At 40.7% G+C, this 72,089-nt stretch overlaps 1 protein-coding gene across 1 annotated transcript; it reads left to right on the plus strand.

Moving 5' to 3' along the window:
- The first annotated feature begins 21,699 nt into the window (after positions 1-21,699).
- Positions 21,700-45,637, plus strand: LOC119732844 (fibroblast growth factor receptor 2-like). The gene is made up of 13 exons (XM_038206447.1): positions 21,700-21,802; positions 31,206-31,394; positions 33,103-33,339; positions 36,377-36,512; positions 37,379-37,452; positions 37,752-38,000; positions 41,631-41,741; positions 42,035-42,222; positions 42,605-42,727; positions 42,930-43,041; positions 43,301-43,397; positions 43,537-43,636; positions 45,560-45,637. The coding sequence occupies exons 1-13, from the start codon at positions 21,700-21,702 to the stop codon at positions 45,635-45,637; spliced, it is 1,797 nt and encodes a 598-aa protein (XP_038062375.1).
- The last annotated feature ends 26,452 nt before the right edge of the window (positions 45,638-72,089 follow it).

The raw sequence follows: 72,089 nt of genomic DNA on the forward strand, positions 1-72,089 counted from the left end.
GTAAGTTCCACAGTACTGAAACGGCATTATTGAAAGTGAAAAATGATCTGTTGCTGGCCAGGAACAACAAACAGGTTACCTTGCTGGTTTTGCTGGACCTAAGCTCTGCTTTTGACACTCTGGATCACAATATCCTTTGGTCACCTTAAGAACAAAGTTTGGAGTTGATGGTAACGTACTCCAATGGCTCAGGTCATACTTGGTTGGAAGATCCCAACGTGTTTTAGTCAACGGTACGGTGTCTGATAGGCACAAGGTTCCTGTTTGGGTCCATTGTTATTTGTTTTATATACTAGTGAGTTGTTTGACATTGTAAAAGCCCTTCACCTACATGTTCATTGTTATGCGGACGATACACAGTTGTATATTTCATTCTCACCTGATGTTGTCAAAAGTCAAGAGTCAGCCTTGTCTGTCATGGAGTCATGTATTAAGGATTTACGTACTTGGATGTCCGCAAGTGGGTTATTCTTAAATGATAGCAAATCTGAATTCTTGGTTATTGGTACTCGTCAGCAATTAGCAAAGGTTAAGATAGACGGGATACAGGTTGGGGGATCAGTTGTCAGCCCCGTGACTCTTGCCCAGAACTTAGGAGCGTGGTTTGATGTTAACCTTTCTATGAAAGATCATGTTGTTAGAACGTGTAGTTCAGCATTTTATTATCTCCATAACATTAGATCCATTAGAAAGTTTTTAACACGTGCTAGTACTGAAACACTTGTCCATGCATTTATTACCTCCAAGCTGGATTAGTGTAACAGCTTGCTCTATGGGATACCATCTGTGCATTTAGACCGTCTTCTGCGGGTTCAAAATGCATGTGCCAGGCTTGTGTGCAACATGTACAAGTTCTGTCATATCACACCTGTTTTTATTGATCTTAACTGGCTTCCAATTATGTCGAGAATTGTTTTTAAAATCTTGTTGCTTGTTCTTCATGGTAATTGTCCTGAATATTTGACTCAGCTTATCACCGTTAGTCTTGACTCAGCTTATCACCCAACCACTCGTGGCAAAACTTCCTCAGGTGATCAGGCCTTTCAAAATGCGGCCCTTTCTCTGTGGAATAAGTTACCGGATCATGTCAGAAATGCCACAAGCTTAAGCCATTTTAGGATGCTGCTGAAAACGCATCTTTTCCAAAATGCTTTTGATTTGTAATGGGCTTTTATAGTAAGTATTTTTAATGAATTTGTGGTAATGTTAATGATTCTCGTGTTTTAATCCGTTCTTATTGAACTTAACTTGTATTTATTACAATATTTTTAACGATGTACTTCTGATCCTGATTTTTATGTTAATGTATCTGGTGATTTTCATGTATCAACACTAGCTTTTATACCCAGTTTATTGTTTTATTGTTGTACAGCGCATTTGAATATATGTTACATAGAATTTGCGCTTTATAAATACTATTATTCCTACAAATGTACTATTAGGGAGACACCTAGGTGTCTCCCTATTGGCGCAGCCCCCCTTTAGAGGAAACATTTTGCTGTCGAAATTAGGTTATATTTGTTGCTCGTGGTCTAATTAGTAAAAATACAAGGGAATATTAGGGCACATTTAAATCGGAAATTTTTTGTGCACAAGTCTATGGGAAAGTCTCCCTATTACCCCATTCCCCGTAATTATTACTATTATTATTATTATTATACGAAATTTTACATCATTTTGCGAACGAAAAGGACTGTTGCCATATAGTTTAACACTGTTTATAAATAAAAATAATTTAAAAGGTGCTAAGATGTGCTTGTGAAAAATTATAAGAGGTCATATCCTACAAAAATGGGTTATTTCAACTGCAATTTGGTGCAAGGTAGACCCGTTTTAGATATGAAAAGAGAAAGTTATGGCAATTTGAAGAAAGAAAGCATAGTCCTTTTTCACACCATACGTGTAGTTAATGACACGCGCGCGCTCACACAAGCAACTGCATGTAAGTTTTTGTTAAGCGATGTATTTGTTGTACAACGCATGCTCAGTAGACCCCCGTATTCCAAAACAATTACAAACATAGGATACGGGTAAGGATCGGATTAGGGCGAGAAATAGGGTTTAGGGTTTAGTTAGGGTGGGGTTGGGATGACGTTAAAGGTTATGCCATTGCCAAAAGGGTAAATGATGCTTTTCAATGTTCCTTCATAGGCCATTTCAATTATTAAGACGAGTATTAAACAACGAATACCTTTTTTTTCGTTTTTTTTTTCGAATACCTGATATTTTGGTTTCAGTAACCATTTTCATACGTGGTATAGAGAGTTCTGACATGAACAAGGAATGTAAAAACTATGCCCCAAACCATTACCATGCGCCCTGAAAATGCCCCTAGCCCCGCCCCCTGCGCAACTGGTGAATGACCGAAGACTCAATAAAGAAAGCGCCCGCTGATTGGTCAAAATCTAGGAGGTCAAGAGGCGGGGTCTTGCCTAATTAATCAGCAAATCTGTCCACGCATAATAGACCACACATAAAAGACCATGGCTTACATTACATGGACCACCCCCCCCCCCTTCCACGTATGATTTTACGGACGCTAAGTGTCTGGTAAAAAAACCCTGTCTACCTTTCAGTCCGGATGTGCACCCAAAAAAATCTGACACTGCTAATTGCAAAGGAGGTTGTCCTGTTCTACCTATGACTAGTTACACAGGTAGCTGACTAGTGTATTGCGCCACCTATCAGTAGCCCCTTTTGCCAAATAATGGTGTCATATGAAAATATGAATATCCGACGCGACGGCAGGACGCGAAGACAAGACGGCAGGACGTGACGGTTTTCGCACTGCATAAAAGTAACATATCCTATAGGCGACGGCACGATACGAAGGCAGGCCGCGACGGCACGACCGTACGACACGACAGTGACGTCGTGACGTCGCGTCGTGCTGTCGGGGCGTTGTGACGTCGCGTTGCCCATTCGCGTCGCGCCGTCGTTTCGCGTCGCGTCGTCCCGTCGCGTCGTTCCATCTTAGTACGTGATGAAGAAGCAACGAGGTGTGTCGCCTATAGTAGCCTACACCACAATCTTTCATGACGCATTGGCAGCGGGGGGGGGGGGGTATGTACCCCCAACATTTTGTAAAGACTGCCCTTTTCCATTCAGATGTACTCTTCACCCTCGCTTACCTCCCCATTATTTTGTAAAGAGTGCACATTTTTTTTTTAAAAGTGCCCTCTTTTTCTGAGCAAGTGCCCTTCTGAAGAGAAGTCGTGCCCTTTTTTGTCCCATCGGTGTTTTTCTTTGTGAATTTTGCGCATGTATCGCCCTGAAAATCACCATATATTGTCTATTAGTGTGCACAGTCGTCGGTTTTGAACAGCGCCGCCATCGACAGATGGTACCCCCCCCCACACTATTTGATTTTACGGATGCCCTTTTCAAGAAATGTTTACCCACTCTTAATATTACCGTGCTATGCCACACTGTGACGCCAAAAAGGTCCAATCACATCCCGAGTTATAAGCGCACCGACGTTCGCTAATTTGAACGCGTCAACCGTCAAGAAATTGCAAAGACTTAATTTTAGAATGCTGCAAATTAAGTCTTGAATGCACCAAAACGAAATAGAATGTCCCAAAATGAAAACGAACATTCAGTCCAAAATCTTGGCCGCCTAAAAATGAAATTGAATGCCCCCAAAATGAAAACAAAAACCCAATTTGATCACGTGTGCAAAACCCACGCAAAATTGAATTGCTGATGATGAAATTGAGATAAGAGGTCAATATTTGGGGTCTGACTTTATGAGATTCTGTAGAATAATTATTAAAATACACTCCTTTTGCACTAATTAGACTTCGGTAATGAAAATGTGACATATGGAAATTAAACATCAAATTACGGCAATCAGAGAATACAAAGTTCATTGACATCGCAAAGGTCATTATATGTCAAATATGAAATGTCTACATATGTGAAAATTTATCTCATGGCAAGTATACCCAAAACTTAGATGTGGATAATGAAAAAGTGGTGTTTTGAATAGTTAATCCTCTTATTATCTATAAAAATTATACGCAAAGTACATTGAACCCTTGGAGGCCATCAAAGGTCACATATGAACTTCCCTACACATGAAATTCTTTTCACAGCATGAGCCACTAAACATTATGACATTGGTCTTAAAAAAAGTTGGGGTTTAAAGGCTAAATCGTATAAATAACTATAAATAGAGTTAGTGCAGTTAATACAAAGGTCATTGACCTCTGGAAGGTCATCAGAGGTCAATCGTGAAATATTCCTGCATGTGGTCTTTATTTACATTGTATGAAGACTATAGATAGAGTTAGGTCACAAGAAAGTGACGTTTTCAAGAACAGTAGGTATAAATAGATTATTCAAAGGTCATTGACCCCTCAAAGGTCACCAGGGGTCAGATATGAAATGCCTCCATATCTGAATTTTGTTGTCATGGTATGAAGACCTCACACGCCAAGTTTTTTGTTTTTATCACAAAATGCACAATTATTTCCCTATGACGCACCACTATGTGCTGTTTGCCGTGGTGCTCCACATGCAGGCTGCTGATGGGCGTAGGCCGACTCCTGTGCGTGACCGGTTCAGAGTGACCCATTCCTTTCGAGCCAGGTCTGAGCCTGGTGGGGCTGTGGTGTCGGGATAACAGTTTATTGGTCAAATCGGGCAGTTTGCAGAGGGCTGCAGCATGACGAGAGAAGGGGCGGCGAGAGGGCAGACGTTGACGACCAAGCTGCTGTGCATCTTGGATCATCTGCTTCAGAGGGTGATCAGCGTTTGCCTCGGCCTTGGACACAAGCTTGTCTGTGAGGCACTCTCTACGAAATTTTGCAGGTGTGATGCCTGCAAGAACAGGCAGGAGGTCTGTTGGAGTAGGGCGCAGACAGCCAGTGATGATCCGCATGGTTTCTTTGAGGGCCATATCAAGCTTCCTTGCATGGGCACTGCGGCACCATACTGGGGCGACATACTTGGCAGCGCTGTATACGAGGGCATGAGCACCAGTTTGAAGAGTGGATGTCCTGGCACGCCATGACGATCCAGCCAGCCGACGCAGGAGGTTGTTACATGCTAAAACCTTAGTACGAAGGGCTTATAAATGTTTCCTGTACGTGAGTTGCCGGTCTAGTCTAATCACGAGGAAGGCGGGATCTGGATTGACGGGCAGAGGAGACCCGTTTAGGGTGACAGTCAGCTGGCAATGGGCTTCCTTGGTGATGAGGCAATTTTTGCAACGCTCAGCGTGAGTCTCCATGACGTCAGGTAGTCTAGTCATTCTTCCGCGATGTTGTGCGTGGTAGGTCGCTAATGTAAATGTTGAAGAGGGCGGGGCCAGTACTAAGCCTTTGGGCTCTCCATTCCTCAGGCGACGTGGTCGGCTTGTCTGCCCGTCACTGGTCTTGAGGACAAAACTGCTGTTGGAAATGATGTTGGCGAGGAACCTCACTAAATACCAATCGGGAATGGAGCGAAGAAGTTCCAGGACCAGGCCGTGATGCCACACTGTTTCGTATGCAGCAGTGAGGTCCACTAGTACGACACCGCGTTAACATGCAATGTGCCGTACAGTCGTGTTTGTGCAAAAACGTCGTATCTCAAAAATCAGCAAAATTCATGTTCTTGTACTGATGTGACACCAGTTAAGTTTACTTTTGCATTTTTTTGAAGCCAAATTATTAAAATGAGAAAATGAGACATAATGATGTTATGTTGTAATGAAAAAGGAATTAGTGGAAAATACGAGAAACAAAAATGAACTACATGTAAATGGAAAAATAGAAATATCGAACTAAATTGAAGACTACTGTAGCGAAACCGACCCCTAGCACCATTTGTGGCGGAACCGGTGACTGGCGGAACCCAGGGGGGACTGGTCTTATTTATCCCAGGACTCTAACCAACTCCCATTATCCCACAAACATATTTATTAACCTCGCGCAAGGATGAGCGGTTACCCAGACGCTGATACGAATAGCTAGTCTTATTACCCTCACACAAAATGTGACCTTAATTACCCTCACACATAATTAGTGAACCTCAACCCGGCTCAGTTCAGGGAAAGCAAACTTCAAGAGGACCTCAATAACCCTTGCACAGATTTAGAAAACCTCAATTATCTCTGCACAGATTTAGTGGACCGTAATTATCCTTACACAAAATTAGTGGGGCCCCAGCCCGGCCCAGTTGAGTAAAAGTAAGCTTCAATGTACCTCACAGGAACTCGGGGCAGAGTCAAACGGTCAGGCAATTTAGTCAAGTGATTTTGCGATCGCCTCGGCTGTCCGGCCCACCGTTACGGTGTTCAACAGACCACAAGCAATTCCACACAACTCAAAGTCCCGCTAGCCTTCAACCAGTTATTCACAACTCCTCCCTTTTTGTTCCAACACTTTTGTCCCAAACCCACTAAATACCCGTAGTCCCACTACAAATCACTATAAAGTCTAAGATCACACAATTATCTTACATAATTAAACTGGAGATACAACTCCACTCAAATATTATTAGATAACACGTACTTATTCAGTGTAAACTAACCCGGAGCTACAACTCCCTAACCCGGCCGCACCGTCGGAGAGCTCTTACGACCGGGGGATTCGCAACAGCAACGGAAGCCCGGGCAACGGCACCACGATTTGACTCGTCCCTACCCCGAAGCTTGGCTTCTTTTCAACTTGGCAACAACTGCACCAGAACTAGTTCCTACTGCATTGACACCATCCTGCGAACTTCGCTAGATGATCTCAAGACCCCACGCTATAGCGTGCTAATTCGCGCACAGCCTTCCCAATACTCGATGCTGATTGGTCAAAATGCACGCCATGAATTATTAATGTCCTGATCACGCAGCACAATTCATTTCTTATTGGTCCATGCGCACTTCAGCATTAGTAACACGCACCAAATGCCAAGATCACGCGCATAAACCATTTTTGACTTAAGCTCCTACACAAGTCTACATTATACCTGTACCCCTGTTTCGCCCCACCATTCGTACTCTGAATAAAACGCTACAATGAATTATTAACAAACTTCTTGAATTGGACAAGCTAAAAACAAGCATATTGTTAAATTCTGAGATGTTTTCAGGGATATTGGAAAATTCTGAGATGTTTTCAGGGATATAGTAAAACTATGTTGTGACTTAAAATAATTTAAACTGTACGTGCTAAAGTAATGGGGCCTTATTGTGTCACGACGAGTCATGACTTCTTGACAAATGTTTACATGGCGCGTCGTCTCAAGCAAAAACGTCGTATGTTGATCTCATTCATTTAACAGGTCTTTTATCCAAAATCACGCCGGCTAACAAAGTATTCAACATACTGATCACGTTTCTGACTAAATTTTCTTCTAGAGGTTACTTTATCTTTTCATTTAATGAAACATTTTAACCAGCCGTCGGAAACCTATTTGTGCGTTTTTCTAAAAACGACTCAAAACTGAGTTACGACGTTTCTGCACTGAAGCGACGGTTTATCAACTTCTGTTTCTCATTGATTCTTGAGCAAAGTCACACGAAGCAATTTTCAAAAGCAACCTCTGAACAACAAGTGTAAATCATGGTAAACTATAAGAAGATTTGGGAAGCACAGAGTACTTTTTTGCGTTCTGATGTTTCCTCTTTATTCCCCCGAGATTTTTTTCCATTTTGTTTTTATTTTGCTATTACTTAACGATGATGCCTTCTGATTGTATTTGTCACGGAAGCGCAGCCTTCAACTGCACCTTCGAGGAAGGGTTTTGTGGTTGGAGACAATCTGACGAGGACAGGTCCGTCTGGCTGCTGCATCATGGGCCAACTTATACTCGTAACACTGGGCCAGATTTCGACAGGACGTTTGGCAGTGAGTATTTGGATTCGAGCTGCGTCAAGTCTACGTTCAATTAAGAGCAGGGAGTTAAGTCCATAACAAGTCCAGTCACAAGCTAATCACAATTCAATTCACAAAGTAACACTGGATGGACAGTAACAAAGGATTGTTTTTGTCAAACCACATTGGAATAGCTTGTGATTTGAAACGGGACGGCGAGATTTGTGATGGCCATATTAAATTAAAAGCGAGTTAAAATCTTCATTTTTGGAACTGAAATGAAAGCAATGTAAATAAGTTAACAAGGGAATAAATGTGTGCTTCGGAGGTTTTTATAAATACCGACGGAGCACATATTTATTCCCATTCATAAATACCTTTTCGGTAAGAAAAACAATCATATAATTCGTTCAAAACATCCGATTTTGTTCAACAAATTCCCTTTATGCTTTTTGAAACATCCCTCTTGCAAAATAATGGAGTTTTCAGCTGGCGAGTAAGATGTAAACAACCCTTTTATGTAGATTGACGCGCGCGTATCATATTCTGCGCGATGTCGCGCAGAACGCACCTGGCGCGTTGCGTTTTGAATTTAGAACCTTAAAAGTCTGACTCCCTATTAGTGTTGCGCATGCCTACGTGAGGATTGTGAACGTTCAACCAATAAAACGATAAGAGGCACTGGATTTTTAGGAGTCCACATTTTATTGTGACAATGGAAAAGTGTTTAAGACCAGCTAGCCATGTCTTTATCATAAAAAATTAATACCAGTCTGCACCCGATTTCACGAAGCGCTGCGACGCATCGCAACTCGAGTTACGACGTGTAACACGTCACAACTCGCGACGCGTCGTATCTTCCATTTCACGAAAGTTGCAATGTGTGGAATGCGTCGTAAGTTCCTTGACAACGCCTTAAAACACGTCGCAAGTTACGACGTGTCTAGTGGTCATCGCAAAATAAGAAGCGTAATTTCTAAGCCAGTTTTATGCCATGAACATTACATTAACGAGATTATAATACCAAAGCAATGTGTGCAAAGTTGTAAATAGGAAATTTATTGAATAATTATGAACTAGACCGGAATATTAGAGTTGAAATTTTCAAAGTAGCTATACAGTCCAATGAGAGCTTGTTTCCTTAAAAATTGCATCGCACGGCCGCCATTTTGTTTTACGTTTTCCGACGACTGTTTGTTGAATATCAGACGACTATTTACTGTACGCTGACTATATACATAGAACAGTCATCGGGTTGTGCTATAGATACACCTACGACACGTCGCACTTACGACGTGTTTCGTGAAATGGATCGCAGGACGCGTCGCAGCTGCGACGCATCGTGGAGATACGACGCTTTGCATCGCTGCGATGCATCGTAAGTTACGAAGAGTTTGATGAAATCGGGTGCAGCTCTGATGATTAATTTAAGATTTGTTATTCAACATACCTGGATCATCAGGACATGCAGCCGAATAGAAGAAATCGTGCTTTAACTCGTATACGGGTTTTTTATTCGATCTGAAAAGGAAATAAACATAAGGTACAAAATAACAGTTCACGGTCATGAGATTACATGTCTGTGTCACAACTAAGAAATAACTAGCAGAAAACTGACTGGCAAAACTACAAACAAACTTGCAAAAACTGTCCCTAAATTATGAACTTTCTGATAAAGAATCAGTTACAAGCATCTCAAAACTCCAAGGAATATTCTCAAACTGTATTAATAACTGACTGACTGTGAATCATGAAGGAACGAAAAATCCAGCGGAAAATCCAGACGAATGAATGTCCCCTTAACCGAATAATGCGTTTACAGAATCCAAAAGGTATATAACTTCTCTCAGGAAAGCTCTCATGCTGTCAGATTACTTAAGAATCTACTAGATCAAACGGATCTGTAAATTATCTCTTAATTACTAACAATCAGCTGAAACTAATACTGCAAAAAACACATAGCCTTACATGTACATTGTTTAAGTCACATGTATAAAGTCAAGGACAACGTAAAACTATCTTGTCCAAAATGCAGTAAATCTCTGGAAAAATGTATGAACTGATCACTTACTTCTTTGACAAGACTCTTCTGTCATGTACTGTAACTGTAACTAGTGCGTGTTCAAACGGGAAAGCTGTAAAAACTCGGGTTTATTTATCTGAAACTGAAAGTGAAAATGCATAGGCAAACATGGCTGGACAAAACATGTGCTACATAAACTGTCCCACTATAGAGGGCGTCCTTCAATGCTACTGTTCTGTCCAGGTCACTGGAACAATACCCTCACGTTTGGTCACATTTTTATATATGAAAGTGAGGCCTGGAACGCATAAATATTCTGACACCATCCCGTTCAACAGTTTACAATTTATATTATATATTCGGGAAACAGGATCTATGACTTTCTCGTGAATAAGGTCCAATAGAAGTATCCTGCTCCTGTTTAAAGAGCTGAATTTGAAAATCCATTAACATATTTTTTGAAGGGAGAGAGAGGGGTTAATTACTAATTATATGACAAAGTATAGGACTATCGTTTTTGTAATTACAAACAAATGATCTACAGTACGCGTCAAAAAGAACAGCGATCCGAGTTAAAAACAGTATTTAAAATGTATGTGGCACGCTCCATTTAATAAAAGAATAACATTGGAATTCAGTACATATTATTACGTAATAACTCTAAAAATGTGTAAGTTCACAAGTTACATGTTATAAATACCACGAAATTCTGCTACAGCCCGTAGGTTCCGTACCGATAAATATTGTTGAACGCGCTTAAAAAGGACAAAACTCAACATTTTCATTGTAGAACAGACTTGATTTATTCCTCACAAATTACACGAAACATAAGTTTCGAAAAAAAACAAAAACATTTTCAGTAATGGTTGAAATTAAATCTCATTTGAATTTTAAAGCCTGAGTGTAATCTCTGGTGCTTATGGATAGACTCAAAACATTTTCACGGACAGGCTCTGTCCAATCGTTTTTTTTTAGCCCCAAAAAAATATATATTTTTTTTCCAGTAATATTTGCTTTTGCTGGGTACCACATACTCGTTTAATACGTTCTTTATTTGTGTTTGAATGTAATTGCATTTAAGGGAAACTATTAAGCCCGCTCACTTTCATGACATTGTATAATACCACAGATGAAAGTGGCCAATACATCTATTATGAAGCGACTGGTGGAAATAGAGTCAGCAAAGCTACACTTATCAGCCCTGACGTATCGCCAGGTAGACAGCAGCCAGGAAGCAAGTGGTGTTTTAGTTTCTGGTACAATATGTATGGACGCGAAATGGGTAAGGATTCCAAGGAAATGTTTTACTCTCTAGGTTTGAAACGACTCATTTAAAGACTTCCTGCCCGAATGGAAATGCTCCTTTGTATCCTATTTATTTACTTTTTTGGGTAATCCAAGTGACCTTGAAGTCTTTTTGGTTTATGCTCATGCAAATTTCCATATTCGTGAGCAAATTAGAACATTTAATGTAAAAGCTTGAAGTTTTTCTGTTTATGTCAGGTACTGCCTAGACATGAGTCATACAAATTTTATAACTTGTTATTGTTGTTGCACTAGGTGACCATAATTGCCGTTTAATGTAACTTAACTGTCGTTCAGGTTGACGAGAATTTTTAACAGAACTACCATTTGATCGGCTGTATTCTGTTGGTGTTTTGTAATAATAATTATACAATGTGTCTTTCCTCATTTCGCAAGCCTTATGAAGTGATACGGAGGTTACTATGACATTTACTCTACCATTGTGCTAAAGTGTCGGAACAAAAAGCATCTGAATTGATCTTGTTTGATGAGGCATGTTGAAGTTTACTATCCCGCTGTAGGTTGGTTTCCACGTGAATTGTTTTTCCTTTAGGATTACTATGTTCATAACGTGCATATGAATGGATGTAATTTGCTATTTCGTGGGATGGTCAGCTTTTTTGGCGGGATTATTCGCCATAATCATCGCGCCTGCTGGTGCATCATAAAATGGTGTCAAAAGTGCGGTTTTTGAAAAATGGGCATTGTTAATGACACCCTGCACTATTAATTGAAGGGGTACTGATTTGTTTCTGTTTTACCAATACCCTACCGATGGGATGTTGTCAATACTTGTTTTATTTTGGTACTTGAATTTTTGTGTAAGTTGTTTTGTTCTTTAGAATTTCCTTGCCAATACTGACCGATAGGTGAGACAAGATAATAATAGTAATAATAATAATAATATTTGGGAGGCTAATCATCCTAACTCGCAACTGGTATGCTGAATTGCGAAGGACGCGGCTACAACGTGGTCGGGCCGCTGGCACATAAAGGCACCTATGGCTGCCGGCGGCCACATCGACCCATATATGACCACGGAGCACAGCCTGAGATCGAAAGTGTTTGATTTTTCCGAAGGGAGGAAAACCGGAGGGCCCGGAGAAAAACCCTCGTGGCACAGGAGAGAACAAACGCACAACTCTACTCACATGTGATCCGCGGCCAGGATTCGAACCGTGGTCACCTTGGTGAGAGGCGAGCGCTTTACGCACAAGCCACCCATGCCACCCAACAGGTCAAGATTGAAACGCCAAGTACGGTCACAGCAAGGCTCATGCATGAGACAGATTCGCTGTGGTTATTTTTCTGCGCGTTTTGCCGTCCTAGTTCGACACTGCATTGTCTATATGTCGGGTTGTATTCGCCTTCTATACACAAGAGAGAGGGAGTTTTGGGTGTGAGTTGCAGCAAAGACCCTATAATAGGGGAAGATAAGACACTGTGTATCTTTTTAAACGGTGAACTGTGAAATACGATGACGTCATCAAATTGGGCGATGGGGGAGGGCGCCCCGTGTGGAAGGTAGGTAAACACGCGTGATGCTAAGGTGAATCAACACGTGAATTATTGGACATTGGGTGTCACATTTCTTGATGGAAAAAAAAAGGTCTAAAAAAGACGAATACATCGAGAAATGAATAAAAAAGAAAGGAATAAATAAACGGACGAAAAATTGAATGGGGATAAGATAATCAATTGAATGGGGATTGAAGAGTAGACCTGTCAGTGAAAATAGTAACAATGTTAAGATTTAGCAATGCTTTTCCATAATTATTAGAGAATACAATAATTATGTAGGTTAGCGGCGATTGCTCAAAAGCCTACAACTTTCCTGAAGTTGTTCAACTATGGAAACCAGCTTCAAGCTTTTTTACCTTGCAAACAATGCAAACGCTTTACATTACATTAACAGAAAAATGTATATAAAAAGTCATTGGATAAAAAGTCATTGATATAGGTTTTACGGCAAATTGTACCTAGTTTTCATTCAGTTTAGCGCCTGGCTCATTCAATTTAGATTGAAATTGAAAGATCACACAGAGCGGCATTCGACAATAAAAAAGAATCATTCAATTTCACTATCCGAGCATTCTATCACCTTTTAGCTTCACTCGTCCCCATCAAAGATGCATTCATAGTACAAGTATTGCGTTGTTCATTCAATTTCGTCTAAACCATTACAAAGGGGTTGATCAGGCATTCGTTTTCATTATTGGGCAAACAAATTTTACATTTGTCAAACATCTTTTAAGACTTCATACGTGTCCGCATTCCTCGGCGTAAATCATATTTGATGACTTCAAACCGTAGATGCCTTTCTTTCTTAATTAAAGGGTATGTGCAATGAATTTTTCTCAGGAATTCTTTTTGCGCAACTCCGAAAAATGAAAGAAACCTACACATTTGACAACATTTTTTTGGTTAATCTTATTGCAAAAGTGCATTTTTTTAAACACTTAAAGGTTTCCATGCTTTTCCGGACTATGTGTGAGCGCGCTGTTATTGTGATGTCATTTCTGGAAGACACTGATCAGTTTAGGGTTTTTTCTTTCAAATTATTCATCCAAAATTTCATAATTGAAAACATTTGTGGGAAAGGGTTGGTCATTGGCTTACTGCCATGTACTGACACATCATATAATAACCAAATTTTATGATAGCAAAATATCCAAAATTCTAGCAACTTTTTTGGCTGAAATAGCCGTGTAACATTAATCATGCCCGGAATGCCATCACAGGTTTTCTAATGAATATGAAACTTTGCATAAGCATAAAAATGGAGAAGGTACCAAAACACCCCTCAAAATGGAAAATAAAACTTGCAAATAAGGTTAAAATAATTTGACACAAAGATGTTTTTGCATGTGTTTGCACTGAAAACTTACTTTGCATGGGCCCTGTGAATACGGTAAATGTTCGGTCAGACATGCGCAAGAAAACATTTAAGAAATAACGCAAGAGACGTGTTCCCGATGGTACAACCATTGCCAAACATACGTGTCCCGATGTCTTGCATGTCAAGAATTCGTCAACGTAAAGATGTCCTCTTCTCAAATGTTTAAACAAGTATAAAAGATCAATCGTCCCTTTCAATTCATTATTTCGTTACATCTTGTTTCCCTCATATCAGATAATTTGTAACATTGTAAATTTTACAGTCATTAAGATTTTTTGGGGGAAATGAACCTCAAAAAAAAAGAGGAAAAAATATCGATTAAAAAAGCTTACTAATTTAAATGACCAAACGATAAAAGTAACGAGCCCATAAACGAATAAGAAACGAAAAGCATGGTTATACGTTATAAAAGCACAGATGCTCGCTAATTTGAATGCGTCAACCATCAAAAAATTGCAAAGACTTAATTTAAGACTGCTACAAGTTAAGTCTTGATGCACCAAAACGAAATAGGCTGCCCGAAAACGAACATTCGGAGCAAAATCTTGCCAGCCTAAAAATGAAATTAAATAAACCAACAATGAAAAAGACACCCCAGTTTGATCACAATCATGTGCAAAACTTAGGCGAAATTGAAAGGCTGGTAATGAAACTGATTAGAAAAATTCGGAAATTCGCCGGGAAAACCTATATATAATTCAATTATTTAATTTAACAATTATTGAAAAATATATTGTTTACTTTAAAGACAAACTTTAGCCAAAAATAAGCCGTAAACAATAATTCACATGATGCAAAGTGGAAAGAATAGGGGGACATTGTTCATATAGTTTATTAACATAATACTGTAAACTGTCAAAACAGTTTTTAGGCACTTTTAGGCAATCCCCAATGACTCACATGGGTGGTGTTATTAATCACAAAATAAACTGTTTTAAAATTTTACATATCTGCAGGATTTTTCCAAAGCAACAACTAAGTTATCACCTTGAGGGCATGGAGCAAATCTGCGTTTTGCCTACCTTCCGAAGGGGCGCCCTACCACATCGTGACCTCTGAGCAAGTTCTTCCTGTTCCACTTTTTTCAGCGGACAGTCCTTTTCCCCCTCTCCCCCTCCTCCCTCTCTCTCCCCCTCTCCCCCTCTCTCTCTGATCAGGCGGCACAGTAACGTGCTGCTGTGGTGGCCACATGAGGTCCATTCCGTTCGGTTGGCCGTTAGGTGGATTAGCGGCGCACTCATTCCTGACCAACGCTTTATATCATCTTTAAACCATTGCTATGACGTCACACTATTGTTAAAAGTTGTATGATGTTCTTCTTCAGTACCAGCTCTCTACCGATCATGTCTAGTACCCATCTGTTAGTCCTCTTCTCTTACCAGGTAACCTGTAACATCCTTCTGTAGCACCACATTTCAAATGCGTCTGGATTTGCCTTCAATTTTCTAGTAAACGTCCGGACCGTCTAAACCGGACTGTCCTATCTCCTCCCATACACGATTTTTTTGTTGCAAGGAATCAGTAAGTTGCAAGGAATGAGTACGGGTGACATTTTTAAGGGTATACTGTGTTGTTATAAACCCTAGAATAATGCAGGCTGTCGGAAACGTGCCTGCAAGTCTGTGTACCCAAATACATGCAGGCTGTTTGACGGTGGTGCAAGGGCTTGGCACAGTCAGAAAGCTGACGGGGGGGGGGGGGGGGGTCCTGAGGTACATGAGGGGCCAGAGAGAGATTTCCTATTAAGCACTTCATGCATGCAGCCGTGGAGAGTCCGTCAACCTAGAAAGACCCGGCGTCCCAGTCCAAGGGTCTTGATGAGATAAACAGGAAAACCAAAACTCTGAGCATTCTTTCTTAATCTTTAAATAAAAAAAAGGGCTAATATGTTGAAATAGAATGCACTCATGTATTAATTAAAGACGTCATCAAAATCTGATCTTAGGACCACGTCTATCACGTGCAATACAAATGCATATGTTTACGGAAAACGTCATAAAAATAACTGAACGAACCATAAAACTCAAAAATCAGTTGTACTAAAGATCGGTGAATAATACTCACGGTATGCAAGGTTTCCTTGGCCTACAACCACAACAAAATCGCAGTATTTTCCATTGCAAATTTTGGCGACTTCGCAGTGCGATCGCTATCAGCTCTGAGCGTTCTGTCTTTCTTGAATTTTCCCGGCAATCAAGACCCACCCGTATAACAACTAATCTCTGTCTTCGTTTACACATATCTCTTAGCAACACACAATAAGAACTATTTAACTCTTTGGACGTGCACATACCATGGCTCTTAACAGAAAGAAATAATTTACATAAACACCAAAACGTTCACAGGCTCATGTTTTATCATTCTAGTCAACGGATACAAGTCTACTGAAAGGTTTAATTTAACGGAAAAAGACATCAGGGCTTACAGGCGCTTATGCAAGTAGCCTGTAGAAGAAGGCAAGTTTCGAATGATAAGTCGATCGTAGCCACAAAATAATAATTACTAGTGCATGGAGTTGCGGGTTAGGAGTTTCGATCTGCGGATTCTTCTACTGAGGTAATGGTGTGCAAAGCAAACGCATTAATACTGCTGATGATTTAGGTTGTGATATGATGATTCCCCCGGTAATAAGCTAGTGCCCGTCGTCGTTGGTTTGTTTGTTTGTTTTCATTGTAAACTTTGGTTCTTACGAAGTTACTTACTGAGTATCGGCCTACAATTTGCTGCTGCTACGGGTACTTAACACAATTAGGGAGGAGCATTCTTTTCTTGAGGGCACTTTAGCGGGGATGCATGGTACTGTACCGTCTCTCTTGTGTGGAGACTTTATCAAAATGAGAGTCATGAAGATACAGCATCTTATACTACTGGTTACACATCCCATTAGAGGGCGCACTAGATACATCTTTTTCGGGTGCAACGTGTTTATGTGAGTATTGAAAGCTCTGTTTGTTGAGAAATCTTAAGCTTGAATAATAACTTAAGCTAGAGTGCAGGTATGTGGCTTTAAAAGCCCAGCTCAATAATAACCAGACTGCCATTCCTACGCGCTTTAAATAGACTTTTTTCCAAACTTTTTATGTTCAATTAGTTTCAATTCAATATATTTAGTTAGTTCATTTAGTTTCAATTAAATTATCCGTGAGTCATTGCTTCGTCGTCGTAGTGAACCAGGTTTGGCAGTAGTATACAGCTAATAAGTGAGCTACGGTGACGTCGCGTTAATTTTTTTTTTTTATTTACCGATAACCAAGTGGTTTCTTTTATCTGTTCTGTGTTAGTTATAAATAAATGCAAGCCTTACTTATTTTCACTGGCAACAATATTGCCCAGGTTATCATATTATTTATAGAGTAAACTTCTGTCAAATTGTATTTCCCTTTTGGCAAAGATAGCCACAGAAACTTAATCTTTTTGGCAAATTAAGCCACAGAAACCTAATCTTTTACGGAAAGTTAGCCACTGAAATGATTCAATTTATTATTCATTTAACTAATCCTATTGTATTGTATTGTAATGTGTTTGTAATGTATTGTTCTTGTTTACATGTTTGTAGTCATTTATTATTGAATGCGGGGCCCCAATGGAAACCAGTTTTTAACTGTTTAGGCATACCCCGGGTAAAGAAATGAAATAAATAAATAAATAAATAAATAAATAAATACATAAATACATTTGGGTGCACGTCTTACTACTGATGAGAGCATTTTATTCTGGTAGCTATGAATTTGATACGTGTACAAATCAATGGAAGGAATCTCTAAGGAGGATTTGTACACCAGCTCACTTTGACATTCTAGCGGAAGAAAGTCCGAGGGCAGTGGTTAGCGGGCGAAGTAGGATCACTCGTGGGTGCGTTACGGGGAACTGATCCTCAAGGAAAAGGGAAAGGGGAAACTTTCTCTCTCTTAGTCTCTAGACAAGATGAGAATCTACGCACAATGCTATGGATTAATTTAACTATTAGTTAGGGGATGTAATCTGACCTGTAGTGTACCGAATACGTAGCAGGTTCGTGGGTAGTGGAGTGGTTTAGCGGTACACACTCGCTATTAGGTGTTAAGTTTCACTGAGGGTTTCATACACGGGTACGTTTATGTCGGTCAAAATGCGAGGGTGTGTAAAATCGTAACAGTTTTTACATTTCAAGAATTAATTTTCTTTGACCTGCCGCTAGAGGGCGTCCTTTCAGAGGACGACGTTATTATTACCTGTTTTGATGGACAATTTTTTTTTTACAGAACATAATATTAAAAAGTTATATTTACTTATCGTTGCACTTCCAGTAACACTAGAATTATATGTCAACCGGTTTGTGCCGTGGGATCAAAACTATTGCCCAAGACAATATCTACTAAAAATGAAAGAAATATAGTTACAAAATGGTTTAAGGTTTTGACCTTAATTTGCTTGCAATAAGAAATGTGACGACGTCACGATGACGTCACATTTGTTCACATCTTTGGACAAGGGCGAATGTTTGTACAAGGTTTTGTCGTCATCTCTTGAAGCGTTTGGCAGACATTGCGTTTGTTTTAAAATTCACGCTTCTTTTCGGTATTTTGAATTCTCCTAACTTTGATCTTCCGTAAGCTCCGGAAGTAAAGGTCAAACGACTTCACGTACACGACAAACAAAACAATTTCAAGGCATAGCCTGTCAGCTTATTAAGTATTTTGGAAAAGGGATGGCACTGTCCCATTCAGTGACACTTCTTCTCTGGTGACTTGTATGGCTTAATATGGATTTTAAGCATGAATTAGTCTTTGCCGGTTATGTCCGATTGAAATGAACAGTGGGCGGACATAAGAGATTAAGTGACTATGATAGGTTGGGTAATCAAATGTGATTAAAGGTGCGAGCAGAGGATTATGTTCGCAAATCCTCTTTTCATGAGTTATGAACGGAACAGTATGTTCAGTTTTTAATTAAAATCGATTGTAATTTGGTTACCCCATCACTCAATTAATCGTGGGTACAGGCGCCTCTTGGGTCCTCCAACATGACAGTCAGGAGAGGTCAGAGAGTGTCATCTACTGCCAATATACCCTGTTCAATGTACAAATGGGATGAGGACACATGGAGAAGTTGTTGATGTATTTTTTACGAAGTCTATTGACAGCTTAAATTTTATAAGTTTTGCAATTTGCAATGAAATGCACATGGTAGTAAACCAGTCCCAGACATCTTCGGCCTGTGTGAAGTTCAGATAACATTCGCAGCTCAATGACAAGTTAGGAAGTTGATACTGTTGTGGCGAAACGAGCTATACACCCTTTGTGGCGGGAATAACTAGGTGACCCGACAGTCTGACCTGATCAAAGAATGGAATTAAACCTGGCCTTAACCCACGAAAGTATTTATAAACCTCGCGCAAGAATGAGCGGTTACCCTGACGCAAGGGGGATATAGTTAACGAACGGCGGACTTAGCCCTAGGGGCTGTTCGTTTGGCGGAAATATACCACCGATCTGTGGTTACGTACTTGACTTTATTGACAACAGAGGAGACTAACTTATTCAGATATATCTCAAAGAGAGCGGGACTACATAGGCTTCACAGTGAACCTCAATAACCCTCACGGGGACAAGTGATTCCAAGACGTCAATCAATTAGTTTATTCCTTTAGTACACTTCAAATATAATGTCAATGCGTCACCATTCAATAATTATACAATGATAAACCTCACCGTCAAGATAAATCCAGGTAAACCTCGCTGAGGTAAGGGGCGCTAGTAAACCTCGCTATTAGAATAAGCACTAGTAAACCTCGCTGTGATAATGAACACTAGTAAACCTCGCTGTTAGCTGAGGGGTCAACTGCACCCCTTGTCATTAGCTTATACAATTATAATCTTCGTACGGCTCTTGGGTCAACTGCACCCTTTAGCTTATACAATTATAATCGTCTGGTTCAACAGCGGTCAACTGCACTCCCTTATGATTAACTTGCACAACTATAACTTACAGCTTAGCAGGGTAATTCAGTTAAGGTAAACCTCACTTGGGTATACCTCACCTATACTTCTCGGGATTCCTAGTTTATAAAGTGGTCGTCTGCACCACTGACTTAATTAGATAAGGCCTTAAAATGCACAGGGGGAGGTAAACAACAAAATCCAGCTTTACTGACCGATCGCTCTCAGGCACGCTGGGGCTTTCTCCCGCTCCAGTCCGTTTACCCTGACCAATCGCACCGGGGTGCACGCCGGGCTTTCTCCCACGACGTCGCTCGCTTCACACGGTGAATTCAGCACTTTGCTTCGCAGTGTCGCAACAGGCTTGTTTACACGCGGAAAGCTCACTGAGGTCTCCACCACGAGTGCCGAACCCACGCCAGGCCACGAGGCAATCGCCCCAGACCATGCCGGACGCACGCTGCTGATTGGTCGCCCCACAGTATCACGCGCTAAAACACGCAGGTTGACGTGATGCTTCTGAGGCTAGACTTGATATCAGTCTACACATACCCCTGTTTCGTTACACTATTCATACCATCCGTTAGTATGTCTTGCGATACTATTGACAAGGTATATATGACCACCAAGTTTTGGTCGTACAATTCGATGTTGGTACAAGTGTCAGAAGAGAAAAGCAGGGATCTCAGTTGGGTCTAAACAGTGCATATGATGAGAAAGTAGAATTAAGATCGACTTCCTGATGCCACTGACCCCAAGTGTCAGAGTACATGTCTTGGTCCAAGACGTAAATGTGCATATCCATTTTAGAGCCCAGGGCTAGGGACGGCGACAATGGTATCAAAGGTTGCACTGAGTTGATTTAACCGTCTTGGATTTGTCCCAACAACTGATCTAATTTTGAGTCCACAGCTCGGAGTTATGTGGAATCAGGAGAATAAAAAAAAATCCTTTAAGTGTCCTTTCTTTAAAAAAGACATCGTGTTTGCAAAACAATGTTCAGGTAAATGTTTTTTTTTTTTTTAACAAGGGTCTCTCAATGTGTACCAGCTTCCAGTAAATCAGAGAATCAGCGAGGGTGAACTCATCTTTACGAGAAGCGGTCAATACACGAATGCAACGGTTTGGTTAAAAGCCAGGAGTTGTGTGAGAAATGCTACCTCTGCATTTCAAATCGCTCTTGAGGCAGTACGTGGATACAGCCGGAGGTCGGACATAGCAATCGATGACATTAATACCGGTATGGTTGTTTTTCTTCTTTTCTATTTCTACTCAAAACCACAATAAATTACGCTACCCCGGATCTGATCAAATAAATTTCCCGTTTTCTCCCAAATTATACACTGACATCGTCGAACATTGTCAGAATTGAAGGATCATGATTTTTTCTTTGCAACTTAACACATTATTGATTGAACATTATAATTACTTCGCCCTTTTGATAAACCTTGGACTACGTTCTCTTTGTTAATTAGTTTTCATCGTTTCGTTCATTGTTTCGTGGTCCCTTTATTTGTTTCCTTCCCCTTTTCAACAGTTTTTGCTCGAATGTTTCTCTTCGATTCAACTGAAGACTTTCCTTCTAATGCTGGAATAGCAATCCTTATTGAAAGAGAAGATCATGAATTTACGTGCTCGATAACAGACGTAAACTGCGAAGTGGAACTTGTTTGGACCTTGTCTGGCCAGCTAGTCAAACAATTCAGTAACAGAAGCGTCGTCACCATTCACGGATGGGACGTTAGTAGTACTATCGTTATGTCACCTAACAGAGGCATCCACGGAAAGGCACTACAATGCGAAGCGTTTGACGCAGATGGTGAACTGATCGACAGTATGATTGTTACAATCAATGTAGAAGGTGAGATGCAATTTGAAAAGCTTATTTTGAAGTGAAAAAGTACTCGGTCGTTTATCTACTCTCTCAATTCCGGCGATTGGAAATTCACTCAAAACGTAACGTTTGTTGTTAAGGGGCCAAGCAATACATAAGATTTAAAATGTTAAGTGTTTCATTCTTTACTTTTGATGGAATATCTTTTTCCCCTTTATGTCTTTGTTTCCATTGAATGCACTGGCTTAATGTTTAGCACAAAAAGCATTGTAATCCTGAACACACAATCAACAGAAGTAATGTAAATTGTAAATTATTTTGCTTTAACTTTTAAGTTAAATGTTATGTACATTTTTACGATGTAAAGTTGCATCTTATTATGTTTTAACACTTGAATTTTACTGAAGGTTTTAAAAACAATTTTGTACAACATTTTCTTTTGGTTGAGAGTTAAGGGCAATTTCTGTTCTTCACTTCATTTTGACTTACATCGACAGAAACAATAATCTTACAAAAAAATCATGTAGAGAGAGTGGAACATTTTTAATTGTGTTTTGTTTTGTCTTTACTTGAGTTCTCTGTGCAGTAAGGACCCTTGTGGCAGGAAGGAGCCTCCTGTGGTCGAGTCTACCTTGTGTTAGATGACTTTTCTTACAAGACCTGCTTGAAAGAATTTTTTTGAATATTTTAACCACAAGTTAATTCTGCTCTGCCGCCTTCCCCGAGCCTGAGATGTTCCCCCCTTTAATTCACTTCCCGCGCACCAACTGCCAATGCACTACCCCATTCTGGATTCCACCTATGCCCCACCCGAGCTGGTATATTACTGCCCCCCAACACCACCATGTCACACCCCAGCCCCCCCCCCCCCCCCCCCAGCCAGGCCTCCCTTTTATCATGCCATTGCATTACGGCAACTAAATTACCGTAAAAATTACGGTCAAACTGCGCAGAAGTTACGGTCACCGTCATTCCAGGAGCCCGTAACTGACCGTAATTTTACGGTTTTTCGTTGGCAACCCGTTTGAGCGGCATTTTACCGTAAAATTTCGGGCAATTTTTTTCCAGAGCATCATAAAAGTGTTGTAGGTCTCGAGACCGGTCTCAGTCTCGGTCTCGGTCTCGAGACCACTTTTTGCCGGTCTCGGTCTAAGTCTCGGTCTCGGGAGCTGTGGTCTCGGTCTTCGTCTCGGTCTCGGTCCCCTTTGGTCTCGATATTTTGGCTGGTCTCGAGTCGAGACCAGCCAAAAAGTGAGGGGGCGGATTCCGCCCCCGGCCCTTTTAGGGTTTAGTAAAGAATCAGTTTAGGGCAAATGTGACTGCAGTGTGATGCTAATGGAGATGTCTCTCATCACGTCCTAGTGAGTGAGGCATAGTCCAATAACCATTGCTCCTCTTCTTACTTTTCGTTTTTATTGTGGGATGATCTGTTGAAACAAGCACTTTATAGCCTTCCTCATTGATTCCAAATACAACTGAGATTTAAATCTTATGAATCAAGACTGAATCATTATTTTTACCGTCAGATTTTGTTTTTGAATGTGGGGAACAATCCAACTCTTTTTCCCTAGAAATGTTGGTGATTTTTTTTCTATTTTCCTTTTCAATTTTTCCTTTATTCGTGGAGGCGGGAATACGTTTTTTTTCCATTATATTTATAAATGGATATTCATCAATGCGTAGACCGTTAAATTAGTATTAGTCGTGGAAAGCTGAATTTTGTGATCTCTTTATTAAAATAGACACGACTTGGGAATAGAGTATGCAAATTACGTGAAATGTTCACAGTAACTAATCAATAACATGTTCTTTATCCCAATTGTATTTTTTACAAAATGAAGCGTGCCATTTTTTTCTTCATACGGTCATTTTCTTTTTGACTCGCCATGTAATCTGTTTACTATATGCTGTTTACGGCCATCACAATAAACTTTTAATATATTGGCAATATGTGGTACTTGTTAATCACTAAAATATTCAAGTAAATCGCCCGGCAAAGTAGCCGATGCGGGCGATACGCTGGCACGGTACAAAACACAGAGAGGCGTGCGCACTGAGCCATGAATCCTAAAAGTACATCTCGCCCACCACATTCAGTTTGTGACAGCGCCCTTCTATTGTGTCGGCCATATTCTCAAATAGGCTAATGACGATGATGACGGCGGGCTGATTAACAGAAGATAGATCAGGCAAATATGGTTCATCAATCTTATATAGTATATGTAACGTTATTGACATTAAACAAAAATAAAGTGGCATTACATTTCAGCCTTAGCCAGGCCTTCTTCAGAGGTAAGTGACAGAGGAACAGGAAACAAACATGTAGGGGACACACAATCATGCAGGGTTGGAAGGAGAATCACAAAGCGGGATGTGGGGGAGGGGGGGGGGGGGGAGACCAATCCATATCTGGCTACCATCTCTCAATTGTTTTGGTCTACATGTACAAATCTATATTCCATGACTAAAATAAATCAATATTTTCTTCCTCCAAATTTTGTTCGAATCAGGTTTACAAGGAGGTCCAATGTAAAATTAAAGTTGCATTTGAATATCCGTTAGTGGTCATTGCTGAAACCAAGGGGTGGCTGTGGAATTTAGGGTCCAAGTTCCTATAACAGATGAAACATCCACCTTTAACTTTATACTTTTGTCAAGTTTCAACATTTTCAAGTTTTGCAAAAACTAGTACAAATTGTCGTACTCCTAAGTTAGAATTTCTTCATCAGATTTACACTTTATAGGAGTTAAAACAAAAAATAAAAAAAATATTTTTAAAAAAGTGGCAAAAATATATGGAGTTCATCAAATAAGGTTTCCCCTTCTTTAAATTAGGTTGCTTCCAATTTTTTTAATTGATTGTGAAAATAACAAATTCTGTTGCCATGTTGTAATTTATGGCATGAAGCAAACACGAAGAGCACTCGCACGACACAATTAAGCTGGTACAAGTGATCCTAACTTTCAATCACTTCCTTCACATCCCCATGAACATCAACATCTCAAGGACAGACTGTTCAGCTGTAATTAGTGTCTTGTTGTTTATTTAGATTATTGTTATTTATTATCCGCGGTCTCGGTCTCGGTTTCGGTCTCGGACCATTTCGGTCTCGGTCTCGGTCCGCCTTGAAGGGGCTGGTCTCGGTCTCGGTCTCGGTCTCGCAACTTCAGGTCTCGGTCTTGGTCTCGGTCTCGGACTATCCGGTCTCAACTACAACACTGGAGGGCGCTAAACAACCATGTATGCGGAAGTAGTTTGTGAAAAGAAAAATTGCGGCCCTGCCGCCCGCACCCACTGCTCCCGCCGAAAATATCGCGTCCCACGTTATCCAAACTTGCACTTGTGATTGGATCATAGTGCCACCACGTGATTCCAATTACTTCTCTGATTGGATATAACGCATAGTCAACTTTGTCGAATTGAACAACCTTGTCATGCATATCAATAGTGTAGACTGCGTATTTGACCCCGTTTTTTTGTGGAGGATCATATCGGTAACCCCGACGAGGATCATAATACGGGGTGTGTCTGTTGCGTGGTGACGTAATGGATCGATGGACAAATCGATAATAAGGTGGGGGATTAGCGATGAATGAGTATTGTTGGTATAGATAATTGGTTACACAAAAGAAGGGGGTAAACAGACGGATATTAGAGAGAGCACATAGCGGGCGCACATTTTAAGTGTGTTTGTTTATGCCGGTTCCCGATGAGGAGGTAAATGTACACATAAATCATATTTAAAGCGATTTATTGTATAGTGTACTGAAGATACCTATTCAGTATAGCCATTCATAGCATTTCATTTGTTTTTCTTCTTCTTTTGTTTTTTTTAATGCTTTCGATGATGTTGATTGGACCAATCACACCAATTTAAGGACTTCTATATAACAAGATTTCATGCTCCTTTCTTGATCATTCGCTCATCTCTTGCTCATTTGCTCTTTCCTTGCTCATTTGCTCATCCTTGCTCATTTCTTGCGCATTTGCCCTTTTCTTGCTAATTTGCTCGTTCCTTGCTCTTTTCTTGCTCATTTACTCTTTCCTTGCTAGTTTCTTGCCCATTTGCTCTTTTCTTGCCCATTTGCTCTTTCCTTGCTTATTTGCTTATTCATTTCTCATTTCTTGCTCATTTGCTCATTCCTTGCCTATTTCTTGTGCATTTGCTCATTCCTTGCTTATTTCTTGCTCATATAATATTCTTGCTCATTTCCTGCTCATTTTTGCTCATTTTGTCTTTCCTTGCTCTTCCCTTGCTCATTTCTTTGTCATTTGCTCTTTCCTTGCTCATATGCTTATTCCTTGATCTTTTCTTGCTCATTATTTGCTCATTCCTTGCTCTTTTTTTACTTATTGTCTTTTCCGTGCTCATTTCTTGCGCATTTGCCCTTTTCTTGCTAATTTGGTCATTCCTTGCTCACTTGCTCTTTCCTCGCTAATTTTCTTGCTCATTTGCTCATTTTGCTGCCTATTTGCTCTTTCCTTGCTCATTTGCCTATTCCTTGCTCTTTTGTTGCTAATAATTTGCAAATCCCTTGCTTTTTTCTTGCTAATTGTTTATTCCTTGCTAATTTTTTTTGCGATTTGCCCTTTTCTTGCTAATTTGCTCATTCCTTGCTCTTTTCTTGCTCATTTTGCTCTTTCCTTGCTAATGAGCAGGAAATGAGCAACAATATTATATGAGCAAGAAAGAGCAAGGAATGAGCAAATAAGGGCCTTATTTCTTGCTCATTTGCTCTTTCCTTGCTCACTTAGCTGGCCATACGCACATTTCTTTTTCACTGATCAGAGAATGAGCACCGATTTGCGAATGGGAAGCGAAATGAGCAGATTAGCAAGAAAAGAGCGAAAGACCAAATGAGCAAGAAATGAGCAGGAAATCAGCAAATTATGAGCAAGAGAAGAGCAAGGAATGAGCAAATGAGCAAGGAAAGAGCAAATGCGCAAGAGAAGAGCAAGGATGAGCAATAAGCAAGAAATGAGCAAGGATGAGCAAATTATGAGCAAAAAAAGGCCAAGGAATAAGCAAATGAGCAAGAAAAGAGCAAAGAAAGAGCAAGAGATGAGCGAATGTGCAAGAAAAGAGCAAGAAATCTCGTCATATAGAAGTTTTTAAATTTTAATAGATCCAACTCAGGCCTTGTGACCCACAAACGGCCTGCCAAAGATAACTCGTCAACACAGTCAACATCGAAATCAATGGACAGCCGAAGAGTGATGAGTTTCTATCGCGGCTGAAACTACACGCAAATAAATATGTTTTCAAAAACAACATTGAGTTTCCATTGTTCATCACAGTTCATCGCAGGTGTGAAACTTAGACTGACAGAAGGAACTCCCTCGAAAAGACAAAACTCTCACAAAACATCAGACCCTTGAGCTAGGGTGTAATTTTTTACTCGTGAGGCATCAATGCATCTTCCCGTTGATGCATACAGCTCTAGGCTTTAATGTAGAAACTTTGGAGGCACACGCTCCTCTGGGCAGAGAAATACTTGTCAGCATACAACGCTATACCTGTCACAAAGAATCACTGGATAACTATATGTTTAACAGTAAAAAGGACGCAATTAAAACTCGATATGGTCTACGACAATCATGATGTGCATCCTAACCTGACATGGTTGCAGCCATGAAACATATACCTCCAAGATAAGACAGCACTCCGAGAATTTCTCGGCGCGGCGGCAACACCTTATATCTTCATTCCGCACCTGTCTCAACACTGAGCAGATCTCGAGTGCTCCTGAAGCATTCATGTGGTCTTCTTCACACCTGATGGCATTCTGGAAGGTCAAAGATCTCATCTAAGTCGAGACGATGCAAACCTACTTCTACGGTCGACACAGCGGCATAACTGATATATTGTTTTTGTGAAATTTAAAATGTTAAATGGAGGCGGAACCGGAAGCAGGGACCTCTGCCGGAGGGCACGTGCCCCCCCCCCCCCCCAGTCACTACGCCACTGCTCCGACTCAGTTATACATAGAGCTAGGACCCAGATTAAATCACAAAGAATCTTCTTGGAATTGCCATTGTTCGGGATAAAGGAAGTTTCATTTCAAAAACCTGCAAACAGTTTCAGGGTTTTATGCCGACACGAGAAAATTTGCTTTTCAGCAAGGACTTGAGATTTTTGTTCATCATGAACCCATACACATTTAGTGATTTTTCAATACAAATCTACAATAAACATGGGAAGCAACTTACCTCTTTTATTTTTGCTCTTTTCCCCTTCTGCTTTCTTTGACGGCATATCAACGGACGTACACGTATCCTCCACAACTCCTTGCTGACAAGATGACCTGGCTGCCATGCCTGTAAAAGTTTAAAATAAAATTAGTAGGCCGAAACAATCTGAAATTTTCCCACATATGCTATCGTAATACAGGCGTAAATTAGGGAAAGATTCCCATATCAGGCCATCATTAATTTTTCCTTTCAGTGACGAATCAGCCATCAAAAAGTGATAAAATGTCTCAAGTTTAAAAGTCAAAGTTAGCAGGGAAAATATTGAAGTGGAGAAATGTTGCAACTTGAGGCCACTTCCGATCGGCAGTTGTGTACAAAGTCTAAGGAGAGTCAAGAAAATTTGGAAATAAAACTCAGTCCCAGATTTATGTCTTATTATCATTTTTGCAATGACTGACCTTTATTGAGATGATATATATGAAGAAAAAAAGTAGACATTTTTTCCCTTCGAAGTATTTCCTACTGAGAAAAATTAGAAATTTTCAGACCAGTCTCATCGCTCATTTTCATACGGTTTGTGCACAGCATGCACAGGGTGAAAAGTGCTGGCCAGATATGGGAATCTTTCGAAAAGTAGTCCAAAACAGATGCTCTTTATTGCAAAAAATCACACTTTTTCACCTGATGCTGAGGCCTACAATTTTCACAGATCCAACCCTCCGGGGCAAAGCATCTGCCGTCCGCGTCCATCGGTAGGCCTGCACACTCGGGATGGTACCATTTCACCGCACATTCGGCATCTGCACATGCTACCATCGCCATCGATACTGTCGGTTTTTGATCACAAATACAGTATTTGTCTTCGTTTTGGTCATTCACAATTACTGACGAAACATCTTCGCCGACCGTCGGATCGAAATCCTCATCAGACCAGTCCGAAAAATCGTCCGGAACGTCGAAATTGTCTTCGCAAATATCAGCGTAAGTTTCAGGAGTTATCGCCGCCATGTTGGATAAGCACTGCCGGTCATGAACGCCCATGCGTAGTACCGAGGACGTCGCGCCCGAGGCGCAGCAGCGCCCGACCAAGCGCGCTAATTGGTGTTTAGATAAAGGTCGTAAAACAGAGCGATTGTGCCGCAGGGCAGTGTCGGCGATCATCCTTGTACTTTTGATGTCTTGGAGTTCGAACTCCTTGGGTCCTAGCTCTATGGTTATACAGGTACATGCATTTAGCAAATTGATGGGATCAGCCCTGATTCCAGATGGAGGGCCGGTCGCGAGACAGAACAGCGATACGCTTCAACGTCTATGTGTATTGAAGCAGTTACACTGTAGACAGCGATCATTGCTCCTTGGAGATGGTCCAGCTATAATCTATCAGGTCAGCCCCTCTAAGACCTAACCGTATGCTCCCTCAACTCCAACCATTTGACGTAAATGTTGTCTGCCGTCCTGGAAAAGAGATGTTACAACCAGACAGCCAGACGCACTCCAGTTACAGATGGCACCGGCATCGATCTTGATGTGCATGTGACGTTTGACAGGTTTACCCAAACACGTTTGTAAGGTTTACCCGGTGCATTGCAACAGCGCATTGCCTCAGACACAACCCTAACCAAGCTGAAGGATGTTATCGTAAGTGGATGGCCAGAACGACAAGATCTATCAAACGTTCCCTTTCACTACTGGCCTTTTAGAGATGAGCTGTAACGGCGAATACATCGTGATCACTGCTACATAGCAGCAGCATATTCTCTCTTAGCTACACAAAAGCCACCAAGGCAATGAAAAGACAAAACTGCGAGCAAAAGACTCTTTTTACAGGGTTTACATAACAAACGACATTCAATCACTGGAGAACCTCCCAATCAGCCTGCAGATGCAGAGTGCACAAGCTCGTGAAAATATACATTAAGTCTTAGGCACAGACTTGTACACCTTCGAGGGTGATAACTTTCTCATCATAGGCAACAACTGTTCAAAGTTCCCATTCATCAGAAAGTTTCCAACCGTGTACCAGCTCAGCAGTCGTCAACGCCAACGCCAGTCGTCAACGTTGTCAGCGACAACGCAAAACACTGCGATTCAGCTGACAACAAGAGCTTCTCATAAAGAAACCTGGGCTTTTGACCACATCACCTCCTCAACCCTATACCACCAAGTTTGAAACTGATTTTGCATAGATCGACTCAAAACTTGACATAGAACGAGACCACATTATAAATGTGTATTGTAAGTGCCGTCTTCATGACGTCATCGTGGGTCATGTGAGGTCAAAATCAATGTGCATTTTTCGAAGTCCTATATATTTAGAACTAAAGGATCAGATTGCATTTACACTGTGTCTGTGCTTATAGATAAGGATGTATTATAGATGTAAATTGAAATGACGTCATGGTAACGTCATCTCGTGATTTATATATGTTTCTGAATGTTTGAAGATTATCGCTATATCTCGCGAACACATGCTATTATTTTTGTAATAGGTTGTTAGGTCATAGATATTAGACATAGACCTCTAGTTTCCTTTTTTGTTCTAAAAAAAGCTTCTGTTTTAATGGAAAAACTCACAGTAATCAGGAAAAAATTCATATACATCAATCAATCAATCAAATCTTTACTTTTTCCCAACGCATACAAGTACATAATAATATTACTTTACATTTGAATTATTGTGTATGATACATGTATATCATATAATAAAATATAAATATTTAATCGATTTCAGTTTGGTTCCTGAAATGAACCTCAAATGCCCTTTATTGCAATCAAAATGTGTATGAAATAACCATTTACGCATAAAAAAGCTTAAAACGTGTAAGTTTGTAATTGGAGAAGAAGTAGATATTGTAGATAATTTTCCCCCAGTCTTTGCGAGGAATTTAAAACAGTACGCACAGTTCATTGTCATGTACAAACATGACATTTTCCCGTCAAGCCCTCCCTTTTTTTTAAGTGGCCACGAAAATGACACAAACACTCGAAGAAATCGTGGAAACATACAAATCTGTAAAATGGACGTAAAGCATTTCGAAGCTCTTTTCATATCACTTCTAGATCTTGAAACACCCAACGACATAATAAGAAATCCTTCTTAAATAAACAAACAGTATAATGAATCTATAAAAGCAGGGAATTTCTACACATTTCAAGTATCTGTTATTGACACATTTGAAAGTTAAAGTGTTAAGTTCAAAACAATGATATTAACTTTACTATTTTCCCTTCATGCAGTTCCTGCCATCAGTCTCACCATAGCTGTTGACGGTGTAGACCAATCCTCCGGTAAAACAGTGACCGTGACGGAGGATATTGCAGTCACACTTACCTGCACAGCACGGGGAGCAAAACCAAAGGTGTCTATAGACTGGTTTAACGGCGTCTATCGTCTGAGACCTGACACTGAAACGATTCCACCTGGTGGTGAGACAACAGATACACGGAGTACATACAAGCCATTCATACCAAGAAGAAATCATGATAGGCGCAGGATAAAATGTCGCACAATAGGACATCAAACTACCCAGTCGGAATTCATTACACTCGACGTTCGCTGTAAGTTACTTTTATTCTCATTTCCATTGTTAAATGGAAAAGTAAGGTAGCACTTTGAAAGTTTAACAAGAATGAAAGTTTGTATGAGCTTTGGTAGCATCAACTACTTCATCAGTTGAATACAGTCTAGTCTTTGAATAATACTTTGGTCTGCAGTTTGCCTATCCACTCTTGATTTGAATGCTATCTGAATGAGTACAGCTTGCTCAATATGTTGCCTGGTAAATTAAAATGTTGAGCAACAGGTTTCTGTATACTCTTGTTTGTGATGTCAAACTTTGCATGTTGAATTATAATATAGATTTTAAAATATTTAATTATTTTAACATACATGCACATGTGTATGGAAGCCCACGTAAACATTTTGTCAACATGATATCGTCGCGTCAGTGCAACAAGGTCGTTAAGAAAGTCGCATCTCGTGCGAATACACTCCGAGCAAGAAAACGCGTATCTCGTATTGTCCATTTGGACTATCAAATCTTACTGTCAATTCGGACTATCGAACCTTATTTTCCATTTGTACTATCAAACCCTACCGTATATTCGGACTATCGAGCATTAACAGCTATTCGGACTATTGAACCTTATTGTCAATTCGGACTATCGCAGCCTATCGTCTATTTGGGCTATCGAACCTTCGGACTATTGAACCTTCTGACTAACAAACCTTTGGACTATAATGACCCTTCAGACAAAAGAACCTTCAGACTATCGAACCCTTAAACTATCAGGCTGTAACCCCTTTAAATTATAGCCTTGAATTAGGATAAGCGGAACAGCACAGACACAGTGGCGGCACTACGGGGAGGGGGGGGGGGGGTGCATTTGGCCCCCAAATTGTTTCCTTGCCCCCCCATTTCCCCCTCCACATTTTACCCCTCCACGACCCCCATCCCCCGTCCAGTTTGTCCCAAACACTTTATCTAGATTAATATCGTTTGTTATCTTCGCTGTTAAGATTTATAACAAGTTGAAGACAGAGAGTAAATGATCATCGATTCTGTGGACATATTATGGGCCAAGGAAAGCATTTTTAACATTGGTACTTTGGCAGACAAAGCAAGCCAAACGTGCATTTATACAGCCGTAGATAGTGTGCACACGTCTTAGTACATTCGCTATACACCATTCTGCAGTTTGATACATTTTTCATTCAGAAAAACGACTACCTTCTTGTGGCTTATTTGCTGACCACTGACAATGGGTACGCGCGCGCGTACACAGGCTTTAAGTTGCCATTAATTTATTTATCATCAGATTTCATTTTGAATGTCCCCCAAAATATTTCCTTACCCAGCAATTGCCCCCACCCCCATTTTTGAGTCTGGTGCCGCCACTGCACAGATATGACATACATACACGACAAACGATCTCGAAGTTGCTGATTGGTATTTCTTTCCCCGTCTTGTATTGTTTTTTTCTATGTCATTGAAAACTGAATTTCGATTTTGAGTTATTTCAATTTTGTGATCCACCCATCCACAGTTTCGAGAAAAAAATCTGAATGGCCCCAAATGTCGAGAAGTGGCAGTTCAATTAATTAAATGTGTATTCTTTTTTTTTTTAAAAACAGTTTCTCCGGTGGTACTATATCTGACATACGTGGACGGAATCATCACTTGTGAAGCAGATGCCAATCCACTCAGACACGTTGAATATTACATCGTTCTAAATGGCACCAAGCCTAGCGCGCCTACGGGTAAAACCCTGGCATTTAATGTCGATGACAATTACTGCACAGAGGTCAGCTGTAATGTCACAAATGCGATTGGAACTGGATCACGGAAACTTGAAGAACCGCTTTGCCCAGGTGAGTTTTCGACAAATGTCATTAAAGAAATCAAATGTATTTGTTTTTAAAATTTTCTACAGCAGAAAAGCTTTACAAAATTGACCAAAAAGTCTGATGTTCCCAGAACAGCCAAGACTCAGGAAGCCCCTTTTTTATTTCAGAAAACACATTTACTTGTTCCATTAATTCAGATTTAAAAAAGCTTCTGTGACTTTTACGAAGCTCACAATAACCTAAAAACGTGATAAGAACTCTCTAAAGAAAACAGTGAACGGTCATTTCTGTTATTCCAGCAACCTTTATTTAAATATATTACAATCAAGATTACTGGTTTTTTTTCTATTGCAAAGGTGGATGCAGCCTGACCCGTAACTTTCATAATCGGCCCATATTTTTCAAACGAAAGCTTGAAGAACATTGATTTAAAAGATATTCTGTTTTTTTTTTAAAGGGGGATGCCACATTTCCACCTATCACATGTGGGCGCTTGGCACTTTTTCACCTCAAATTACGTTAAATGAAGTGACATATTCTAAAAATATATATTTAGTACAGAGAAGGCTTAAATGTTCAGGAATGTAATAAAATTGAATGTGTGAATTTTTTTTTACAGTCTCTCCTGTGGTAACATCCCTGACATACAGTGAGGGAATAATCATTTGTAAAGCAGAGGCCAATCTAATTAGACCCATTGAGTATTATATCATTCTAAATGGCACCAAGCCTAGCGCGCCTACTGGTAAAACCCTGGCATTTAATGTGGAGGACAATTACTGCACAGAGGTCAGCTGCTATGCCACAAATGTGATTGGAACTGGGTCACAAACACTAGAAGAACCGCTTTGTCCCGGTGATTTTTGTCGAGTCTATTTTAAAAATGAAATTATGTAACCATTATTTTTTAGAATTTTTTACTTCTATAATGCATTCTACTGAGCATCTGTATATAGTTGTGTTTTTCTATACTTTTCGCATTAATTGTTTCATTCGGGTTTTAAAACCTGAGTCTATGAGACACTCATTTCGTTTTGAACATTTCCATAAAACCCCCGTCAGAAATCGCTGGCATTGCCGTTCTTCGTCAAGGCCTTTCTGTAAGGCAAAATAATGAATTCGAGATTGGAGTTTTCTTTTGGAATTCACTACATGATCACATTTCTCTCTTATAAAGGCTTCGTATATTATCGGTTTACATTTAAATTTTATAGCTCCTGTATTGCTACTGACGCCCGAAGGTGCAATTAAAAGCACCAGTACTTTAGACACCTCGAGGAAGCAAGGTAAGTTTTACAATATTCAAACTTAATTAAATCGAATATATTTAGTTAGCCCATACAACATGATCATTCACTTTATTACCTCACTTAATTGCGATGTGAAACATGCAGTTTACAATGGCACATCACGGTAACGAAAAGTTTCGCGCCTTTTTTAGTTTCAAAACGTTTTGCTAGTATATGTTCATTTAGATGCGGTTAATTTACTGAAATACGGGGCATTATCAGCAACCAGGCCCCAGGCCGGTTTAAAGCATACTTGTTTAAGTCCAGCCTAGCACATATTCAATTCCCATTCAGGAAGGTAAAAAGGTATATTAAAAGAGAAAAACATTAAACATTTCCAACGATGTTGTTCAAAAATTTGAAACACTTCTCTAGCTATGTGTCTACGCCAGTAGTACTAAAAAAAAATATCTCCTTATATGGAGATTATGGGCGCATGGCGCGTACTGTGCTATGTGGCCGGGAAGTGTGAATTTAGCACTGCATGAAATACGGCCTCATTAGTAGTATTGCGTAAAGGAACACTAATGGATGCCCCCAATTGGGTCACAAAAAGTGTTTTAAACGAAATGATATTAATTGGAAAGTATTAAAATTATTGATTTAAAACTATTTAAAACTATCATTTAAAACTATGATATAAACGTCTGTCAACCATCTTTCCAAAACTCGGCGTTTTTGTGTTATTCTTGGAAGAACGAATTTGGGGGGTCAAATGTTGAGTCTCAAAAATCGGGCTGTTTGGTGCAAGTCGTGAATCCTCCTACACACGTTCCACCAGTGCATTGCATTATGCAGACGTGCAAGAAACAACACTTGTGTTTCAGTGCTTTGTGTATTATGCATAACACACAATGTGTACCGTACAATGAATGGACACCACTTGAAAAACCTATGCGTATACCGAAAATATCCGCCGCTTGAGAAGTCAACTGCTGGTCTTTCTCGGGAACTGTACTTAGTTTCCTTTCAACCAGACCGTTGAAATTTGATAAATAAGCAATCTAAAACATACAGATTTCAGGGATTTCAGGGATTTAACCCTCCGACGCAGAAAGCCCATTTAGTAACACACTTACAGTAAGGGGTCCCCCGGGGACCCAAATATTTAGCGCCACGGTTTGAGGCTACACAACACGGTATCCACTTGAACACAATCTTGCCATGTCTGTAGACTAAGGAGGTGTATTTGTATACATAGTCTGTGGTCAAGCCGTGCACTGTCTACCCGCAAGTGACCTTGTTTGTGCACGTGTATATGGTGGGTCCCCAGATGGGCAGAAATTGCATCGGTCCTTAGCCCAGGTTGTCATGCTCAGATATGCCTGACCCGGGGTCACACACTAAAGGTGACTGCATATATCCGTAGAGGGTGTTTCTTGCTAAGATTAGATGGAAGATCACCAGAATTGGTTTGAAATTTTTTTTTAAATTAAAGTAATTAACCAAAGTGGGTCCCCAAAAGGGCTAGATTCTGCGCCGGTTAAGGGATTATTGTGCAAGTTTAACCAAGAGTAAAAAGGACCAGATCTTATAGGAATGTAAATTTCATGTGAAAAACGGGAAAGTTTTATAACCAGCCAGTCGGTGTTTGATCAACCGTTTGAAACCACCCACCGGCGGGCTGTCAATCAATAAGATGAATATTTAATAAGGGCCTATAAGTGAGTCTGCAAGATGTATATGTAGCAAGGGATAATACAGGCAAAATTTTCTAATTTATGACGAAACTGAGATATGCTCATATTGTCCTTAAGCTTCCTCTCCTGTAGGCATCATTATTGGCCTTGTATTGGCAGCCATTGCCATTGTGGCCGTCGTTTGTGGTCTTGCTATTGTCTTATGGAGACGTCATCATAATCAACAACAAAGACAGGGACCATCGGAAACCGACGAACAAGATGGCGTGTAAGTTAAAGTTAACGGCTACAGTGAGACAGAGATTAATATTTACTGTGAAACCGTAAGATGTGATTTCCCGTCAAAGAAGCTTTGTGATAGGCCTGCATAACATGCTTTTTAAAGTATATTAATTATTGTCATTCTACAAACATATGTCTATTGTCGCACCCTGGCTGACAGAGAAAAAGTACCCATCTGTCAAAAGGGCTGTTTCTGTAATTTAGAAACCCTGTTGTGGAAAGCCCACTATTAACCTACCGAGTTTAAGTATAAAACAATAACATTTAACCTGTTTCATGAACAATCCATTAGCACCTGTTCGACATTACATTACTTCAGGCGCGGTTCTTAAATTTTTGTATTTGTATTTTTATTTGTATTTGTATATTTTCATTATTTTTTTTTTTATTATTATTTTTTATTTTTTTGGTGGGGGGGGGGGGCTAGCAGGCTGGATCAAGATTTTTTTTGCAGGGAGGCGTGCTGAAATGTAGACCGGTCATTTTCTCCGGACATTTAGGCCTACGAAAATCAATAGTTGTATGTGTGTGTGTGTGTGTGTGTGGGGGGGGGGGGGATCCTAAAATCATGCACACTATATTAACTAATAGTGTACAACTGCATCCTTCTCACAGCTATTTATTTAGCGGGAGACCGTTCGCATGTGACGTCACATTCTAACATTTTGCTACCGCCAGCCCCCCCCCCCCCGAAGCGCCACTGCATTGTCTTGTGATTATTTACAGAAGAATCATTAAAGCCAGAGAGTGTTTCGGGCATTACAGACTACAGTGAGTAATGAATGGAGCACTTTAAAGCGCTACACAGACAATGGGTTGATGTCTGTCGATGTAACATTATTTCCCTTTCAGAAATAACGTTGTATTACAAGAAGCAGACAGTGACATCTCACCACTGCCTGTCAGTGATCACCAACATCCGAATGGTAAGCGCCAGAAAAACGAAAAACCATAGGACGAATTAAATTGAGAAATATATGATAAAAATGTCTAATAATTAATAAAAGGGCCTATTGTTCCTATCATAGCAAAAATGTAGATCAAATCTGACTCCGATCCAGGTCGAATCCGACTGCGACTTCGGATAGTAAACCTGTGCAGGGAATTAGAACATCGAATTATTGTTGGTATGTTCTGCAATAGGTGAGCATTTTTAAGTTGTACTTGCCATATGTATGTCTCCAATTTAATTTTCAAATCCTGTGAATCTAAAAATGTGTTTCAGATATTCCACTGCACCAAATTGCCACAGCAGTGGTACGCGAGAGTGTTCCCAATAAAGACGGCGTTGAGCCGGAAGCATCAAACGACGTGGAGTACGGCAATGTAGGAACGGAACTCTCTTTCTCACGAGATCTCGTGGTGATCGAGCATGAGCTGGGACAAGGGCAGTTCGGCAGAGTGCTTTTGGGAAAGGCACTTGGGATCGAGAAAGCCGGGAAAGAAACAAAGGTTGCTGTCAAGACTGTGAAAGGTTTGCTGAAAATGTCATTTATCAAATCGGGGCTTTGCGCAGTGGAGATATTTTTATGTAATCTCATTGTTATTATTTTTCTCATAAGTTATTTGTCTTGAGGACAATCAAAGAGAAATAATAAAATAGTTGATTAAACACATCTGATTCTTTACATAATCACATGTCCCTTCATTCACTTAAATTGGTACGGTATATCTGTAATACTTTCCAGTAGATTGATCTGATTACTTGTAGGTGTTGATGTAAAGCACCTTGAGAGCTTCTACGGTCCTGAAATGCACTATAGAATAACGTGTTATAATAAGGTGTTGGGCCTGAGCCCAACACCTATTGTTATTTTGTGAATTTACTTTTGTTACTGTTGTTATTATTCTCCTCAGCACATTCTTCCCAGGAACAGTTTGTCAACATGGAAAATGATAAAAACTTAAATTGTCAATACATGAATGCACAACCCGCTGAAGATGATTTTTTTTGTAATTACATCATCATGACGTCATCATGGGTCACGTGACGTCACTTCAAAAATAATAAATTTAAACTTTGAAATTTAATATAAAATCAACCGTCAGAGACCGCAACTTGAATTTTGCAGGAATCGACATGATTAAACATGACTTTCAATTTATCTTGTGCGCGTCAAATCACGTGACCCTTCCTTCCGGTCGAAACCGGAAGTGCGTAATAATTTGAAAGTGGAAAAAGATATGAACTTGCTTTTAACAATGTAAGTGTCTGCCTGGATTGACCTTTCAAAAAAAAAGATGGTTGACCCCATGAGGTTGGAGCGCGCTCTAGCGGCAGGTTTAAAAATGTGCAAAACGCATTTTCAGTTGATGTCTGTGGCGAAACCTGCGGTAATCGCTTCAAATTTAATATACATGATGACCTCAAGGCAGACAAGACCTGTGCGTGAAAAAAATGATTACATCATCAGACCGGAAGTTACAATGAAAAGACCTGTTTTCCTTTGAAAATTGTTAAAAAAATCAACCGTCAGAGATATAATCAAGTCTTGTGCTTTAAATGGCACTTTAATAATAGATCTAAAACTTCCCAAGGTTTCGTTACAATACGTTAACTAGAAAATGCCCTGCAGCCCCCTTGAAATTTGAAGTTGAACATCCCGACGCCTTGAGACGCTCATTTAATGCCACGTACATTGTGTGTACAGCAATGGGCGATGATTGCGTACAAAAGGGGAAATCCCGGAAAACAGTGCGCCGTGATTGCATACAAGGGAATTCCCTGTGCTCGCTCTTTGAGTGTCTGGTGTTACGACTGTTGTATGTTAAGGGGACACTAGGTCCTGGAACAGCCCAATTTGGCTACAAAACGCGCTTTGAACGAGATAATGTTAATTGGAAATAACATTTAAAAGTAGGATATAAACATCCACACAACTATCCTTTTAAAACTGTGTGTCATTCCTGTATTATGTGTGCGAGAACGAATTTCGGGGTCCACTTTTGCGACCCCATCAATTCGAGCTGTTTAGATGTTAGTTGTGATTTCATTCGTAAAGTGTTCGCTTTTGCAGACGTTGAAGAAACCGTTTTTTTTTGCATTGGTGATTGGTCACCACTGTTCCCAAGACACACAACGTGTATATCGTACACTGAGAACGACACGAAAAACGTATTCGTACTCCGTCATGTCCGATGTAAACAAGCAATTTTTTTTCGTCTTTTCTCGGGAACGGTAAAACATTAGGTTGGTTTCCTTTCAACCAGACGTTTGAAATAGGATACGTAATCAATCCAAAACATGAAATTTACGGGGATTTCAGGACCTAGTGCCCCTTTAACTATTGAGCTACATGTATAACGGCTGTTTGACTCTTTTTAACTATCCTCTGCACACGCGCTATTTTTCAACCCTCAACCCTCAACATCAATATCAACAATCAACAATCAAAATTAACATCAACATCTACATCAACAATCAACGTCAACGTTAACATCAACAATCAACGTGAACATCAACAATGGCCCAACACCGTGTGGTTGTTCCTACAACCTCTAGTTATTCTATGAATTTACTATTGTTATTCGTGTTATTATTCTCCTCAGCAAATTAAGAACTGTTTGTAAAAATGAAAACATATAGGAACTTCAATTGTCAATACATAAATGCACAACCAACTGAAGAAGAATTTTTTGCAATGACGTCATCATGAAGTCATCATGTGTCACGTGACGTCACTTCAAAAAGTAATGAATTTTAATCTTTGAAATTCCATTCAAAATCGACCGAGAGAGACCGCAACTTGAATTTTGCGGGAATCGACATGATTGGACAAGACCTTCAATTTATCTTGCGTGCGTCATATCACGTGACCCTTCCTTGTGGTAACGAATGCATGGTCAGCAATATATTGTATCGCGCCAATGGTGTGCCATCTTTACTTTAAGAAATATGAGCTATTTAATGGGTTTTTGTAACGATTGTACTTGATATGTTTACACTACAGCAGCATGTGCGCGTGCAGATCCTCACCTGACTCTTTTAAACTATCCTCTGTATAATTACTACACGCGCTATTTTTCAACCCTCAACCCTCAACATTGACATCAACATCAACAATCAACATCAACATTAACAATCAACAATCAACATCAACAATTAACTTTCAATAATCAAACAATCAACAAATAATATCAACAATCAACATCAACAATCATTAATCAACATCGTTAATCAACATCATTAATCAACAACAAAAGTCAACATCAACAATCATCAACAATCAACATCAATAATCGTTAATTAACACCAACAATCAACCATCAACAATCAACAATCGACTTCAACCTAAACAACCACCGTCAAATTCAATCAACAATCAACATCAACAATCAACAATCAACAATCAACATCAACAGAAACAACCAATTATGAACATCAACAATCAACAACAACAATCAACAATGCAAAAAAGCCAAACCTCTAGCCTAACACCGTGTGTTTGTCCCTTCAAACTCTAGTTATTATTATTAATCCACTAAATGTACCATTAAGGAGACATGTTATCGTACTTTCTTGGAACGGTTAGATACATCGGTCATTGTGAGACATTTTCATGTCTCCCTAATGTCACAGCCTCCCTTTTGAGGCAAAATTTTAGTGTTGCAATTAGGTTATATTTGTTGCTCGTGGTCTAATTATTAAACATACCGAAATTTACATTGGGCACATTTTAGTTTGAAACATTTTGTGCACAAGTCTATGGGGATGTCTCCCAAATGTCCAATTCAAGGAGAAGTGCACTCAAAGTCTATCTTTGCAATATAACCAACAATGGGATTATCGGAAAAGTGTCTTGTCTTCTTTGACACACTGCTAATATATGGTATGAACCCCCATACCCCTTAAGCTTAGCATGCGTCTTTCCACTGGATCTTCTAAACTTTAGATTGTCTTTGGCTTTGGTCCATTGGTCCCTGTAATTTGTAAATCGACACAAAATAGGTCTCTTCTCTTTCACAAAGATACAGTCCTGTAACATAAGGCCAAGGCGTCTAATGGTTCCATTGGACGCATATTGGCTTTCATATGATTCTGGGGTCCTAAAGCTGAGGTCTGATAACCTCTTATTTTTGGATTAATCGCCTCATCAATTTATAGAAGGCGCCGATAGACACGCCAAGAACGAGCTTGTGGCCGAGTTGCAGGTGATGAAAACAGTCGGCTCTCATCCAAACGTGGTCAAGTTGCTGGGATATTGTGCAGAAAAAGGTATATCACAGTTTTAATGAAAAATCACACTTACCGCAAAAAACTACATGACTAAAACTACACACAAAACGGGGATGGGGGACGGTGAAACCCATCATTTCGAGAAGATCATCGTAGGCTTAAAGTTCCCACTTCAGTTTTCATTGGAGTGTTCCCTATTCAAAGTATCAAAGTGATTCTCACTAAACAAATCTGGCCGCAAGTTGGTCTCGCGCTCTAGAAGACCATAAGATTACAGGCAGGTACAAACAAAATAAGTGTGGCTGACGAGCCATTTCTGTGATTTATTCTAGATCCGGTGTACGTCATCGTTGAGTACCTTGCTAAAGGTGACCTGAAGAAAGTTCTAATGGATTATCGAGAGAAGGACACAGGGGCAGGCTACCCCAACCTACCCGGCGTGAGCAAATCACTGTCTAAGACATTGGTCAAGTTTGCCAGGGATGTTGCAAATGGAATGGCTTACATATCCTCGCAAAAGGTAATTGATACACGTGGTCATTGTAATATCGATTTTAGAAACACAGTAGTCCGAACAAGTAACCAAGCGCCCAATGCGCACTTGAATGAACTCCAATCTGAAGGGGTACAGAAAACATTATTTGTGCCAATCACTCCATGCTCGAGCATGGATGCTTGCAGATTAGGTCAAGTATCGCATTTTCCTCTACAGCAGTGTTCAGACGGTGGGCTATCAGTGTACAGGTCCAAGCGCCCCTGTGCTTGTCTCTTCGCGTCCCGTTACAGGGAGTGCATTACTCCAAAACCTAATACTGGCAACTCTAGTAAAGCTTGTTTCAGACTACTCTGTCAGTGACATGTGTAACCTAAGTCACAGTTAATTATTTATTTTTTATTCTCAGTATGTGCATCGTGATCTTGCTGCTCGTAACGTGTTGGTGGGGGATGACCTGGTGTGTAAAGTGTCTGACTTTGGACTGGCCCGTGACGTCATGAACACCCGTATCTACCAACGAGAATCACAGGTACCACACGAATTCAGTGGTGTCTATATAGTTCCGTCCAAACAAGACATCGTCAATGTCCAATATTCCAACGCTGTATATTTGATACAAACCGCACAACTGTCGAACCACAGCACTTCTATATCACCTATTTAGCTTATTAATAATATCAACCTAGCTCTTGAAAACTGACAACAGTCACAAACAATGTACCTTTTTGCAGGGTCCTCTTCCCATCCGCTGGATGGCGTTGGAATCCATTCTTGATGACGTGTACACAACAAAGAGTGACGTATGGTCTTTCGGGATTCTGCTGTGGGAGATTGTGACACTTGGTGAGTTACAAGACATAGGTTCTACAGTTGGCCGTCCACTTTGGATGGATGTGTAAAATAGATAAGGGAGGTCTCCCTAAAATGTTTGAGTATTAACAAAAGGGTGACAATATGAGGGCCATTGTTGAAGGTGTTTACACACGTGTTTGTGGAACGGTTTCATTTGTCACAATAAAGATTTCAAACCATGTAGGCTGAAAACCTATACCGTGTTGAGTCTCTACAGTCCAATGTTTAAATGCACCTCTATTTCCGACAGGTGCGCGGCCGTATCCGCTGCTGACAGCAACGACAATGATAAGCAAACTACAGCAGAGCTATCGTATGCCGAAGCCTCGACAATGCAAGAAAACGCTGTAAGTATTGTCGGATTGTGCGGAACGCTCGGAATAATTCATGTTTTATGTGGTTCTCCCTTGAAGATAGGAATTTGAGAGTAGACATGGAGATTGAAATATATTGTGTTTTTTCTTAAACCATTATCACATATTGCAGGTACAAAATGATGTGCAGCTGTTGGAAGGAGGTTCCCAAGGATCGACCCAGCTTTCAGAGTCTGTATCAGCAGTTGGACGACATGGTGTCTGAAGATCAGGTTAGTGGAACACAAATTGCAAAGTATTTCATATCAGCATTAAGATCGGACGTTTCTCTCAGTTACCACGAGACTTGGCTCGACACAACGCTGCTAAAGCGGAGGGCCTGCAACTTTAATGTTAGAAACAAAAATGTACTGCCCTGACCCAGCGGAGGCACATAAGGTCGGCGTGTTTCTCCTTTAAGAGTTGCATAAAATGACAGTGACTATACATATACATATATATGTATAAACATGTTTCTCCTAAATGAGATCAAAATCTGCTCCGTCGGTTTTACTCCTGAGCTCATAATAGTAGTCATTTATACTCGTGAGTAAAGACAGGCAAGTGGAGTGAAGTGACTTGCCAAAGAAAAAATAAGACGGCTACTGGAACCAAAATTCTAACCCTTTGGTCATGAGAAGAGATGTAAAAATCCACAAAGCAGGATACCAAACAGATATGCATGCTGCGTTGGATCTTGGACAAATTTAAGACACTTAATTTCTTTTTAGTAAACAAAAGCAATAGTTTAGCTGTACCAGAAACGAAATATTTACTAAGCCTACATTGTGGGCTGCAACGGGACCAAATTGTACACTTTTTGACTAAATCATGAAACTTCACAGGTAAGGTCTTTATGCCATGAAGATTTTTTTTAAGATGTAGAAGCATTCCATATCTGACCTCTGATGACCTGTGAAAGGTCAATTACCTTTACATACTCGATTAATAGTTATCGTTCTTGGAAACGCCACTTTCCTATGACCCAGGTCTAGGTCATATATCTTTATTCCATGAAGAACGTTTTCAGATGTGGGAAAATTTTCATACCTGACCTACGGTGACCTTCATTAGGTCAATGAGGTCAATGACATGTGTACAAGTTTTTTTTTCTATTTATAATTATTTAGACGATTTTAGAAGTAAATCTTTGGTTGTGAATCAACAAATGAGTATAGAATGATAGTTGCAATATATATATGTATATTTATATATATATATATATATATATATATATATATATATATATATATATATATATATATATATATATATATATATATATATATATATATATATATATTACCATTGAAAATGGGCCATGAAAATGTGGGTTTGAAGAATAAATATGATAAATAGCAACAGATACGGTATTTAAAGTTCTTTAACCCTAAAGGGGCCGGGGGGGGGGGCGGAATCCGCCCCCCCTCAACATTTTCCGCGATAGCTTCTAAAAAGAATTTTTTCGCGACCCGAGCTGTTATGACTTTTTAGCCTCGAGCTTTGCGCATCTTTTGATACCAAAAACATAAAAATCGGACCACGGGTTGGCACGTAGCGAAAAATTTTCCGGCGCTACGCGCCGTGAAAACTGAATTTTCGCATATACGTCGTGTACACCGAGCAGAATTGCCATTCATACATATGAATAATTAATTAGCCATAATTCAAAAACCCTTTGACCTATAGTCATGAAATTTCTTGGGCATGTTTAGGAAGAGTTGCTCTATGCATGTGCTGAGTTTCAAAATTTTTCGTCACTCGATGGCCCAGATCTTAGGGGGGGGGCGGAATCCGCCCCCCCCCGGCTGAGAGATGGTCAAAATAACCCGGCCCCTTTAGGGTTAACCTCTCGAATGTTACCAGAGGTTAAACATAAAATGCCCCAACATCTGAAAATTCTTTACCTGACACGAATTAAGAACCAACTTTTAGGCTCGGATTATTAAAAAAAAGGTGTTTTGAATGGCAATTCTTAAAAATATCTATAAATGAAGTATATATAAATATCATGACCTCTCGAAGGTCACCAGAGAGCGGATATGAAATGTTCTACACATACGAATTCCTCTCAGAGCATGATGGGCACCTTGCTATTGCTATTAACATGTAAATGCGACTCATGAAGTGTATGTTTTTTTTCCAATATTTAACAGGATTACATCACCATGGGCAACCTGGATAAAAGGATCTACGAAGTGAAAATCGTGGAAGGCACGAAAGAAAAACTGTGAGAGTAGACAACAAGGTCTTGCGGGGAAAAAACAATTAAATGTTGTTGGCTGGAGTCGCTGACTCGGAATCGAGTCGGACTGGAGTCGCTATTTTTGTGACTTGAGACTTGACTTGACTTGGGAAAAAATGACTTGAGACGACTTGACTTGAAAAAATATGACTTGAGACTTGACTTGACTCGAATAAATTTGACTTACTGACATTAACACGTTTCTTAAAAAAACCCCACAAACCTCTGGGCGTTTGTGCGCACTAGCATAATCGGTTGAAAAGAATGCACACAGCGAATCAGCAACCAGCACGCAATAGTTTGGCATCCTACATGACTATAGCACTATGCATCTATTATGGACAACGTGTCATTCTGGACCTCGTGCATGCGAATATTGTCAAATATTGTGTGTCGCTTCACAACAAAGTTAACGCAAAACCGAGACAAAAGCATGCATTTGCCAATAGATTTTAATAATAACAGGCCCTGTGATGTTGAGGCTTTCCGGTACCAATACTATGGATACATGATATCCAAATAAACATCACTGTGCAATTCCTTTTTTTTCAATATTTTGAATGAAAGCGAAACTATAATTTGACAGTCTGAATGGCTACACAACTGTAAAATGGACAACAGGAGACTTCATCTCACTAACATTTCTGGTTAAGCTAGTGTAAACAAAAACTAGGTATCAAATTATTAGGAAACCAATGGCAGGAAGTTAAATTACGAGATACTGAATTGATAACAATTGCTTAAATTGATGTTAACCGTGTCTTTAGATTAAACACCAATACTATAGTTCTCACATACGCACTGAAATATGTCATTACATGCTGTTAAGATATTTCCATTTTTGTAATACGATACATAGTTTACGCAGATGTGTGTTGTGAAGTAGTTATGTTATTAATTCAAACGGGTAGACTGGTAGTTTTGTGATGGTGGGGTACTTTTTGTGCCTGAAGGTGGTTCTTGATCAAATGAAGGTAGTTCTGGATGAAATGCCCGCCCCATGCCCCTCCCCGAAAAAAAATAATGAGGAACACTACCTGTTCTTTGCATAAACAGAATAGACCGAATTCCTCATCTCATAGAATGAATACCAATAAACTGTTTTTGTTGTCTGGCTGATGTACTACCGCAGTTCTCAAGAAGTGCAAAAAAACTTTGTAAAATAACCGATTATTTTTAGATTTTGAGTTATTCTCGCCTTTTTATATTTATACAATTTTACCAATTGTTGAAGCGAAATGTATTTGCTTTCTTAATGATCGAAATTGGACATTTGACAAAAATGTTCCACTCCATTTTCGTGCTAACGAAGCGCCGAAGAGTTTGTCTCCTATTAGTGTGAACGTAAACTGTGTGTTATGCGCCTCCAATATTCACACAATGTGACCACAAATCAGACGGATTTCAATTTAACATTTTAACATCTCACAGTGCTAATCCATTGTACCAACTGAGAACCAAAGGTTGCCAATTTTAAATTCGTCAAAAGAAGGGCCAGGGATGATACATGGCAACATATAACACTATGTGTATGTATATTTTATGTAGAGGTTGACGACTTTAATTAAATTTAAATTGAAGAAAAGGAAACAGGCAGTGTTAATATGCTTATAAATGTGTAATCACCTTTTCCTAATTTGTAGTGATAAGTACTGAATTATTATAAACAGTCTTTACATGTTTAATCATAGAAACTGATAATCAAGATACCAATTTTGTGTTTTAATGAAAAACATATACTCGGAATGCATGCTAAAATTATTTAGTAATTACTTTCAACAAATATATATATATATATCGTCGGTCGCACCACGAACCGGCGTATCTCGATTTTTTGCCAAATTGAGTTTTTGTCATTAACGTTATTATTTCATCAAAGTGCTCATTCTTAGAAAGTTTTATTCCGATCGGAGTTCTAATTAATTAAGAACGCTAACCAGATTGTGCGGCGTATCTCTAAAAAATGAAAAATGCTGCATCACGAAGTGGCGTATCCCGATACGCCGCTTTACACGCTAATTCCCATAGTGCTATGACGTCACGAAGCAGCGTCGACATGAAAAATTGGAATTAAGCGTTTCACGAACCGACGTATCTCTGTATCTGGCACACGGCCACTATTACGCGTGTTGTATAACATAGGAAAACATGATAACAATCTGTTTCACAAAGTGACGAATGAACTTTGGAGCAGAATTTCTCAAAAACTTAGCAACTCAGATGCACACGGATTGCATATAATAAAGTTCTATCTATAATTTACTAGCAAAATTGAAACAGCTTGAATTCTTACACAGATAGTATGTGGAATGAACCTACAAAATAATGGCCAACTTTAAATCGGTTTTTCTCGAAACACAAAAAAATGCAATACGTCGGTTCGTGGTGCAACCGACGATATTAACCCTAGTGTTAGTAATTCTCTTAAATATTAATAAATATGTGTGTGTGAAATCATCGCCTGTCCCAATTTGCCCAAAACCATGACAACCTTTAACACTAGGTTTTGTTTTTCAGATGTTGATGAACTTAAAAGCTAAGGAGGACATAGTGAGTATACATCCCCCCCCAAGAAAAAAAAAACTGGAGAAAAAAGTTCAGCAGACAGAAATGGGGATTAAATATACCCCTTCTTAAAAACTTGTCATATTTACCAAATCTGTAGTGATTAGCTTAAAGTTATCAATAAAGGTCTAAAAGTCTTTTTAATCATGGAAACTGATAGTCAAGATGTTAATTTATCATTTAATTGAACAGCATATACTCAGAATGCATGCTCAAATTAACGAGTAATTTACTCTAAGCATGATTCTTAATATATAGTTATAAGTAAACCCATATACAAATATGTTTGTGTATGGAGTTCACTGCATGGCCCATTTGCCTGTAATTACTAAGCAAATTATATATGAAATGTAGAGTTATTACTGTTTGCATATAATGCACTGTATGCCCCTGCCCCTTAGCAAATTTACAGTTATTAATCTTCGCAAATAGCTTTTCGTAACCTGTAGCAAACACATATCAAACACATATCAAATGTAGCGTTAATAATGTTCGGATATAATTAACGTTTTGTGTATGACATTTACAGCATGCCTAATTCCAGGAGCAAATCTAGAGTTTCTAATGTTTGAAAATATTAATGTTTGTTTATGGACTCCATCGCATGGCCCCATTCGCCTAAACTCATGACAACCAATTACACAAGGAATGTCAATTTCTTATAAACTTATGAGCGTGTAATCAGCTTCTTATAAACATGTAATTTTATAAACGTGTAATCAGCTTCGTATCAACGTGTAATCAGCTTCGTATAAACGTGTAATCTTATGAACGTGTAATCAACTTCTTATAAACGTGTTATCTTATAAACGTGTAATCAGCTTTTATAAATCCGTGAGCCTACTGATTAGTATTGACAAGTTCAGTATTTACAAGTACTTAATCGTAGATCTTGATAGTCAAGACAACAACTTGATCATTTGATTAAAAAGCTTAAACTCAGAATGCATGCTAAAATTTCTGATCAACCTTTTTAGCATAATATTAAATATATAGAGTTAAGTGCACACATGTAAGAATATGTTTGTGTATGAAATTAACTGCATGGCCAGAAAATTGGCAACGGATAACACTCTGTAGTGTGTTAAGAACTTGATTAATTGTCGAGCCACTTGAACCATAATGTGCAGATACAGTGTGTGCTGAAATAAAAATTACCTATTGATTGCTTTGAGCATACAGTCAATGTTATATTTATCTTGAAGAACTACAGCTTCCTACGTATAATTGTCGCCAGTTGCTTTGTATAACAGTTTGGCGGGGGAAAGTATTTTCAAATTTGGTCATGGAGTTATGAGTAGGATGAGCAGGGAAAAGAGTAGGATGAGCAGGGAAAAGAGTAGGATGAGCACGGAAAAGAGTAGGATGAGCACGGAAAAGAGTAGGATGAGCACGGAATAGAGTAGGATGATGTTTTAATGAGAAATGACGTCAATAAAGCAATAATGTCATAACGTATGTACTTTCTGCAGTTGTATATTTCTTTGTTTGTGTTGTCTTATCAATCGGAAAAGCTAACTCTCAGTCATAAAATTAGTGCTTGAACACGCCCTCTAAATAACCCCCGTAAACTGGTCGTAAATGAAACAGTCATCCTCGATTTTGTAAACAAATCCGGCACGGAGGTACAACTAGGGTTCGGTGCATTCCTATACAGACAGCGTTAAAGGGGCACCGTTTTTCCCGTCGAATGCCAATCCCCCCACCCCCTCAACACCCCCCCCCCACAAAGTGGTTTCTCACACGCCCGCAAAAAGACGACCACGTTACGATTGAATTTTTAACTATGGATAGGCTATAGCTTGGTTTTGGGGTCGTTCTAGTCCTAAATATTACAAAATGCACAGTTGTAAAGGATGGTTGTGCTATTCCGATACACTAGCTCAATCGGGCACTTTCCAGGCCGTAATTCCCTTTAAAACCACATGCCCGCACGTTTTGGTATGGCTTTATACCACTGAATCCATTTCTTATTGTACGCGCATCTGCTGACTATAGAGCCTAATCGATAATTTAGCCGTCACGGATTAAGAAAACTTGAGCGCTATCTGATCGGACGGCCGTAATGTATACAGTAGGGTGCATGTGTACTAGCATTTGCTCTGGCTGATGCCAAACCCTTCCCTTTTCTACGATCACCGCGCACAGACATATATTTTTACTTGGATGATTCTGGTGGCAGTGTAGAAGAGTGCCATTGGTATTGTATCGATTAACAAGAGGAATATAGGCGCACGGACGGAGTTATTTATTTGCTCCAGGATCGGTGCGATCATTGAGGGGTGATCGACCACCGGTCTCCGTACAGACGCATGGATTATGGATCGTGGATTTATCATATACCCCCATGGCCGACACAGGTTGTACCCTGCAAATATGCTGCGGTGAGTGTTTGTTTATACCTTGGAAAACGCAACGTGCACAATAGCCATAAACCCAATAAAAATGACTTTAAAATAAGTCTTCAAATAGACAATCGTACTCGTTTCAGTCTGATCAACGCAACATTCATTTTTGCCATCTATCGCTGCTTTCTGCTGTCGAGCATTCGGAAATCCAATTACTTTTTGTATCGATCGGATTAACTTCGTAACAATTCTAGTGCGCTGACTTGGCACGCGCCCTCTCCCGTCTATTGTTGGGGGATTAAAGATCCGACCAGCTGGTCGTTCACAGGGACTAACGTATGAAACTCATATTCGGGCTAAGATCCAAAAGAAACATAAAAATATATATATTTTTTTCCATACCTTATGCAATCTTTCCCATAGAATTGGTCAAACTGTACCCGGTTCCTTATACCCACACCTGTTCCCTATTCATCCCATCCATTCATTAGGTTAAACTGTGTTGAAAATTTCCACATCCCTTAATTCATATTTATATCTACATATTTCCATATTTCCATATTTATGTGACCTTTACATATTTCTATGCCCAAGGTCAAACCGTACCAAGAAGTCCCCCTACACTACTGCTGAGAAGGGTGTGGAGTGGATTGAGAGCCGGTTGGATTGCTGGGCAGAGGATGAAAAGATGATGGACGGTGCCTCTTTCCCCGCACCGACCGCATTCTGAAGGAATTTCTGGATTGAGGCGATGAAGGACCGTGAGGGAAGGAAGAACATTGTAGAGAAGTTTTGAACGTCACCCTCTTTCTTTGAGGTAGGTGGTTTGTAGATCAGTTTCCACTGAATGGGGTGAGATTCTTCAAAGAATCCAATACGATGCCAGTGTGTGAGAATAGCAGGTGGAAGAGAGTTGACGTGCTGGTTTAGAATGCCGTATAGGTGTTTCGATGGGAGAGAGAGTCCGTTTAAATCAGGAGAGATGAGGCAGTAGAAATCAAGTTCTTGAAGAGGAGGGGCGGTGCGTAGAAGATCGGGAGAGGCGAGACTGCCAGAATGGTTGAAGATAGCAGGAAACTTGAAGATGACAGAACGGTGAAGATGGTGCAGTTCCATTTAGATGAGCCGGAGCGATGGTGGGCGTGGTTGAAGGGGTTTCATTGCTAGCTCTTCAGCATCCAGCCAACAACCACTGTTGGGGTCTACAAGTTGCTTGACGGTTTTGGTCCCCCGCGCCAAGAGACGTACGGGAGGGGTGTTCTCGTCAGCGGTGTGAGAAAGGAGGAGACGTCGAGGGGAAGGTTGATAACATGGCTGATATAATCTGGTGGTATGACTAATCGAGCTCCGGAGGCCGTCCAAGCACGCATGAGCTCGCTGTAGAAGCAGGTAAGGCTAGTTTGAAATTTGGGGTTGATGTTTAAAAGGAAGAGGCCGAAACTAAAGTTAAGTTTTTTGTACTGTCGGAGAAAATTATCTACCATAATGTAGGCGGGAAGACAACAGTGACTGAGGTAGCGTTGGATAACGGAAAAGCGAAAAGTGAGTATGCGTGCTTGGAGGCAGGTAAGACCTAATCCCCCTTTGTCGGGTTCTGAAAAAAAAAATTGTTTAGTAAGAAGGTGTCTTTTATTTGACAAGACGAAATTGACTAGCATTTCTTGAAGCTTAGAGAAGGTGGTAACTTTTGCCTTCTTCCTTCAGTGTTAGAAACCTTTTCTTTGTCACGTATCTCTCTTCTCTAAAACTCTTCCATTGGCGACGGATCAACCCGACCTTGGAAATTCCTAGTTTTTGAGCAAAATCCATATATCTATTTCGTGAAAAAAATTGTTGGGTACCAAAAAGGTATACCCGCGCGAGTCGGTGGGCATTCCCTGTGGGTTACCTCCTATTGTTCCGGTACCCCATAAGGCAGTGTTTATACGTTCACATAAGCGGGCGGCGAGAATAAATGTTTGGCAGCTGTTTACGGTGCTGACGGCTAATGACAAACGCATTGACCATGCCTTCTAGAATCGTGGTTGCATGTACAAATCGGTTTGACAAAACTGAATTAATTTGTTTACAAAGGTTTCGATGCTTGAATTTTACTACAGTTAGTATTACAAAGGGTAATATAATTATTATTAACAGGTGCAGATCGGGGGGGGGGGGGTCACTGTCTTTCAATTTTGTTCTCCATAGAAATTCCTAGAGAAATAATGAACCCCCCCCCGCTCTTACACCCCAAACAAAAACAGTTTTATTGGTATTTAGGGGCGGAATCCAGGGCTGGTACCATATTTCAATAGGGGGCGCTGTTCAAATTTGACGATTATTAACACTAGATTACAGAATGGTGTACCGTATTTTGAACTAGCGGACATTATATCAGAATATTTTTTTTTTGGGGGGGGGGGTTGACTTACTTTTTAGGAATTTGTATGATAATTTTTTTTTGGACAGAGCTGGGAGGGAGGGTGACCCCGCCCCCCGCCAAAAAAAACCCTCTGGATCCGCGCCTGGTATAAATGTACGCCTGTGCACAAAATCCAGACGGAGCCTCCTGGGTTACGGGTTGATGATGTTAATAATTATCGGATTGGAACAGCGCCCCCATTGAAAGTATGCTACGAGCCCCACCACCACCTATAGATTTTGCGGAGCCAAGTGTCTAGACAAAAAAAGCCTCTCCACATTTGGATATTGATTCGCTGATGAAAACCCCCTCAATAAAATCCTGGATCTGCCCCTGTTTTATCACTGAAAATCGCATGCAAGTTTTCGTTTCTGGAATTGCGGGAGGGGTGTTTATTTGGTTGTGTCATTTCTGACCCCGTTTTTTTTGCCCAATTATAAACATTCAGCCTTGCACACAAGCAAGAAGCAATATTTCTTTCAATAGAAAAATATATTTAGCAAGGTGTCAGCAAAATTATGAATGAAAGGGTGCTCTCTTGTACTAACTCATATCATGTGACGTCATTTTAAATATGCACTATTTAAAGCATTTAGCTAAAGAACTACAAGGCCAGTGAGTTGAAACGTGGTACGTACATAGTCAGGTATATGCCATAGATAACCATTGAGGTGATGCTATCACGACGTCATCATAGGATTTTTTCATTGATTTTGGAATTGTGTTTTCTCTCATCCATATATCTCACGAACGAAACATGCTACACTCAAAATTATTTTTAAAGTGTAACGTCATTATGACGTCATCTTAAATGCATTTTTTAAAGCACACATTAGGGAATGTCCATTTGTCTTAAAACTTGGTGGGTAGTTAGATTATGTGGTTGGTATGCATAAACATGGAATGACGTCCTGATGACGTGATTATTTAATTTTAAGTTTTTTTTCTACTGATAAAAAAAGTGATAGAAGTGTTACATTCTTCAGTATTTATCATTCTGAACACTGTATAGTATCTTTCCATTGTATAGAATCATTCCGAAATATATTTTTGGACCTTCTTTCAAAATTAATCTTAAATATTCAAATTTTGCGGAAAAGTCAATTGCCATTGTGGAAAATAAAAAATTAAATTTTTTTCACCTCAATTATATGTCGGGTTGACAGCAATGACACATACTTACTTTTTACGAGGGAATAATTCCTGCTTTTTCAATAGTTGAACTCTTGCGACACAAAAGAAGGGAAAGTAAATTTTATTTTTTATCAGCGAAAGCTTTGTTTTGGTTTCTGGAATAGCGGGAGTGTTGTTTGCTGGACTGTTTTGTTCTGACTCCCATTTTTTAATCTCATCAAAAACACTCAGCCATGCACACAAGGAAGTAGTTATATTTAATTTATTCACTTGCGATACTAGAACTCAAAATAAATATTCGTTTGTCTTAAACGGTCAATTTTTACTTTGGGGTTCAGGATATAATATAAATATTACGTTGATTTAAATTACAGCATGGTTGCATAAATATTCAACACAAGCTCTTTATTTCCCAGTCACCTTTATGATGACTGGGTTTTAACTAAAAACATTCATACCATTCTAAAATCCAAAAACCTTTCTTTGATGCACGGGAAAATCAAGGTATCAATATTGCATCAAGTCACTTGATAATATTTCAGACAGAATACAATCTAAAACGGTTTAATAGAATAATTTGTCATTTTCAGGAATAAGCTCAGAAAATTGTGGCGTTAAGAAACATTACTTCTGTGGGTATGATATGCCACAAGAGCAGTAGCGTATCCAGCTTTAAACCGGGGGGGGGGGGGGGGGACCGCACATCCGCGCCGAAATGTAAACATGATTTTTTTCTCCGGACACTTGGCCTCCGTAAAATCAAAAGGGCGGGGGGGGGGGGGGCTAGTTCCCACCTTTCAAATGGAGGCGCTTTTCAAAAACTGACCATTATCATGCATACTGCAAATTATATACCCATTTTCACGGCGCATTGTAATGTTTGATTGAGTCGGTTTTCTTTTTTGGGATTGATGTTAGAACTCTCAAACCATTTATTGAAATAATTGCTGAACAAAAATTTTGTGAAAAAAATCTGCCGCGGGGGGCAGAGTGCTCCCTCTGCCCCCTCTGAATACGCCACTGTACAAGAGTACAAGAAAGCGAGGCTTCGGCTGAAACTTATCGGCAAGTGGTGGCATCGAGAACTGTATTTAGTCCTGTTGATTCAGTTCTGTTGGTGGCTATAGTTTTGGCGTGTTATTTTTTGGTGAGTGCCTGTTGGTGGGAGGGGGGAGTTCTCGATATTTTCCTTTTGTTCCTGTTTACGGCCCTTTTTTTTTTTTTTGAATTTCATTCCATTTCATGTTTTTTAATATTGATTTTTATCCTAACATTTGTAATTTTACCTTAATTGTAATCACGGGTATGGATGAACAAATCATCTGATGACAGTTGTTATGCTTTGTTCATTCCTTGACAGCCCCTGCTTACATTTTAGATTGCATCCTTTAACTTAATGTCAAAATATCTAAAATTAAATTAAAATTAACTGACGCGACGCAAAGCTACTGCGGACTGCACCACTGCAAATGTTAGAAATTTCCATAAACTGGTCCGGGACCTCCCCACGATCTAGCGACGTCGCTAGATTGTGCTACGGTCGCTCGATCGAGCAATGATGACGTCTATTACGTCACGAATGATGGCGATGACGTCATTGTTTGGTTGTTTTTTTTATAGCTCCTACCTCCAGTGAACGGCCGGGATCGGAAATGGCCGCCACGGCAGCAAATGTTAGACTTCCTAGTCCTCCAAGTATCTGTTGCACACTGCAAAAATCAATTTGCGAAAGAAATAGCTTTGTCTAAGCTTTTTAAAGTATGTAAAAGGTTCTGATAACTGTCTTTATCATGATTTTCTTGTGCAAATTGCATGATTTTGTGTGAGTTTTCCCAGAATAGCTGTCTAGAGTGGGTTTAGACTAGCTGCCAGTCCCTCTTTGTCTCATTCCATTTTTGCTCTACATGCTCTACAGTCTCCTCCTTTTTGCCAGTTGTTCTGTTACATGTGCTGGAGTATTTGTTTCTAAATCTGTTTAAAGCAGTATCCAGCCTTCTTCTGATGATAATCATCATTGTTTTATTTGACTCAACAAAAGCAATGCACTAAAAACAAATATCAAAATCAGAATAAAAAAGGATGGCACACTGGATTGGATTTGTTTGGTTCTTGCTATTTTTTTTTGTTGTACCATGGTTCAATAATTAAGTCGATAGATTAATGAAAATAATAAATAAGTTACAAACACAGGCACGAGATTACCCCCCCCCCCACAAAAAAGGAAAATAAATTTTAACAAAAACCCCAACAATATTAAAATATCCCTCCCCTCGCAGCTATATTCCCCTCCCTACCCCATTTTTAATGCAAGTAAATTGTTATTTATTTATTTCTTGTTTTTTTTTCTTCATTTCAGAGGGCAAATCGTAATTACACTGATGTAACAATGCCCAAGGTAAAAGGGAAAGCTGGTTTTTCTCCACTGTGTGCTCATCGTAACCTGCAAGCACAATGGTTCTGTGCTCAACAATCAACTAATAATACATCTGTATATGTTCGTCCATGTACAAACACCATCTTCTGGTTGTCGCAGCCTGGTCCGAAGAAAGTCAAGATGAAACTGTTGTCACCTCCTCGCTATGATGTCCCTGAAATAAACAGTTATGTAAAATGTTGAGAAGGCTGTCGAAAAGAAGATTTTCAGAAGTTGTGGGCGCGGCAGACTCTGCTGTGTTGAGGTGGAACTGCAACAAGGATCCTCTTCAGGCGATCACATGTCACACCTTTACCAAAAAACAAAAAAATATACATAAATAAAAAATGTACATGTACTTGCAAAGAGGGGTAGGGAGGGGAATATTATTTTAATATTCCTTCCCCCCCCTTTTTTTTTTAGGGGGGGGGGGGTAAATCTGGTGTCTCTGTTACTTATTTAGTATTATTCATTAATCTATTTACCTAATTATTGAACCATGGCACAATTTAAAAAAATAGTGAAAAAAACATTCTGGGAAAACTCACACAAAATCATGCAATTTGCACAAGAAAATCATGATAAAGACAGTTATCAGAACCTTTTACATACTTTAAAAAGCTTAAACAAACATATTTCTTTCGCAAATTGATTTTTGCAGTGTGCAACAGATACTTGGAGGACTAGGAACCAGTCTAACATTTGCTGCCGCGGCGGCGATTCCCGTTGCAATTTTGACAAAACAGTTACACACAAATTCGGAGGGCTAGATTGGAAATGTCAGACGTTAAACATAACTTTTCCATCGGGGGATCGAAAAAGACATTGCAAATCAACATTTACATACATACCGTAAGTTTCGGAAATTCCCCATTTATTTGAAAGAGCGTTTTTTCGTCAGCCGAACTCGCCGACTTCGCGCAAGGACGTTCACGGAGCTATAAAAAACATAACTAAAGAATGACGTCATTGTCCTCGTTAGTCACGTGAATTGACGTCATCGTCGCTCGATCTAGCGGCGTACATTCAATCCAGCGACGTCGCTAGATCGGACCGGATAAACGACCACCATTCATTTCTGCGTTCAGTGTGTGTGACAGAATTGAAAATATCCACGGCAGAGATCTTGATTTTATATTTGTTTTTTTTCGTTGTGTATAACTCACGAGCGAAACATGATAAATTTACAAATCCGTTTGTAAGAGGTTTGGATGGTCAAAGATATATGTACAACATCCTTGAGGAGAAAATATGTGACGTCGTCGTGACATCATCCAAAATGCGATTGATATTTTTTTTGAAAGGGAGGGAATATTCGATTGTCTTAACATCTGGAGGGTAGTTCGATTACGTAAATATTATGCATAGTATGGAACGAAGTCACAATGACTATTTACGAAGGAAAACATCCTGCTGTTTTTAATATTTGAACTTTGTGACACAATCGAAGGGAAATTCAAGTTATTTTTTATCAGCGAAAATATTTGTTTCGTTTTGGAATGACAGGAACGTTGTTTAGTTGTGTTTTTGTCCGCCTCCCTTTCTTTGTGTTAGCATGATAATAAACATTCAGCCGTGCTTACAAGAAAGCAATAATATTTGTTTTAATGGATTTTCTGTTTCTATTTTAAGCAATGTGACAGCAAAATAGTGCATAAAAGGGTACTCTCGTTTGCCAACTCACTAAACCATCTCTGGACCACTGTTATGCAAAGCGTATGTTCGTAGGACAATGGCGTCTCTCAGCTTCATGATCACTGTGGTATGGATGGCTTGATTTGCACAAGGTAGGTAGATTTTGTTCTTTTTAGATTTGGGGAAATCCTTGCCGTTCACTATCTACAAGCCTTTTCTAAACGGTAGTGTTTTTGTGAAACTTCTTTTCGCCAAAAAATTAGTGAAATTACTTTCCCACATTTTTTTAAAGTTATGGTTGAATTAAAAAATACCTCTCCAATGTATAAGGGTAGGTAACACAATAATAAGACAGGAGTATCATTAAAATCCCCAAAATGTTCGTAGGCACCAGCAATTTTTATTGTAATGAGGACCCTCTTGTTGTTACATTACGTGTCGGATATTTACTGCATTACGGGTCGATATTTCATTACAAAACAATTTTTGTAACATTATGGGTCGATAAATATATAACGGGTCATAACATTCGCCCAAAATTAAACGCCAATGGGTTCATTTCAGCTGTTTGAGCACAAAATTACTAAAGCGCCTGGGCCGAATAGTAATCCATCCGGGCGAAATAGTGGGCCGGGATGGTTTTATAAAAACAGGTGCAGTACACTTGTAAAAACATGCGCTGAACACAATGTAATCGGTTTCGAAATGGCGGCTCCTGAAACGACCTTATATTTCACTAAAAGGACCAACAAATTAATTTTAAACACGGCGTTTATAGCTTTGCTGATATATATTCTTGATTATAAAGCAAACTTGATTACTAGAAATTTCGTGTCGTGAATCTAAGGATCTAGTTCCAATTAAGTATCTCCCTTTGACGCATGGATTATGGGCTTTTGAGATATGTTTTCAAGCTTTCGTCTGAATCGCGGGCTAAACCGCAGGCTGAATCGCCTGTTGAATCGCAGGATAAATTTTGATAGGTAATCCTCGGCCTGCTACATGTATTATCAAGCGTCGAGTCGTTAGCGAATCATCAAGTCAGGGAACCAGACTACCACGAAAAATCGACTAGTCTATTGCTCGAACTTGCGGCGCGCGGAGATCAGTTTTGGCGGGCCGGGCACGCCATGCCCGTATGTGTCGTGCCAATAAATGAATATTTAAAACATAGGCGTGTCCTACTTTTGGTAGTTTTTCATTGTTGTTTTCAGAAAACCATTATTTATAATCACAGTTCGCACCCAACTTATTATTAAGAAATAATGCGTGTGGCACAAGAATATTTGTAAGGAGAATCACACCGGAGAAAAGCACTGTGGTCACTTGGCAATCATTTATTCGCTTGAAACAGTCCAACAAGCATGGTTTAACAATCACATGTACAATTTAACTGCTACCAGTTCTAATAATTAACAGGTCCATGTAACTACCAGCATGGCTTAATAAACTTCCATTTACCACTTACATGCTAATGGTTATAACCATTCCAATACTACGGATATCCCTACACCTAGAAGCGCAATTAATTGCTTCACCCAGGTCCCAAGGGACTATACGGCTATCCCTACACTAATTTAGAAGTGCAATCGCTTCTCACAAGTCCCAATGGACTACGGAAATCCATCACGTTAGAAGAGCAATCACTTCTCAAAAGTCCCAAAGTCTCAAAAGTCTCTCCCTGGGCTAAAACCATCCAAACACCCATACCTCCATTCCTCTTTTTTTTTTTTTTTTGGTGTGGCCTGATGACCCAGTTGTGGCCGACTTTTACTTCACTGGAGACAATAAGAAACCTATAAGACATGTGATCAGCTAATTACTGTTTCTCCACTAAATCTTTAAATAAACCTGAAATCTATTAACTTATCAATTCTGCACATTACCCAATAATTTGGATCGTGTTGGTCCTTATATGTTACAGCATACTGTGGATAATTATTAACACAAACAATAATTTGCTTTAACTAATTTGCCAACTTGACAATGCTGCGTGTCTGGGACTAATGATACATTCGCATCAGTTGAAAATCTACATAATGTTTTCCATTCTTTTCACTTTCCCATTGTGACAGCCATAATTCTCGGGTAGCCAATCGTGATAGTAGCCGGCTACGAAAACTCGAAACTCGTTGAGAAAAATGAGAACGTTTGGCCCCAAGCTTGCTATCTCATGCCAACCTGATAATTGGATTCCCATTTACAGACTGTATAACGACGTTACTTCTCGTATTACCTTTTTTATGTCTAATTTAATTGGGGGTCCTTTCAGTGTTGCGGCAAATGCAAAGTGCAGTTCACGCCACAACCAGAACGCCTTACAATCTTAAATCCGGAACGTGGAGAAACCAACTATATCTGCTAATTCATCGAAGGCGCTCAACTGCATGAGATGTTGTTTATAGTGTGGGGAAATGATTATTTGGGGTGCATGTTGTGCTAAACTTTTGTTAATTCCCGTGCGCTAATAATAGACCGTGCACCTGGGGCCCACTGGCAGGGGTCATGGGTCAAAGAGCGAGACGCGCTGACAAGTTGTTACAAATGTATACATTGGTGGGGGTACGGGTATGGAAAATGCAAGGCAGAAGATTTGAGAGTGTGAGCTGTGTTTTCGTCGATGGTTGATGGAATAAAAAGAGGAGCAGTTTCCTCCAAGTTAAAAGAGTTGAGCTGACTGGAGAACCCCTTGCCTAGCTTCTTCCTTTACCGGAGACACATATGCCTTTGGGCCGGGCGAAATATTAATCATAATACCGCTACAAATGGTAACACATACGGGGTGTACATGAAGTCAGACACTCGGATGGTTTCAAGCGCAGCAAGGGCCTTGACTCGACCACCACGACCAGTGCAGTGCAGGCGGGACTAGCTTGACGTGGACCTGATGCCGGGGATACAGCCAAGTTAACGGAGGGACGGTTCGGGACCAAGTGGAGTGTGCAGAGCTGAAGGGGACGGCTGGAGGCCTCGAGATAGAACGCCGTAGTGAAACAACGGACGAACGGCGTGCGTAACTGCAAGCTTGGCATGGGGCCCGAGTAGCAGGGAACGGCTGGCTGTACTACCGATACCCGGAGCCTCGGAGGAGTAGCATCGGACGGACGGTTCGGGAGCAAGCAGAGGACTCCGTGGAGGAACAACGGCCTTGAACTGTGCAAGGACAGTGACGTTTCGTCAACTTTCAGTTCTGAACTTACAAGTGTACGATTGACACAGGTAGCCTTGTCTGGTGTGTTTACTTAAGGAATCGATTTCTTGGATACATTTTGATACTTTATTGAGTTATAATAGTGTAGGCCTAGGACGGTTAATATACTAGTGAAAGGAAAGGGGTTGTTAAGTTATATAGTGCCCTTGGTGTTCTGCTGGGAATAACAAAATTAACATGGCTACGGCTGAAGCACACTTGGTTGCAAGGTTGGTGTCTGGGCTTACGGATGCTCTGCAGGGGGCCAAACCAAAAAGTATTGCACAACGTCCTATCAAACTTTCAAAATTCAATGGGAAACCTGTTAAGGTGGGGGATTTGGCAATAGACGATTGGTTAGATGAAGTTGATGCTTATTTGCAGCAATGCAAAATTCCCGTTGAAGAACAGGCGAAAGTTGTGGTCAGCCATTTGTCGGGTACGGCCCGGCAGGAAGTTAAGTGTCACCCAGAGAGTGTCCGTAATGACATAAAGGCAATCAAGAAAGTACTGGGGCACAACTTTGGGGAAATACAAACAGTTCAAGGGCTTCAAAAGGCTCTATTCGAACGTCACCAGCAGGAGGAGGAGTCTCTTATGGACTTCTCCAGGGCCCTAATTCGGATACATGATACAGTTCTAGAGGTTGCATCGGAAGAGGAAAAGGGGTCGCTACTGGCTTTGAGGGATCGAGTACTCATTGGGCAATTTGTATCGGGGGCGCGGAACCAGACATTGCGTCTGGAACTGCGGCGCTTAGAGCTCGAAAAACCGAATCAAAAATTCAGTGAATTGCGCGATGCTGCTAGAGAACTTTTTCGCGATCTAGAAAAAGTACAGAAATCAAGGCGCAGTCATGTAAACACGGTCCTAGCCGAACATGCCGGTAGCGCACTGGAAAACTGTCAAGGCATAGGCCATTGTGATCCAACGAGCGGTAGTGTTAACACTGCAAGTGCAGAAGTTAACGCTGTTGGTGGCACGGCACTACAGAATGTGCTTCAGTAGCAACAGGAGTTACTTAAGTGCATGCAACAACAACAAGAACAGATCGGAAAACAACAGGAATAAAATAACTACGTTACTTCAGCGCGTACTAGACAGGGATAATTCATCAAGTGGGCGTGACAGCGCTGCTCAATTCGGGCCTGCACCAAAAGATCGGTCCCAGTTCTTGTGTGTTTACTGTCGCCGGCCAGGGCACATTCGTGCTGACTGTCGACTACGGATCGCGCGCGAACAAGCAATCGAATCTCAAGGGAATGAGGCACAACAAAACAATGGGCAATCGCAACTGACACATGAGGCAGCGGTAAACTAGCACTCTCCACAACTAAGGGCCAAGTTGTGGAAAGGGAACAAACAAAGGCCTCACCCAAAAAGGAACCAGTAGGGAAAGAGCAGTCACCGGAGGCCTCGGCCGACAATCTTTTAGCCAGGTTAGTGAGAGAAAGCCCCAAGGCTTGTATTATCCTTGCAGGTGTCTCTACAACGTGTTTGTTAGACACTGGGGCGGAGGCTTCCCTGATTAGCTCTTCATTTTATAAGAGAACCATTGAGGGCAAAATCAAAGGAATTGATTCCCTTGGGTATGATATTCATGTATCGGGTGCAGGCGGCGAGTCAATACCGATTGAGGGGTACATACAGGTTCCACTGTGCGTCCATAACCTTAAGTTTATGCCCACTTTCTTGTTGTTGATGATTCCTTTGGGGGTGGGGCATGGAATTGGAGTCGCTGTCCTGTGTTGCTGGGTTGCAACAATTTGCATTTGTTGAAGGATTTGGTTATACAACCTGCAAGTGATGATGCAGACGCGTGGGATATGACATTGCGTTGGTATCGCACGGCTCATGTGGGGAAACCTGCAATGGGATTAGGCAATGTTGGACAAGCCCCTGCCCGCACGGGCAGATGTCCAACACCCGTCCTGCCAAATGAGGTTCGAAGCCTTGTTTGCTACATTCCCGCACCACCAGATAGAATTGAGGGCAAGACCGTAGTCGTTGAGGGTTTAAATGGCGGTCAAGACCGAGGTGGAGGGTTAGGGGAGTCATGCAGAGTGTATGACACCTGTGAGGTTACAGGGGGAAAAGTGGTACACGTCCCTGTTGCAAATGCTGGGATGAGAGCAGTAACAATACCTCCTCACACAAAGTTGGCAACCGTAACCACGGTTGCACCCACAGTAGATCTGGGGCTGGAGGAGAAATCTGATGGGTTACATGTTTCAGTGAATCGGGTATTGTCGAATTGCGCTGGCGAAACGGGTTGTGAAATCCCCGTCGGAGCACAGGGTGGGGAAGGGGTTAAACCCCTGACCGTGAAACTTATGTTTTTGGTGATGGTTCGCAATATACATTGCCACCTGGGTTGGATTTGAGTTCTAGTCTCTTGAGCAGAGAAGATAGAGACATTGTTGTTCGGTTGATATAGAAACATGACTCTGTATTCTCCAAGCACCAGTTTGATGTAGGGTCATGTGATAAGGTGCTGCATAAGATCCATACTACAGACGAAGTGCCTATAAGCCAGCCTTATAGGAGGATCCCTCCCCACTGTCTTGGAGAGGTGCGTGACATGATACAGAAGTTGCTAGACATGGGGATTGTCCGCAAAAGTTGCAGCCCTTACGCCAGTCCCATAGTGCTGGTGCGTAAGAAGGACGGATCCTTCTGTCCGTGCGTGGATTATAGGAAACTGAATGCGCGCACTTGTGCGAGACTCCTTCCCGTTACCGCGGATAGAGGAGTCGCTGGAAGCTTTGCGAGGGGCTTGCTACTTCTCTTCCCTTGACTTAGGCATGGATACCATCAGGTGTTGATGGATCCGAGCTCGGTATGTAAGACAGCATTCAGGGTCCCATTTGGGCTATTCGAATTTACTCGGATGCCTTTCGGCTTGGCCAATGCGTCAAGTACTTTCCAAAGGGTGATGGAAATGTGCGTGGGGGATTTGAACCTGACTCAGCTGTTAGTGTATTTAGATGACATACTGGTGTTCTCCCCTAACCTGAAGGATCATCTGTCTAGACTAGAAGAGGTGCTCACGCGCATATCTGAATTTGGACTAAAGATCAAAGGCCAAAAGTGTCAGTTGTTTCAACATCAGGTACGATACCTGGGCCACATTGTAAGCGCCGAGGGTGCGTCCGTAGATGATGAGCAAATCCAACGGATAAAAGAGTGGCCTGTTCCAAAAACAGCAGAGCATTTGCGTTCATTTTTGGGTCTCGCTGGCTACTATCACCGCTTTGTACCACAGTTCGCGAAAATAGCAGCGCCACTACATGCCATGTTGCTGCCTATTGTAAGCACTGTAGGTAAGGGAAGAGCAATCCGGAAGGCTGCAGCATATTTGTGGAACGCGGAGGCCCAGGCATCGTTTGATACTTTGAAACAAGCCTTGACGCGAGCACCAGTACTGGCTTACCCAGACTTTTCATCTCCAATCATCCTGGAGGTGGATGCATCACTCAAAGGGTTAGGGGCATGCCTGGCACAAGTAGGGGAGGACGGGGAGAAGCACCCAATAGCCTATGCTAGCAGGGGATTGCGGGGAGCGGAGGCCAAATATCCGGATTATAGCTCCTTCAAGTTGGAGTTATTAGCCTTGAAGTGGGCGGTGGTTGACAAATTTCGGGACCATCTGTTGGGGGTGCCGTTCACTGTCCTAACAATCCGTTAGCTCACATCAACACAGCCAAACTAGGTGCATGCGAGATGCGATGGGTGGCCCAATTGGCCTCATTTGACTTTGAAGTGAAATTCCGGTCTGGTCGGAGTAATCGCTGCGCCGATGCACTGAGCCGCTATCCTGGGAATGTTTCCTCCGAGGTGAAGGGGGTGGTGCAGCAAGTTTCTCACACGAGTACTGTTCCATTACGTGCTGAGATAAATATGATCAGTCCTACGTGGCCAGCAACTGAAGCGCAGTCTGGTGGTGGGCCTCCTGGGTTGTTCCCCTCGTGGTCGGCGGAGCAGCTCGCAGCGTTGCAAAGGCAAGACACAGACCTGGGAATTGTGTGGGAACGCTGGGAGCAAAATGCAGTGCCGGGCGAAGTTGCATCAGATGGCAAGCGCGGTGCGCGAGATCTGAAGCTCTGGCTCTGGCAGTGGCCACGATTCGTGGTCCGCGAAGGCGTGCTGCATAGAAAAGTCCAAGACCCACTGCACGGTGAAGTGTTTCAGATACTTTTGCCGCAAGTTCTTCAAACGCGTGCGGTTGAGGGTTGTCACGATGGTTGGGGGCACCAGGGGGTAGCCCGCACTTGCTCGCTGCTTAGGAGACGTGTTTACTGGCCGCGTATGACTGCAACAGTGCGACGGCATATTGCTCACTGTCAGCGTTGCATAACTGCTAAGGTGGCTCAGCCTCAACCAAGAGCTCCAATGAGACACTTAATGGCTTTTCGGCCATTAGAGGTTCTTGCAATCGACTTTGTCAAGGTAGACAAGGGACGTGGGGGGTATGAGGATGTTTTAGTCCTGACAGACGTGTACTTGAAATTCTCCCAGGCGGTACCGTGCAGGGATCAACATGCGGTAACGGTGGCCCGCGTTCTTCGCGACCATTGGTTCACAAAGTTTGGACTTCCAACGCGCTTGCACAGCGACCAGAGGCGGAATTTTGAAGGTAGTGTTATCAAAGAGCTATGTACCTTGTATGGGATCAGAAAATCACGCACTACTCCTTACCACCCGGAGGGAAATGCCCAGGCTGAAAGGTTTAATCGTACCCTCTTTGGGTTGATTAAGTCCATGGATGAGCACAGCCGGCACAAGTGGCCAGGTATGTTAGCCCATCTCGTGTTCGTGTATAATGCCACCCCACACAGTACTACAGGTATTGCCCCGTACACGCTCATGTTTGGACGTGAGCCGCTAATCCCATTAGATCAGATTCTCGGGCGTACAGATTCTGTATGGGATCAAGATTTTGTGAAGTCGCAGTCCAAACTGCTCGAACGCGCAGAGAACCTAGTTAGGGAGAGAACAGAGAATCGGGCCACGCGTAACAAAGCTATCCATGATTCAAGATGGAAAATATGCGAGTCGTTCAAGCCTGGCGCTGTTGAGAAAGCTAGACTTCAAGGGGAGGCACAAGTTGAAAAATGTATATCACGATGACACGTTCATTGTTACCTGGGTGAATCCAGAGGGGGACGTATGCCACATACGACCTTCACAGGGGGGAACCGAACGAACGGTGAATCGTAAACTCCTGAGATTGCATCCCTCTGAATTGCCAGATGGTAGTACAAGTAGTTTCGAGTCAGATGATGAGTTCACATCGGGATTAGATTTGGAACAGTGTGATGATGCAAAGGGGGTGAGGGATGGCGCCGACGAAGTAAGGGAACCACCCGGTCAGTCTCTTAACGTAACGTTACCTCTCAGAAGGTCAAAGCGGAACACCAGGGGTGTACATACCAATCCCTATCACTTGCCCCGTTCGTCAATTAAGTAATAGGTTTGGGGGTTTATCAACGGTTCAGGCTTTCCTGGTTGAAAAGACTCGGGGAATCCAGTTTTCACAGGGAAAACCTTGCCGTTTGTTGCCACCTGACATTTTGGGTTATAACCTAAAGTGTAGGTTGTATAAACTTAAGTGTTAATTTGATTCATTTTGCTTACACCAGATAGGCAAGGCTGTCGACCAAGTCGTCAGGACTTTATCTTCGGGAAGTTTTGGGGTTTCCAGTTCAAAGGAGAAAAAAGATCCTGACACCTGAAGAAGTAAATGATATCTGTACTGTGCTATTCGAAGTAGTTTAGCCGATTGAGTGATTTTTAACTAGTTAAGCATTGTTTGTAGTATATCTACGTTAGCACATTGTATATGCAATATGGCATTCGTCTTGTTTGGGCACAGCTTTGTGAGACGACTAGAAAACAGAAAGAGATTTGTACTTCAGATCGAGTTTCAGAATACCACAGTGTCTGTCCACTGCTTTGGGGAAGGAGGTCTGTCCCTTTCCCGTATCGAATCGAAAGGTAATCTGTACTATAATCGCCTTTGGGAGATGAACCCAAAAGTGTCAATAATTGATCTTGGGACAAATGACCTTTGCTCCAGGGAGTGTTGTGCGAGCGTCGTGTATCAAAAGCTGTGTCGGTTTATTACGGGATTGGCAAGAAATGGTATCAAACCGGAAGCAATTGTTTTCTTGCCAATTCTACCTCGTACTGGTGGTCTACGCCCCAATCAGATTGACCTGGAAACATTCAACAGTCGGGCTGAAGAATTAAACATGTTGATCGAAGGGGGTACATTCCTGGAGGATCGTTGGTGGCTCTGGAGCCACAGGGGGTTGAAGCACCCACGATACAACTTAGATGGTGTTCACATGAATAAATACGGGGAACATCAGTATAGGAGGACCCTTCGGCGACTTGTTGGATTTTTCCAGGCTCGCTTATGGTGAAGATCGACTTGCTGGTCTTGATTGAAAGAAGTTAAAGTTGTAGTTGCTTAACCATTGTAAAAATAAGAGGTTATTAAGGGAGTAGTATCATACCAAGCTTATTTCGGTTGACAACCACATTGCTGTTGTGTAAAAGGGGTGATAATCATTCACACGGGTTTAAAAATAAATTAAGGCTTACAAAAAAGGGAGGGCTAAAGAATTTGGATGGTTTGCTAATCCCAATTGGATCGTTGGAGCTTAATTTTAGTTACCACAAATTGAGCCGGGATTGCAGAACAATGGGTTCGATCTCCAGGGGAAAGATCGATATAGTGGGGGAGAATGTAGGAAAATGATTATTTGGGGAGCATGTTGTGCTAAACTTTTGTTAATTCCCGTGCGCTAATAATAGGCCGTGCACCTGGGGCCCACTGGCAGGGGTCATGGGTCAAAGAGCGAGACGCGCTGACAAGTTGTTACAAATGTATACATTGGTGGGGGTACGGGTATGGAAAATGCAAGGCAGAAGATTTGAGAGTGTGAGCTGTGTTTTCGTCGATGTTTGATCGAATAAAAAGGGGAGCAGTTTCCTCCAAGTTAAAAGAGTTGAGCTGACTGGAGAACGTACCCTTGCCTAGTTTCTTCCTTTACAGGAGACTCATTTGCCTGTTGGCAGGGCGAAATATTAATCATAATACCGCTACAATAGCCGGGAGTTGATCAGGTTTTGTTTTACGAAGTATGCTCTTTCATTCAAGTCTACTCCCACTGCAATCCACTTCACAATTACGACATGGGCGGCTACAGAATATTGTATAACAACCAATACCACTAAGGCATGAACGGCAACCACTTGTTTTTTTTAACCAACCTGGTTTAGCAATACCTCATGATTGACTACACTTTGTTTATCCTAAGCTGATTTATTACCAATAGTTAAGGCATGATCAAGTACAATTTTGTTATAATCAATCTGGTTTGACATCAAATCCTAAACGACTGTTCAGAAGAACTACAAATAAGTCAAATGATCGACTTCTGGTGTACCCGTAATACCTGCTTGATTGCCAATGGCGTAACAAACCTGGGCTTAACCAATAAAGCGGGATTGGCTACAGATTATTTATAACGAACCTAATTTACCACTAAGTCTCTTCCGCATGATCGACTACCATGTTTTGTCACCAACTGGCTAGTTTGCCAATCAATCACAATTCAGAAGAAAACTGTCCCAGGCTTCAATAGTCATGCCCGACTACTTTACGGCAACGTGAGTATACGCAACTCCGCCGGAGACAACACTTAAACTATAAGTAATGAACGACCTGTTTGTAACCCGCACCTATGACTTGTACGTCCCCTTAACTGTACTGCCGGCACCCCTTCACAAGTATGGTTCATATGATAACTCATGAGTTGACGTTCACCGCAACTGTACTTCAACTGGGGACAACCCCTAACCCCTAAGTCATGATCGGTTACATGTTGTATGATGCCGCTACTATATGCTTTGACAATCTGGTGACTACATAATGAGTGCATGCCCTATGAGCGTGTGCGGTTAATAGTCTTAAGCAAAGTTCCATATCGCCCCTATAATCCGTTACCTCGTACGCTACTACACAATGTACATGTATTTCTGTTAACGAACTTCGACCAGGCGGCTCACCGCAATGATTAGGCTTCACACAGTTTTGGATGCGAACACAATTCCTGCATTTAAAATAATGGTAAGACTTCAACATAATTATATAGGCCGGTTCAAAGTCCTGTGATGTGTAATTATGCGTGGCTGTGATCTTGCTTTAGCACACATTAGCCCTGAAACAAAATAAGTTACCCCCTTGTTTACATTCAACAACCATATGATACTCCGTATAGAGTGTTAAAAATCGCTGAATTACGTCATATCTGTTGCATGTTTTGGTTGATTAAATGACCATCTCTCCTTATCCTTGGTTATCTCTCGTCAGAGAAATTGCATTACTGGTTCTATAAACCTCGATTTCCATTTATTTGTTCTAAAGAAATGTTTCTGGTGCGAATCTATAAGTACATTTCTTAAGAGAGGCATAAAAATATTAAAGGCATGAAAATTTAATCAAAGAGAAATAATCTCCATCAGCACTTGTTATGCAATAATGTTACAAAACATTACTCTCCAATTTGCCATTTTCTTAGGCACATTTCAAGCAATAATGTTCTATACACGTACCCAAATGTTATGGATGCTGGATATGGGATACACTGGTCTACTTGAGAAGGCTTCTCTATTTGTGACCATCAGGAACCACAGAACCACAAGCAGTAGCTGTAATAAAATTACTGTACATATTAAGTAATCTCATAAATATTAATTAATGTTTCGATGAAGGAATATTAAATAATCATCAGTGCCAACAAAAATGTTTCATCTCCACAATGCATGTGTACACATCCGTAGTTATTCTATATTGATGAATTTACAATGCATTTTATACAGTACATCTATTTCTAAGCATTTGTTTGTTTAAACAGCAATGCTCATAAAAAGAGTATTCAATATTCTGTATTCGTACATCCATCTATATGTCTCATGTTTTTCATTTCAGGCTAAAACATTCTCTTATTTCTTCTCTTTCCATCCACGCTATCCAAATTTGAGTTCAATAAAGTGCATTGACCCTATACTTCAACATATTTAGGATCGAAGTATGTGCAAGTATACAGTAAATATTACAAGGAGGTTCAGTATCGAAAATTCAAGTCATATTATGCACAACAATTTTCATATAGACTTGGCTTTCAACCTGGGATATTTATTTTATGGCATAAAAAATGTTTCATACAGACTTGGCTTTCAACCTCGAGTATTCATGGCATAAAAATGTGTCGCAAAGTGCTATTTAAGATAACATCAAAATTTACGAAGTTGAAAACTTACCTGTGCGGCCTGTGTACCTATGCCTCGTGATGTTTGGGCAAACTACACGATATGTGTATGCACATGTGGCGTGCTAACCATGGCAAAACCACGTGAGAAACACAGCAAACTTCAATGAAGCTGGCTCGCAATAAGGTGTGGCTGGCAGCAGCGACGACAAGCAGTCAAGTGACCTACCCATGCTTGCTTACTCTCCAAGAAAACTAACGAAAAATTCAAGGAATGTGCGTCCAAAGCCTTATGCTTTTGAAACACTGCATAGGAATAAAAGGCTTTTTCGCACTGCATGTCATATGCAAATTGTTACGCAACTCGGTATGCTCTATTCAACGGAAAACACAAGAGGGCGCTCGCAATGCTTCGATAACTTTCGCATCGCTTGTTCATGCTAAAAATATAAGACATCGACAAAGAAACAGTTTACAGACGGGACCTGGCAGCATAATTACAGGAATTTAAGTCTGGCCGGTCACAATTGGTAAAACCTGAGTGAACGGCATCACTCGTCAATTGCCAATCTGTGTATTTCCTCATATTAGGCGTATGAGTCAAATTTCAAACTAAGCTGCTGTGGTCAGATTCAAACTCTATCGCCACCTGTGGGATGGCACCCGGCAACACTCCTGCCAGACAAATGACCCCAATTGTCGCTCTTGCTGCCCAGCTGGGCGGTTATAAGCAACCGAACACTAACCGGGAGGACCGATTGAGGACAATTGATTTGGATACTCTAGCGCCAATTGCCCATATCAGGAAATGATAACAAAACGTCCCGATGATTGTCTAATGGTTAGGAAACCACTGAAATTGTCATTGAGACGGCCTGTATCCAAAGAGTGTACACCCCCAAATTCTCCTTACATGACGACAAACTTTCAATGCTATATTACTGGCCAATGGCCATTTCACTAACAAATAAGAAACTCTATGATTGCCCATCAATTACTATGACTAACAATATGGCCGGTTGCAGTGCCCTACTCACTTTTTATGTTGTGTACATGTAAATTGCTTCGGCAGCACCTTGACTGGACGTGTGTGGCGCCAAATTCTGCACGCGATAATGTCAAATGCTTCAGTAAGTAGGGCCTATGTATTGATTGATTGATTGTTTGATTGATTGATTGATTCATGTATTTATTTAATTTATTCTTGCGCGGCCGTGGATTTCACTCACCAAATGTGAGGGGCCGGGGGCTCCCGCGTGCCACTTAAATTGCTCCCTTCTGCCTATGCGACAGCACGGGAGATCACTCCTGTAAGCCTGCTTCCATCTGAATTTACTAGCCAGGAACTCGGAAAAGTGAAACATATTCAAGTGTTGTGGAGCCCCTCCCGCCTCCATGAACCCTAAGCATTGTCAACATGGCATTTGCAATTATGGGGACCGATTAATTTGGCAACAATAGTTGTAACTTATAA

This window comes from Patiria miniata, unplaced genomic scaffold (genome assembly GCF_015706575.1).
Source record: "Patiria miniata isolate m_02_andy unplaced genomic scaffold, ASM1570657v1 HiC_scaffold_25, whole genome shotgun sequence".
In the NCBI taxonomy this organism is placed as follows: Eukaryota; Metazoa; Echinodermata; class Asteroidea; order Valvatida; family Asterinidae; genus Patiria; species Patiria miniata.

Coding starts and splice junctions, on each gene's coding strand:
- LOC119732844 (XM_038206447.1), top strand. CDS start 21,700: ATGTCACCTAACAGAGGCATCCACGGAAAGGCACTACAATGCGAAGCG. Junction 37,453..37,751: donor TGATCACCAACATCCGAATG/GTAAGCGCCAGA, acceptor AATGTGTTTCAG/ATATTCCACTGCACCAAATT. Junction 41,742..42,034: donor GGGATATTGTGCAGAAAAAG/GTATATCACAGT, acceptor GATTTATTCTAG/ATCCGGTGTACGTCATCGTT.